This window comes from Nicotiana sylvestris, chromosome 1 (genome assembly GCF_000393655.2).
Source record: "Nicotiana sylvestris chromosome 1, ASM39365v2, whole genome shotgun sequence".
NCBI lineage: Eukaryota > Viridiplantae > Streptophyta > Magnoliopsida > Solanales > Solanaceae > Nicotiana > Nicotiana sylvestris.
In genome coordinates this window covers 157,334,467-157,406,555 of record NC_091057.1, presented here as the reverse complement: position 1 = coordinate 157,406,555, position 72,089 = coordinate 157,334,467, and the positions used below count along the sequence as shown (strand labels likewise).

At 37.9% G+C, this 72,089-nt stretch overlaps 3 protein-coding genes across 3 annotated transcripts; 1 reads left to right on the top strand and 2 right to left on the bottom strand.

Annotated features, from left to right (window-relative positions):
• The first annotated feature begins 34,937 nt into the window (after positions 1-34,937).
• On the top strand, positions 34,938-56,305 carry LOC104246483 (uncharacterized). The gene is made up of 23 exons (XM_009802295.2): positions 34,938-35,295; positions 35,387-35,494; positions 36,148-36,296; positions 37,275-37,356; positions 37,524-37,948; positions 38,658-39,090; positions 39,200-39,423; positions 46,206-46,401; positions 46,545-46,693; positions 46,837-47,011; positions 47,105-47,158; positions 48,124-48,303; positions 49,131-49,243; positions 51,015-51,197; positions 51,368-51,425; positions 51,635-51,694; positions 54,240-54,281; positions 54,370-54,500; positions 54,625-54,757; positions 54,837-54,914; positions 55,406-55,522; positions 55,683-55,745; positions 55,824-56,305. The coding sequence occupies exons 1-23, from the start codon at positions 35,143-35,145 to the stop codon at positions 55,908-55,910; spliced, it is 3,393 nt and encodes a 1,130-aa protein (XP_009800597.1). The 5' UTR covers positions 34,938-35,142; the 3' UTR covers positions 55,911-56,305.
• Positions 56,306-56,697: 392 nt separating this feature from the next.
• On the bottom strand, positions 56,698-63,814 carry LOC104246484 (ferric reduction oxidase 2-like). Its single transcript, XM_009802297.2, has 8 exons — positions 63,545-63,814; positions 63,255-63,360; positions 62,955-63,137; positions 62,036-62,270; positions 58,432-58,759; positions 58,085-58,328; positions 57,262-57,962; positions 56,698-57,174 (listed from the first exon to the last, which is right to left on the bottom strand). Exons 1-8 carry the CDS (start codon positions 63,747-63,749, stop codon positions 57,035-57,037), a joined length of 2,142 nt encoding a protein of 713 aa, XP_009800599.1. The 5' UTR covers positions 63,750-63,814; the 3' UTR covers positions 56,698-57,034.
• A 3,251-nt stretch (positions 63,815-67,065) lies between these two features.
• Positions 67,066-71,861, bottom strand: LOC104246485 (ferric reduction oxidase 2-like). The gene is made up of 8 exons (XM_070160741.1): positions 71,665-71,861; positions 70,514-70,616; positions 70,225-70,416; positions 69,588-69,822; positions 69,159-69,486; positions 68,807-69,050; positions 67,762-68,471; positions 67,066-67,432 (listed from the first exon to the last, which is right to left on the bottom strand). The coding sequence occupies exons 1-8, from the start codon at positions 71,858-71,860 to the stop codon at positions 67,293-67,295; spliced, it is 2,148 nt and encodes a 715-aa protein (XP_070016842.1). The 5' UTR covers position 71,861; the 3' UTR covers positions 67,066-67,292.
• Between the last annotated feature and the right edge of the window lie 228 nt (positions 71,862-72,089).

Here is a 72,089-nt window from a genome sequence, read left to right as displayed (position 1 = left end):
GCAGCTGTAAACACGTGATTTTTGCTTCACGGGAATTACTCCAAAAGAAAAAGAAAATCAAAACTATATGCATAAGTGTTTTTGTCATTGAGTGATTTTTATTTAATGTGTAAGGTGTTAACCAATGTGTATGTAATTGTATTTTTAATTTTTACAATTTATTTAGGAGTTTAGTTCAATTTTGGTAATTGAAAAAAAAAATGGTTGTGGAAAATCGGATTGGGCCCCAAAATGAGGCCCAAAACCAAAGAAAAAACCCAGTCCAAACCAGGCATGCCTAAGCACGCACCCGAACGACGCCGTATCGGCGCTTTGGTTTAGATCCGTTGATATGATTTAAATGAACGGTCCTGATCAGACCGCCTATTTAATCATAACGACGCCGTTCAGGGCGTTTGATCTGAGCCGTCCAATCCCTTGGATCCAACGGATCCAGACCCGCCTTTAAGACCCGTTAATTTAATCCGACCCATTTCCCTACCCGGTCTCAACCACCTTCCCACCTAAACGACGACGTCCTGCCTAAAGGAATAGATCCTGGCCATAGATCTCCCTTGATCCAACGGCTAGGATCTAAAACTCTAAAGCATATATAAGGCCTAACCTTGCTACCCCGCCCCCCATCCAAACACCCCCCCGGTTCCATCGTCCCCAAGAGCCCAACCCTAATGTCCCAAACCCTAGCCGCCACCCTTCACCTTCACTGTAAAGCCGGCGGCAAGGATGCCGGTGACTGCCAAAACAACACCCCCAATACATCCAACCACCCTGAACACGAATCCACCAACCATGTACCTCGAATCACACTCCATCGTCTCGAATCTTGATTTGAAGATTCGAGACCAAACCCCGATCTACACCAAACCAACCCAAACTCACACTGGACAACCCCTTTGACCTCCCTCGTGACCAAACCAAGCTTGGTTTGGTCTGAATCTACCCACAAATCCTAAAATCCCAAATCTGAAGATTCAAACTCTGGAATACAAGAACCTGGGGAATCCGGTCAGTTTCATGGGGATTTTGGGATCTAATAGGCTTTAATCAAGGTGTTCTCGGTCGAGAACACCCCGATTAAGGTTTGTTCGGCCTCAAATGGTCAAAACTGGTTCAGGTATGGTCCGTTCTTGGTTAAGCTTCCACAGTAAGTTTTCCTTTTTCTTTTCTGTTTTATTTGAGTACTGATTAAGTTTGTTAGCATGTTCTGGTATTTCTGGTATTTTTATTCCAATTTCTTCCGTTTTTGTAAGGCCTTTTATTTGGTCGATTGTTTTCTGTGCATGTTTGAATATATTCTGTGATATACATGTTCGATTAGATTAGTCGTCGCATAAATAATTCATATGGCCTCCCAGTATTGTGCAATGTTGTCTGAAGTTATTCAGGACCCCGTACGTATTGTTTATTTAATCGATTGATTATGCCTTGTTATAATTAGTGTGGTCGACTTGATAAACGTCATCGATTAGTTTCCTATAACTGAAGGTTCAAATATTCTAATTCATACAACTTCACATGAGTGAACGAACCTGTGGTCGTTAATTGATTGCTTGACATTGTTTGAAAGTAGTTTGTAACTGCATTATAAACAACTAAAAGACTCAGGCTAGGGCAGTTTTGAATTTGAACTTTCAGAAGTTCAAAATGCCCTGATGCTGCAATGGTTTAGGACAGTAATAATCAGGGTTTAACAAGGGTAGTTTGGGTGTAAAAAAGAACAGAAATGATTAGTTTAAATGAGCTGACAAATAGGGTACTGGATTAGGATTAAAATAATGTAATAGTGGGGAGCCAAACTTGTTAGCATGGGGCTGATTGAATAAAAAAGGGCTGCCCATGTTTTTGGGCAGAAAATACAGGCTAAAGGCCTGTCGAATGGATGGGCATGGGGAATATTTTGATTAGTTTAAAAAGAAGTTAGGGGCAGGAAAGAGGGGAAGGGTTCAAGGCAGCTTAATGCTTGCCATTTCTGCCTATAAATAGGACTGTTTCAGAACATAAAAGGGGGGACATTCTTAGTCTTCAGAGAGATTTTAGGTTGAAAAAAAGAACTGAAAGAAAGAAACATAAAGAAAATTTCAGAGTATTGTAACCAAACACTGCATAAAAACTACATAAGGGTGCAAGTTGGTCAAGCTGACTTTGCCAATTGTTGTTGGGTTGCTTGCCGAGCTGTTTGTGATTGTTGAACTGTTGGTGCTGTTACATTAAGTATTTTGGGCTTTCTGCTGTTTTCTAATCTGTTTCTAGGATTGTCTGTTTGATGCTCGACCACCTGTGGGCTTCATAATTGTTGCTGGTTGTTGTTGCTGTGTTGTTGCTGTTTGGTTGTTGTTGTTGATCATTCTCCTTCTTCTTTTGCTTTCCATACCAGGTACACGACTAATACACTATCAATGTAACCTGAAAGTTGAGCATGAATACAAAGAGAAGATTTGAAGATGTTTATTTCCACATATAGTTTGTTATGTCGAATGTCATGCAATGTGTAATGGTTTACATTCTTGCCTGGATACTGGAGTTAGTCCTCTTATATAGTGAATGTAAATATAGGGCAATTTAATATCATATTGTGTGTAGGTTGACAGATAAAAGGATTGGCAGTGCAGTAGGCTACGTCCTATAAATTAGCTATGTTTGTGATTAACATGTCCTCAAATGCATGTCAAGTATAAAACTATCCATTGTTAGCATATTTCATTTCCTTTGGTAAACTGCCCTGTTATAACTGATAAACCACCCCTTTAGAACAGAAAAATACAAGTTTTCGGCCTCAACCTCACGAAGGTCGAGCCCAAGTCGAAACGGGTTAAGCAGGCCTTCACCGGAAAATCAGTGGCCCGGGCCTGGCGAATCCCGCATAAGCTGGGTTTGGGCCCATGAGGTCCGATCGCTCGCCCATGGGTGCGGCCCTATTTCTGATTTTTGTTTGAAAAGCATTCGGAATCCTGCTGTAAATAACTGTAAGCATGTAATTAACTAGGGCGATTTCTGCTTTCAACTGGTAGAGACAAATGCGACAAGAAACATAGCCGCTATAGGATATCCTTTCAAAAATAAAAGATGAGATGAGCCTCGACAAATAAAATGCACAAGCTGCGGGGCCCTCGTTGAATGTATATATTAAAATACTTAAGATTCGGGACAGACCGTTTAGCAAAATTCGCGGCCTTCCCAGGATAATAATACGATAGTCTCTTTAGGCGCGTGTTTAATATTTTACTTTCTTAAGCCTGGGTGTGCATTTCATGCGACCCGAATCCAAATCCCAAAACATCAAATAAAACGTGTTCCGGATTGTGGGTGCATTTCATGTGACGCAGTCCAAAGACGTGTTTTAAGCGATGTTCACATTTCTTTTAAAAACAATAATAATAAAGCGGTTAAAAGATAAAATTTGCACATAAGTTCATATTTGTATAAAATCAGATAATCAAGCCGAATATAACAGTTGAGCGACCGTGCTAGAACCACGGAACTCGGGAATGCCTAACACCTTCTCCCGGGTTAACAGAATTCCTTATCCGGATTTCTGGTACGTAGACTGTAATATGGAGTCATTCTTTTCCTCGATTCGGGATTAAAATTGGTGACTTGGGACACCCTAAATCTCCCAAGTGGCGACTCTGAAACAAGCAAATAAATCCCGTTTCGATTGTCCTTTAATTGGAAAAAACTCCCTTGTACCCCTGCGGGTGCGTAAAAAGGAGGTGTGACAGTCTTTCTTTCAAAAAAATACAAAAAAAATACAAAAAAAAAATATTTCCTTTCTTCTTTTAAAGCATTTTTTTTCGAAAAAAAGAAGCAAAATGAAAAATTGAAAAAAAAAATATTTTTCTTTTGCCTTAAAGCTTTCATGGCCTAAGTTTTATAAAAAGTAAGAAAAAAGGATTTAGCTTATTTACTCAATTCTCAATCTTCCCGAACGACACAAGATTTGATTCATGCGGCGTCATGATACGTAGGCAATCTTCATCGATTCGATCATAGCCATAAATAAATTGAGGGAACAAATAAAAATAAAAAATAGTGAAAAGGTGGCAAAAATAACAAAGAAAAATAAAGAGCGAAAGAAAAAGAATAAAAAGAAGAAAAGAAAGCAAGAATGAAAAAATCCAAAAGAGAGCGTGAAAAAAAGGGGCATATAATAGAAATGGGACAATAAAGCCGAGATGAAACGTGCAACCATTGCAAATGCATGGTAGAATCATTTAATTGTTGGGATCATTGCATTCCAACGTGTGATTTCCTATCTGTTAAATGTCTCAAAACTAACAAGGTTATTTTTGTCACACCTCCTTTTTACCTACACCCACAAGGGCGCAGAGGGAGTTTTTTCAATTAAAGGACAATCGAAACGGGATTTGTTTATTTAGTTCAGAGTCGCCACTTGGGAGATTTAGGGTGTCCCAAGTCACCGATTTAATCCCGAATCGAGGAAAAGAATGACTCTGTTAACAGTCCGCGAACCAGAAATCCGGATAAGGAATTCTGTTAACCTGGGAGAAGGTGTTAGGCATTCCCGAGTTCCGTGGTTCTAGCACGGTCGCTCAACTGTCATATTTGGCTTAAATATCTGATTTTATACAATTATGAACTTATGTGCAAATTTTAACTTTTAGCAGCTTTTATTATTATTATTTTTTAAAAAAGACTTGCAACGTCGTGAAAACGGGTCTTGAACCACGTCACATCAATGCACCCGCAGTTTTTGACACGTTCCAACTCCGTTGAGATTTGGATTTGGGTCACATAAATGTGCACCTGAGTTTAAGAAAGTAAATTATTAAAAGTACGCGCCTAAAGAGACTAATGTGTGGTTATTTTGGGAAAAAGCCGTGAAATTCGCTAAGCGGCCGATCCCAAATTCTAAGTAATTAATACATACATTTGTGAGGGCCCCGCAATCTATACGATTTACTAGGCGAGGCTCATCTCGTTTATTTTAAAAGGACAATCCTAAAGTGACTGCATTTTTCTATTAAATTAGTCTCTAAAATAAAGAAAGAAAATCCTAATTAATTAGGAGCTTTCCAAAAAATTAAGAAAACGTAACATACTAATTGCTAGATTAAGACAAATATTAATAGAAAGGAATTTTACTAAAAAAGGAAAGAAAATTCGAAATTGTAAATAAAATAAGAAATTCGACAACTAATATTCAAAAAAAATCCAATGTAGCTAGATTGACGCTCGCAATGTTATATAAAATAATAAAAAAATTAAAAAAAAAACTATTGGAATTAATTATTTACAACCATTTGAAACTAGATCTAACCATAATTACTAAAGCTTATTAGAAAGTTTATTAAGCTTAAACATTATCTAATCTTGTTTGGCCTTAACTAAATTTAGCTACCCATTCATGATTAACCTACTGTTGACCATATTAAAACCTTCATAGCTAGTGAATCAACCCGTTTTGCCAAGCTGATTCACTAAAGACCAACTTATGTTACTTTCCTCTTATTCCAATTGTTAAACAGTAATACATGAAATAGCCTAAATACAATCAGTAAAAGAAACAAAGAAAAAATGAAATTAAAACTTCAAAGTTCAATTCTTCATATGTATTCATGCTTTCACATTTTTAGCTTACAATATCGACAAGGTTACAGCCATGTACCTGGTGTTGAATACAAGAGAAGAGGAAGATGAGAATCAGCAGCAGTAGTAACAATACAGCACAGCAACAACAGTCCAACAACATAGGAATAGACCAGTAACAGAGTTTGCAAACCAGTGGAGTAGTAACCCAAGAAAGAAGCGTCAAGCTTCGATGAAATAATAGCAATTAATGCTGATTTCAAACAATGAAGGAAAGTAGAATTTTTTTTTTTCCAGTTTTGTTCTCTCTCCCTCTCCTCTTTTTTTTAGTGGTGTCAAATGAGTCCTTTTATATCCAAAGCAAGACTCCCTTTTTCTTTTTACCTCTTTCCTTTTTCCTTTAAACTATTCTTACTACCCCTTTTTTGCCTCTTTTTTTTCTTTTACCTCAATATTCTTATACTATGTATAACTTTTAACCTTTTATTATTACCTATACTATTTCTTATTTTTACTTAAGTAAAAGCAGTCAACATGGACTCCATGGTTCCCTCTTTTTGAATGGTCAAAGAAGACATCATCATTAACCCTCTCTTTTTACTTTTATCATTGTGTCTTGTCCCCCACTACCAAGTGTCTTGTCCCCCACTATAATTAAATAAATCTGCAATTGGTTAATTCTCATATTACCCCTAAAACTACTGTTACTGCCCTGATTCAAAAATCCGTTCAAACTTCAAAAATTATCTAAGAACTAAAATCAAATTACCAGCTATAACCAATTCACATAATCAATTAACCAAAATATAGCAGCTATAACCAATTCTTAGTCCAATTCAATTAACAAATTCAAACTAAACGCTGAACAACAAAGAAACAACCGGAATTATTTTGAATGAATAATATTTTTAAACAACATCCTATTTTCAGATTCAACAACAATAACAAACAAACATACTCAATTTACTGAGTTTAAATTCAACTTAAGCTTAAACGGAGCAAATAAACAGATTCAAATCACTAAACTAAATAACCAATTGATCCTCAAATTAAATCTAACAATATTACAGTCAAGACGAAGGAAAACTAACATATTTCTATATTAAAATTAAATCCTTTTAAACGAATAAAAACAAACTGAAGAAATAATTAATTGAACTTCAACTTAAATCTAACAACATTATAGTTAAACTAACAATTTCTTTATTAAAAATAAAAAATAACAAATGAAACATACTGAAGAAATAATCAAGAAACGATAAACACGAACAAAAACAAGAATCAAACATTTACTGATTTCAGATCCGAGAATATCAAAACAAAATACGGACAGAAATGAACTTTAAACCCACTAACCGGATCGAAGCGACGACGAACTCGAACGGAAAGTAGTTTGGTCGTTTGGACGAGGACGAAGAAGCTGCTGGGCGGGCTTATGGGCGACGGGACAGAAGCTGGACGATGGTGGACTGCTGGTGGAGGTTCGACGGGGGATCCATGGTCGTTTGGAGCCCAAGAACTGCAGGAGCTCGACGTGACTGCATGAGCTCGACGGGGGTAGCAGCAGTTCACGTCCAGGGCTGGAGCTCGACGTGACTGGAGGAGCTTGGGCATTCATGGATTGGGCTGTGCGATGAAGAAGAAGAAGAGGCAGCATCCATGAGAGCTCGAGCTCGAAGAAGATGGCGACGATGAAGACGGAAAAGGCGAAAAACGAAGGAGATGGTGGTGCTCGCGACTGGAGCTCGATGGTCGCTTCCTGGAGCTGCTGGTGTGTGTGTGTGTTTGAAGAAGGCGACGGAGGAGGGAAACTATGGAGCTGGACGCTGGGGCAGCCATTGGAGGGGGTCGTTTGGAGTTTTGGAGAAGATGAAGAGAGGGGGCGGGTGGTTTGTTAGGTTTAGGGTTAGGGAAATGAGAAAAATGAAAAAAATGAAGAAAGGGGTTGGGTCTTTGGGTTTATGGACTGGGTCGACCCGGTTTGAAATGGACCGGGTCGTAGGGGAAGGCTGGGTATTTGGTTTAAAATTTGAAGAAAAGGCCCAATCCGATTTACTTCTATTTTTGTTCTTTTCGATTTATTCAATTTCCTAATTAATAAAGCTAAAAATACTAAGATTAAATTATGAAACCCAAAATTATCTCAAAAATTTAATTAACCCCTAATAACAATTATCGCACATTTAAATAGCAATTAACGATAAAATCACACAATTTGGACGTTAAATGCTAAAAATGCAACGTACATCATTTTTATGATTTTTTCATTTTGTAAAACAAACTTAATTAAATATTAAATGCAAATGCGACATATTTTTATATTTTTATTAATTTAAACCAATAAACATGCACAGACAAAAATATAAATAATTATCCAAAAATGCCACGAAAAATTCAAAAATCGCACACAAAGGAAAATTATTTTTTTTTGGATTTTTGGGAGTAATTCTCCTATAGGGCAAAAATCACGTGCTCACAGTTTTGTGTGCAATAAAGCCAGGTTCTGTTCAGATGATTTTGTTGGTATGCGGTGATGAACACGCAACCTTGCACGTTGCCACAACATTATACACAAAACCGAGCTCCACCTTCCAGAAATGCCCATCTTTACCAAGCTCTATATAATCCCAATCAAATGTTCCCTGGTACAATCCTCACCCAAAAGAGCCTTTCAAAAGGAATCAGTTCGCCCCAATTGGTAAAATCATACTCGGGTTTGTTCCAAAAGCTAGTCAGGCAAGGTTCATTGCAGCCAGTGGCCCCAAACCAGCCAAACCCCGAATCTCTCTCGCACCAAGCTGATGCTAGATGTGAATACCACTCCGGAGCAGTGGGACACAATACAAAGGACTGTTGGACCCTCAAAAGGGCAGTTGAAGACTTGATTGAAGCTGAAAGAATCATTCTCCGAGACGAAGAGGCTCCTAATATGATGAACAATCATCTCCCTACTCTCACAAATAGGCCGTTAGTCGGAAAGATTTGTGAAGATGAAGAATTTGATCCGACATTGAATGCCATTGCAACCATTGTCGAGACAGAAGAAAAGAAACAAAAAAAATGGTAGCCAAGCCTGAAAGTTTCCCGTCAAACGGGAGTCTCAGTAGCTGGTCTTGCTATCCTTTCTGCATCCAGATTATCTCAGGGTGTGATCTGGATATTTTACTTTATTGTCTTACTTTCCTATGTAAACCCTTCTATCTTCAAAAATTGAAAAAAAAATCAAAAATCAAAAAAATCAAATGAAATTAATATTTCATTATCCAGGAATATCTCTTTTCTTATTCTTGTCACTTTTCTTATTTTTCTTTTCAGTTCTAAAATGCAGATTTCAATAACATGACATGTTTGCTGACTACATGCCCATATCCTGAAAAGCTGTCTAACCTCGAAGTAATGAATCAAGAATTAGATCGCAATGAGGATAAGTTTAGGGAAATAAAACAAAGATTTGGAACAGCTGAAGAAAAATTGGTTCCAGATTGGAAAGGTCCATATATTGCAACAAGAGTACTGCCAAAAGAGTGCATTGTACTTAGAATACATCGAAGGAAATGTCCTTGAAACAACTGCCAATGCAAATGCAGTCAAAAGGTACTATGTTGGATCCTCTATATAGTATTAATGTTCTTCGATTGGGATAAAGAAGGCTTTCTTTCTCACTATCCAAACACTTAACCCTTTGCAAACCCATTTGAGCTGGTTACTCTTCTTTGATTACCCTCTTTGGCACCTGAAAGTGCTATTAAAAAATAAAAATTTAGAAAAATGAAATTAAAAAAAGAAGAAGAAAAAGAAATGAAAATGAAAAAAAAGGAAAAAGAAAGAGAAAAGAAAACAAAACAGAAAAACAAAAGAAAAAATCAAAAACAAATTTCCTGAACTACATTCGACTTGATTCCAAAAGGATACGTAGGCAGCCGCTCTTTGGGGTTTAACCACACCAAAATAAAAATCCAAATTCCCCCAAAAGTGAAACTAGGGCAGATGTTATAATGGTTCGGTGATGGTTCGCCTGAAAGGTTCCAAAGTTGTAATTCAGTCCAAACTCTTTTTACCCCAAATCCTGTTCAAGTCCTTCCGATCAATCGATAAAGATGTCCAAAATTGGAGGATACATCTATTTGGATCTGATGCAATCAAATGAGAGAGTCTTATTGGTGAAAACCCACACGGGCACCGTGAGGCGACAGTAAGCAAAGAAATCAAAATAAGAGAGTCTTGTTAGTGAAAACACGCAAAGAGCACTATAAGGCAATGGTGAGTAGAGAAATAAGAGAGGTTAGCTCGTTAAAACCCGCAAAGGGCACCCCTGATCGAAAAAAGGATTCTCACGGCCATCGGCATCGACAAAGTCCTGGCTAGGTTTTTCGATTTTGAGGAAAAAGTTGTGATGAATTTCTGAGAGTCTGACTGTTTACACAGATCAGGCATCCATTACAAAAGGCATATCATGTTCATTGAAGTCCGCATATACTCCAGATAAGTCCTTCTTTCCTTTTCCCGAAAGGGACACTTCTTGTTTTAAACTCATTCTCCATTCCATTGTTTGTTTTCTTTGAATCCCATTCAGTTTAACTCTGTTCCGAAACTAAGACAAAGAAAGGATGGTAAGAATGATTTATAAGTTTCTCATTTGATACTAGCTAATATGAAAAAAGGCACCCAGCCTCGTCAGGGGACATAAGTCGGCCTCGACTGGCCATGGCAGCCGATACTTCGAAATCAAAAATCTTGGAAGGAGAAAATCAAATTGAAGTGCCTATAAAGGCAAACGAAGTTGAAAAGGTTGAGTCCCACGTGGCCAACTTTCTCGGCAAAAGTTTGGAAAGCCAAGGTCTCCAGAAAATAATACAGAGCAGTCAAGCATCTCGGTGCTATGCTGACAAAATCGGTTCTTCGACGGCAGTGGCCGTGAATCAAACTACTCAGGGCATCAAGGCCACAAACCAACCACCACTTTGAAAACTCACAAATTTTTCTTTGTTTGAAGAAGGAACAAAGCATGCAGAATGGTGATTCTAAAAGAACGAATGTCATCAAACGTAAGCTCCTTAAAATTTCCATTTTTTCTTTTACTTTTGGCATATATCACTATTGTTCAAACCTCCTATTTTTACGTAGCTTAACCCAGGTAGAACCTTTTCGCCTAAGGGGATCCAGCTCATAGTTCCGGGTAGAAGTACTCTTCGGTCAGGTTGTTTTTACGCAACTTAACCCAGGTAGAACCTTTTCGCCTAGGGGGATCCAACTCATAGTTCTGGGTAGAAGTACTCTTTGCTCAAGTTGTTTTTATGCAGCTTAACCCAGGTAGAACCTTTTCGCCTAGGGGATCCAGCTCATAGTTCGGGTAGAAGTACTCTTCGCTCAGGTTGTTTTTACGAAGCTTAACCCAGGTAGAACCTTTTCGCCTAGGGGGATCCAGTTCATAGTTTCGGGTAGAAGTACTCTTCGCTCATGTTGTTTTTCCTCAGCTTAACCCAGGTAGAACCTTTTCGCCTAGGGGGATCCAATTCATAGTTCCGGGTAGAAGTACTCTTCACTCAAGTTGTTTTTCATTGATTAACTCGGGTAAAACTTTTTCGCCTAGAAGCATCTAGCTCATATTTTGGGTAGAAGTACTCTTCGCCCAGGTATAGTTTTTGTAGCTTAACCCAGGTAGAACCTTTTCACCTAGGGGGATCCAGCTCATAGTTCCGGGTAGAAGTACTCTTCGCTCAGGTTGTTTTTACGCAACTTAACCCAAGTAGAACCTTCTCGCCTAGGGGGATCCAGCTCATAGTTTCGGGTAGAAGTACTCTCCGCTCAGGTTGTTTTACATAGCTTAACCCAGGTAAAACCTTTTCGCCTAGGGGATCCAGCTCATAGTTCCGGGTAGAAGTACTCATTGCCCAGGCTTAGTTTTTATAGCTTAACCCAGGTAGAACCTTTTCGCCTAAGGAGATCTAGCTTATATTTTCGGGTAGAAGTACTCTTCACCCAGGTATAGTTTTCGTAGCTTAACCCAGTTAGAACTTTTTCTCCTGGGGGAATCCAGCTCATAGTTCCGAGTAGAAGTATTATTCGCTTAGGTTATTTTTACGTAGCTTAACTCGAGTAGAATCTTTTCGCCTAGGGAGATCCAGCTCATAGTTCCGGGTAGAAGTACTCTTCGTTCAGGTTATTTTTCATTGCTTAACTCAAGTAGAACCTTTTCGCCTAGAGGGATCCAGCTTATATTTCTAGGTAGAAGTACTTTTCGCCCAGGTTTAATTTTCATAGCTTAACCCAGGTAGAACCTTTTCGCCTAGGGGGATCCGGCTCATATTTTCCGGGTAGAAGTACGCTTTGCCTAGGCTTAGTTTTTGTAGCTTAACCCAGGTAGAACCATTTCGCCTAGGGGGATCTAGTTCATAGTTCCGGGTAGAAGTACTCTTCGCTCAGGTTGTTTTTCATTGCTTAACTCGGGTAGAACCTTTTCACCTAGAGGGATCCAGCTCATATTTCCAGGTAAAAGTACTCTTCGCCGAGTTATAGTTTTTGTAACTTAACCCAAGTAGAATTTTTTCTCCTAGGGGGATCCAGCTCATAGTTCCAGGTAGAAGTACTCTTCGCTCAGATTGTTTACGTAGCTTAACCCAGATAGAAGCTTTTCGCCTAGAAAGATCCAGCTCACAGTTCCCAGTAAAAGTACTTTTCGCTTAGGTTGTTTTACGTAGCTTAACCCATGTAGAACATTTTTGCCTAGGGGGGTCCGGCTCTTATTTACGGGTAGAAGTACTCTTTGCCCAGGCTTAGTTTTCGTAGCTTAACTCTGGTAGAACCTTTTTGTCTAGGGGGATCCAGCTCATAGTTTCGGGTAGAAGTACTATTCGCCCAAGCTTAGTTTCTATAGCTTAACCTAGGTAGAACCTTTTTCGCATAGGGGGATCCAACTCATAGTTCCGGGTATAAGTCCTCTTCGCTCAGGTTGTTTTTACGTAGCTTAACTCGGGTAGAATCTTTTCACCTAGGGGGATCCAGATCATAGTTTCGGATAGAAGTACTCTTCGCTCAGGTTGTTTTTCATTGCTTAACTCGGGTAGAACCTTTTCGCCTAGAGGGATCCAGCTCATATTTTTGGGTAGAAGTACTCTTCGCTCAGGTTATTTTACATAGCTTGACCTAGTTAGAATATTTTTGCCTAGGGGGATCTAACTCTTATTTTCGGGTAGAAGTACTCTTTGCCCAGGCTTAGTTTTTGTAGCTTAACTCGGGATAACTTTTTTTCCTAGGGGGATCCATCTCATAGCTCCAGGTAGAAATACTCTTCGTTCAGGTTATTTTTACGTAGCTTAACTCATGTGGAACTGTTTCGCCTAGAGGGATCTAGCTCATAGTTCTGGGTAGAAGTACTCTTCGCTCATGCTTACTTTTTGTAGTTTAACACATGTAGAACTTTTTGACCTAGAGGGATTCAACATTTTTTCCGCAATATAGGGTGCCAACCACTGGTTACATTCCTTTTCCATAATACAAGGTACCAACCCCTAGTTACATTTCCTTACCAGTATAGAGTACACCAATTCTTAGTTGTATTTTTCAACATAGGATCTCCACTTCCTAGTTGATTTTATTTTAGACATAGGGTATCCATTCCCTAGTCTCCTTCTCCAACATAGGGTTTTCATTCCCTAGTTGATTTTATTTCAGACATAGGGTCACCACTCCCTAGTCTCCCTACCAGTATAGGATACACCAATCCCTAACTGTGTTTTCCAACATAGGATTCCCCACTCCCTAGTTGAGTCGAGCTTAAATGTAGGGTACACCACTCCTTGATGTCCTTACCAGTATAGGGTACACCAATCCACGGCTGTATTTTCTGATGTAGGGTACACCAATCCCTAATTGATGTGATCTTAAGTGTAGGGTAATCCACTCACTGGTATCTTTGTTAATAGGGTACACCATTCTCTAGCCATAATTTTCCAACATAAGGTACAACAATCCTTAGTTGAGATATCATTTAGACTATTAGGGTACACTTTTCCCAAAGAATCATATTTTCCTAGAGTACACCAATCCCAACACTTTATTATTTTTAATAAAGTAGTTTAGAATTCTATTACAATAACTCACGAAATTTTTCGAGTGAAAACTGGGGTAGAAAAATTCCGTTCGTTTGTTTGTTTTGGTATCTGAGCAGGTCTTACCTCAAGGCACATGGTTTGAGATGACCAAAAGAAGTATCAAAATGGAGAACCAGATGAAATAATGTGGACTGATCAAGACATGACTGAAGTCATGAGCATTGCATTTTCCCATTTTGATCAGAAGAAGTCGTAGAAGAATGAACTAGCACCTGTAGCTAGCAAACATCAAGATTCAGATTAGAGTCTACGTAAAGAACCAGTCAAGATATAAGATCAAGTTTCAGAAGATTTATAGGTAGTATATGGTATTTTCCTTCCATGTAATGTAATTCTCTTTTATTTTTGATGTAATAAACAAGACTGCGGACCATAGCCTCGATAGAACCTCATTCGACTCCTCAACTCAGCATTCTACCCTTTTTCTTGAACTACACACGACCTGATTCTCTTATAACCCGGGATATGTAGGTTGTCCAAACCAGGACTCGGTTGCACTCTTTTGTCTTGTCTCTGCCCTTTTGAATAATGGTATGGCCAAAAATTAGTCATATCGCTCATCTTGTCTTTGCATGAAAACTCTTCATGTTTCCAAGCAAAGGGGGCATGCTGTGAACACCTAATATTTTACCACTTTTAGATTTTTCTCAACTCCCTCACATCGTTTAGCACATACCTTACCACCGACACAATTATCCCATCACATACTTTATACTATCCATACACTCATTTTCCACGCACAAAATTATTCCCTACCCTACTCTCCTTTATTCCCCACTCCTTCTCCCCTTGTCCCTCATGCTTTATCCCACCCATTTTATCCCCTTTCCCTAACTCACCCACAAGACACTCACAACACATACCTCACAATTCTCCTCACCTTCCCATTCTTTTTCTTCACAACTCAGTCTTACACTTTCTCTTATTATATAAACACACACACACACACGGATGGAAAAAAAGAGGGAATGAGCAAGACAACCAGGACACTCTTCCATTTCCATCTCATCTTCGTCCACCTTCTAATATAACAAAATCACCCCCACAAATCAGCTTAAAGCTAGAAAAAGGCCAGCAAAAATTCCAGTCCGGAAACCATCAAAAACACCTTGAACCAATCCCATTTTTACATGAACAACAACAAAAACTAACCCGTTTTGAGTCGAGATTGTTGAGGCCACTGTTCGAGTTTACCGAAAGTAGATTTTAGCTTCTGTTTTCGTTTTCGGTCCAGTTTGTTGATTTAGATTTGTTTGTACAAAGTTGTTAAAAGCTTAAGAAAGGTCCATTCTATCCACCCTGGTTAGTTTTAAATACTTTTCTTGCGTGTCTAGTATGGCGTACGTATTTTGTGAGAATGAAATTTTCTCTTATGGCTGATTGTTTGGTTTATTTGATTGATAAGCTTTTCTTAGTTTAATAAATAAAATTGATAGAACATAATATTTAAGTGTTAGTTTCTTAAGGAAGAATTCATGTTCACTTTCTTTATTAAAAACTTTGAATGGCAGAATTGGTATGGATTTAAGTTATTAATATTTAGCAAAGTCTTGAAAATAATTGGATCGTATCCTACTGTTTGTAGGCTTAGGTCACTCATATCTTATATTATTACGTTGTATAGTTTTGTCTACTTTATTAGTTAATTATTTGATTTTATTATAAGTCCTTGATTGATAGTGATAGCCAGTAGAAGAAATCATAAGGGGCCATAGATTGTGATAAGTAAAATTAGTAAGCTGGCCCATATTAAATAGTGTAGCATTTTAAGACAAATAATTTAAGTACTAAAATTGCACGCGTTAGTTTATTTTTAGACATATCTCCACAGATTCATTCCAGGCCTTACAATAATCTTAATTTAGTTTTAGAAAAATAATTCAAGTGCGCTTTAGATAATTAAATAACATGGCTATGTATATGGTCTCTGTGGCATAATTGTGATATGTAACAAAATAAATATTCGTAAGCATGACTTATTTCAAGATAACTTTTCATAATTTTAATCAAGCAATAAAAGCGGACATAGGTAAAAGATGAGAACCAATAAACACAAGTTATCCAAAAATAATGTAAGCCAAATATTGTCAATAAAGTGACCGTACTAGAACCACGGGACTCGGAAATGCCTTACACCTTCTTCCCGGTCAACAGAAATCCTTACCCGGACTTCATTTTTGCAGACCAATAATAATAAAGTCAAACTTTCCTATGAATAGGGATTCAAATAAAAGGTGACTTGGAACACCGGCAAAAGTCAATTCCATGTGGCGACTCTATAAATAAAATAATCCCTATTTCAAATTTGTCACTATAATTGGTAAAACTCTTTAACCCACAATTCATAACAATACATTATCTTTTGGACGGGTAAAAAAGGGTGTGACACGCCAGATTTTCGGAGCGGTGGAACGGACCTCGTAAGTGCCATCATTCGTTATGTTCCTCTCTCTTCTGTATTTACTGTAAAGCTTATTCGCTTGCCTTTTTGCAGCTATGGGCCATCCACCTCGCCCCATTGTGGGTATTAGAGATTGGGTGGCCCGCTTGTTGCTTCATGCAGCAGAAACTCGAACTTGGCCCAACTTCGTGCAGCGTTATGGCCCTAAAGTTTCCTCAGGTAAACGTCTTGCTTACTACTTCGTTAGCCATGCGACCTTAATGGTAAAAACTTTTGTGATGATAGGTCGAGGTGTTTCAAGGCGGAGGGCGCCAGTCCCCGCTTTACGACAAGTCGTTACTACTGTAGATACGCAGTTTGTCTTGAGTGAGTCTGTTCGAGAGGGTCGTCCTCAACCTATCCAATTGGGAGATCTGTCTCGAGTCGTGGCCGCGAGGAAAGAGGTTTCTTCGTTACCGGCCTCACTGTCGCGCCCCCTTTTTCTCGCAAAATCGGGTTTATAACATTTGGGAGGACAACTTGTTCCCTTTTGGGAATTGGGTTTGAAGTGAAGAGTCGCCACTTAATGATTTGAGTGCATTAGGACACAAGGGAAGGTTTGATTTGAACAACCAGAGATTGGGTAAGGGCTTGAAATTATCTCAAGGGGGAAGGTGTTAGGCACCCCTCAAGATCCACTAGTGTGGTTTTCGGCCAAGCTATTATTGTGACTTTAGTGCAAGTAACACATAGGCAAATAAAGGCTTCAAATAAGAGAAGACTTTCACGTAATGGTTACAAATAAACAAAAGTAAGAAAAAGGAACTAAAAGAGTTGATTTTCTTAAAAGAAATGGTTTAAAAAGATTTAAAAGAAACAAAGGAAAGGGGGGTCCTAAGTTTATTAATAATATGGATCACCCCACACAACGTCCGGTAATCACTCCTCAGTGAGGGGCTACACGTGATGTTATTGTGTGGTCATCATATCCATATCTACCTTTTCCCACCCTGTTAAGGTATTAAAGCGCGGAATGGTCTCGTTTACTTATTGCATGCTATTACCCGTCCCAATCCTATCAGTCCTGAAGGCACTTGGGACTACTAATCTTAGAGGGAGGAGGTATTGGGCTTATTTGTGGTTTCAAAAGGTGAAATACTATGGCGACAAACAAAACACATATAGCAAGTTTGGGGAAAGCATATAAACAAATAAAAGGGCTCAAACAGACCTCATTTAAACCAAAGAAAGCACATAATGTAGCATGACTTGCATGTACTGTTTAAGGTCTGATTAAAACTTAAAGGGTCGAGGCAGACTGGTTTATTACATAGTTTAGATAAGAAGATCAAATTAGGCATGCCTGCTGGTTGTAGCATATAAAATCTGATTCAGTTTATAAACTTTTACCCTATGGATTGCCTAAGTGTTAAACGAAGACCCTATAGGCATGATATCTACTGATTCCAGAAACAATGAAGTAAACATGGATACAGATTGGTTTAAGAATAAAATCGTTTGTTATTAAAGAAGCAAGTTTTAGCAAAAGAGCACAAGTCATTTGTGACTGGTTTTAAACTTATAAGCAAATGAAGCGGTTTAGATTCGATCAAAGCTCCTATAGGCATGCTTTCTATGTGTTGTCGATTTTGGACACTTTTATAGACATAGCAAGAGTGCAGAACATGATATCTGGATGCAGTTAGTTATTTAAGCCCTATAAACAGGTTTGCCTAGTGACAGATGCATATGCAGGATTCGGATTTCCAGTTAACTATGAGCATGGTATCTATATGAGAGATGCAGAAATTTAACTATAGACAGGATATCTATATGGGTGCAGAATTCCTTATAGGCATAGTATCTACATATGAAAGTGCAGAATTCCTATAGGCAGGATATCTATGTGATATGCAGAGATCAGAAATTCCCTATGAGCACGATATCTACCCCTTTTACATGCATAGTTATTCCCCCTCCCCCCTTTTCACTAGCCATCCCCAATAGTTTATTACAAAGTTATTACAGTCCAGAAAAATAAAGTAAAGAAAATACATCAGAAATTGAAAATTACAACCAAGGAGAGCATGATTCAGACTTCCTGTTTGAAGTATGAAGTAAACTAACTCCAAAGATCATGTTTCAAAGCCTTTCTACCACTTGGGTGTGTCAGAGTTCCCTAAGAGTTTTACAAGAACTTCGGGCAGTGTTTACATCTAAATGTATCGCCATATTAAGCCAAAGTACAGTGTGGAAGGGCCAGCCCTCAGGTGTCCAAGTTCAGAGGGAACTCAAGGTCCCAGTCAAGGCTCACAAGAGGGGGGGCAGAACTTAGAGACTATGAGAGAGTGCAAGTGCAGAATTCTGAAAGGGGAAAAGGGAAGGGGAAACAGTACACATAGGGATATAGGGAATGGGGGATTGCGAGAGCACAAGAAGAGCAGGTTGATGGGCATACCCAGCAATGGGATATGCTGGCACACCCTCCAGCCTGTTTACAGGTTAAGACCCCATTGGTTCAAAGCTTAGTTCGTGGACAACAACTCATATTGCCATGACCTAAGCCGCCATTTACAAACACATAGGGGTAATAGGATAGGGAGCAAAGATTCACAACAAAAACAGGCAGTAGAACATAGGCATACTAAGCTAAATGTCGAGCTCTACAGAAAATAATAAAGTAGACATGGATACAAAGACTGTAAGTAAACACATTGGGGTGATGCTGAAACTCAAATTAGGACATACCAGTTTCAAAGAAATAAGTAGAAAAAACAGTAGTCTTGTAAAAGTCAAAGTGCAAACAGGAAGACAGAATACTATAAGTGTAAGTTCAGAAGAGATTGTGAAATTGTGAAGTCTGAAGTGTCTGTTTTGTGAAAAGGGTCGTGCCTTTTATAGTGTAGAAACAGGCAGAAATAAGGTAAGAAAATAGTTTGAAAACTGATTGTCAATCAATTACACAAGGCTTCCCTTAATTAAGGGATTCAGATTCAAAACGAATAAAACCATTTAAGGAAAAGAATTGAATAAACACTTTGTATAAAGCATGCAATTGAGGGCAAATACATAAATGTTATTTAAGGACAAGGTTTTGACAGAACACGGTTTGTGCAAATAAGGTAAATGAGTCAATTAACAGCCAGTAAATCACAAGGTCTGAGATTTGGTATGAATGAACCAAGTCAGAAAAGATGAAGAAGGGTTTTACTTAAGTCGAGTAACAGAGGAAATCAGTAAAAGATGGAAAGAAATCAATCAAGCTATATTCAGAAGAAAGTTTGCACTAATTGCAAATTTGAAAACCATTTAGAGGAAAATTCATCATGTATAAGGAGCACGTGAGCATAAAAGAAGATTATCGTGTAAATCAGTAGAAAAAATCCAGTGTAGAAGAGTTTAGCAAAAAGTCCAGCATTGTATGAAAACAAAGATGTCCAAACTTAGTTCAGAGACTCAAAGTCAGTCTGAAAGAGTTAAGAGTTCTAAAATAAAACCCTAGTTCAATCAAACCTCGGCGGAACCCCCAAGTTCTAGGGTTTCCACCCTGAATCAAGTACAGAGATGAGGAGGCAAGTAGTCGAATCGAAACATATTTAGAGGTTTCAGAAAAGAACTGAAACTTCTAACATGCTTCTTCCAACAACAGAACTCATGAATAGCATATAAATATAGTAGAGGGGTTCAAGGCAAACAGAATAAAGAAACTAATTCGAAATATGATGAGAAAAGACTAATAAGAACAGTATAAGAAAGTATGCTTAAGAAGATCCTTTTAAAAGAAACTTAAACAAAGTTCAATAGAAGAAAAATAGTAAGAATACTTAAGAACACGGTAGAAGAATACAGTAGGCGAAACATACCAGAACACAGTAGAAGAAAATAGCAGGACATAGCAGAAAAGCATAAAAGAACATAGTATAAAAAGCACAGTAGAAGAACATACAAGAACGGAATATAAAAAGTACAGTAGAAGAACATACATGGTAGAAGGAAAACATAGAACACAGTAGAGGCAAATACACACAAAATAAAAGAAAAAGAAAGTTAGAGAAATACTTGTGCATTTTCAGAAAACCCTAAATCGCAAAAGAAAGACTTTGAAAAGTAATTTTCGAAAGAAAAGTTAGGGAGATCATTTAAAAACTCAAAGAGAGCACAGATACACAACGGATCTAAAGAGATCAGAGAAAACCTCGAAGGGTTAGGGTTTCAGAAGAGCCCTAGAAATGAGAAAGGCTTTGAAAAGGTCACTGATCTGAGTCAGAGAGGTCAGAACCAGGCTCAAAACACCATGGTACGCCATAGCAAGGACGGCGATGACTCTGGAACCTTGAATCGGCAGAAATCCTCGAATCTTCAGGTATCAGGTGTGTAAGAGCAAGGGGAGGTGAGTTGTGACGACCCAAAGGGGGTCATCACCGGATTCCTTCCTTTTCCATGCTTCCTAGGCTTTGAAATCCTTGATTTTAGTTGCTTCTATTTGCGTGCACAGTCCGGGCGCGTAGCCGGAAAGCTTTTATGTTGAAATATGAAAATTATGTGAAATATTTGATGAATTTTGATATTAATATTGTTAAAGTTGACTTCGATCAATATTTTGGGTAAACGGACCCAGACCCATGATGTGACTGTCTCGGAGGGTCCTTAGGAAAATATGGGACTCGGGCGTATTCCCGGAATCGAAATCCAAGGTCCCAAGCCCGAGTAAAGAATTTTTGAAAGAAATTATTTTTTTGAAAATGATATGAAAACTTGAAATGAAAATGAGTTAGAAAATATAGGTATCGGGCCCGTATTTTGGTTCCGGCGCCCGATACAAGTCTTAAATATGCGCTAAGAGCTTTCTGTGAAGTTTGGTCGAAATTAGACGTCGTTTGGCGTGTTTCGGACCTAAATATCTAAAGTTATAAGTTTGAGAAGTTTGAATTGGAAACGATGATTTTGAGGCTTGATTCATTGATTACGATATTATTTTGGCGATTTGATCGCACAAGTAAGTCCGTAAGGTATTTTCGGGATCATATGTATGTTTGATTTGGAGCCCCGAGGGCTCGGGGAGTTTTGAGTGGGGCCTGGGAGGTCTTAGACTTAAAAAAAATAGCAGGTTCAGATGTTGCAGGCCCTAGTGCGGCCGCGGCCATTTCCGCGCGGTCCGCGTTGGCAGCCACGCGGCCGCGGTGCTTTTCTGTACGGTCCGCGTGGTGGGGTTCAGAGGGTCGGTAGCCAGGTCGACCAGCGCGGCCGCGCACCAAATCAGTGCGGTCCGCGCTGGGTGGGTTCAGAGAGCCCACTTCTTCCCTTCCTCGGCGCGACCGCGGTACGTTTCTGCGCGGTCCGTGCCAGCCCCCAGCAAAGTATATAAACTCGGGATTTTCAGTCATTTTTTCACTTTTCAAAAACCCAAAACCTAAGAGGAGATTTTCCAAACAACTTTTCTTCTCCAAAACGATTGGTAAGTGATTTCTAACTTATTTTCTTTATTCATTGACATCTTTTAACATGATTTCAACTTGAATCAAAGATTTTCATGGGGGAAATTGGGTGTTTTGGGTAGAACCTAGGTTTCTACAAATTGAGAAGTTGGACCTCAATTTGGGGTCCGATTTCAAAACAAACCATATATTTGGATTCGTGGGAGAATGGGTAACCGAGTTTTGGTCCGAACCTCGAGTTTCGACCACGTGGATCCGGGCGTATTTTCGACCTTTTTGGGGAAAACCTTATAAAAAAACTGTTTTTATACATTGGGGTTAGTTCCAATAGTATTTATTAATGCATTCAAGTAATTTATGACTAGATTCGAGCGGTTGGGTGGTGAATTCGAGGGGTAAAGCTATACTAGAAGCGTGAGTTGAGTTTGGAGCATTCGAGGTAAGTGTTCGGTCTAATCCTAGCTTGAGGGATTAGGAGTTGAGTCATATTTGCTACTTGCTTCTTGTTGAGTACGACGTATAGGCAAGGTGACGAGTATCTATACGTTGGTGTCAAGCATGACCGTGTGTCTTAAATTTGAAAGTTGTTGTGTTTTTGAATGACACCTTGTATACTTTAATTAATGATCCTCTATGATTAAGTATTTCCATCAATTGAACTGAGTACTAGCAAAGTGAGATTGGTTATAGCTGATTCTCCCTTGCCGGGAAGTTATTATATTTCTTATGTTCCCTTGTCGGGATCTCTTGTGATTGTGTGATGAACTAAAATGGGAGCGGGTGGTACTCCTACCACAAGATATTGTGTAATAGGAGCGGGTGGTACGCCTACCACAAGATATTGTGTAATGGGAGCGGGTGGTACGCCTACCATAAGATATTGTGTAATGGGAGCGGGTGGTATGCCTACCACAAGATATAATGAAATGGGAGCGGGTGGTACGCCTACCACAAGATATAATGAAATGGGAGCGGGTGGTACGCCTACCACAAGATATAATGAAATGGGAACGGGTGGTACGCCTACCACAAGATATGATGAAATGAGAGTGGGTGGTACGCCTACCACAAGATATGAGAAATGGGATCGGGTTGCACGCCTGCAACAAGATGAAACTGAAAGTGAAAGTTGTCCTTACTTTTCTAGATCTGTGTTAGAAATTATATCGTTAGCTTCCTTGTTATTACTTGTTATCTTGTTTCTGTCAGCTACCCCCGACGCATGTTCCCCTTCCCCAGCTTTAACTGTTTATTACTTGTTTACTTTCCGCCATATATTATATAACTGCACAGGTTTATCTGGAGTCTGGTCCTAGCCTCGTCACTACCTCGTCGGGGTTAGGCCAGACACTTACCAGCACATGGGGTCGGTTGTGCTAATACTACGCTCTGTGCTCTTTTGCATAGATCTCGGTCTTGGACAGCAGCAGTAGCGCGGGAGCCAGCCTTCAGTCCAGTGAGACACTGAGGTAGCCTTGCAGGCGTTCACAGGCCCGACGTCTCCTCTATCTTTTATTTCCATCTGTTATCTCATATATTCGAGACAAACAGTTTATATTTTTTATCAAACAGTTGTATTTAGTACTCTTAGAAGTTCGTGAGTAATGTGACACCAGTTCTTGGGTAGAGGAATATGTTGATTCTTGTATTATTGTTCAGTTTTCTTTAAATTTAAGTCTTTCGCTTTTATTTAATTGCTTTCGTATATTGTTATTGTTGAGAAGTTATAAGAGAATGTTTAAAGTTTGGCTGGCCTAGCTCCGTTAGTAGGCGCCATCACGACTCCCGATAGTGGGAAATCCGGGTCGTGACATGAGTATAGGGCCCTTACAGCTTGGGAAGCCATGGTTTCCGGTGGGTTTCGAAGTGGAAGATGATGAGAGGCGGCTAGGGTTAGGGAAGGTTCAACAGAGTTTGAGAGAGAAGAGGGGTTTCAGAGGCGGCGAGTGAATGAAAATGATTTTCGGGTTGGGGTGTTTGTGAATTAAAAAAGGAAAGGTAGAATTGTGGCCGTTGATCATTTTGATCAACGGCCTGGATAAAAAGGGGAGCCGAGCGTGTTGGATAAACGGGTTAGGGGTCGGGTAATTGCAATTGAGTTTAATTGGGGGTTGATTTGGGCTACAATTGAAATGAAATAGGGCTAGTATTTAAATAGCCACTTTTTCCCTTTTCATTTTATAAAAAATAGTAAATGATTTTTGGAAATACATTAAAGGTACCAAACTAATTAATAATGTATAAATATTAAATAAAAATAATGGAATCAATTTTGTAATTATAAACACAATTAAATCTTACAATAGGCTGAAATTGCAATTATATGCAATTTAGTTTTAAAAATACTAAATAAATTTGTAAAAATGTGTAAAAATTACCTTAACTATATTTTAGTATAACTATGAGAATAAAATAAGTTAATCACCAAAATGATAATTTGAGGAATAATTATTGGTTTTTGTACTGTTAAAATAGGGCAATAAATTGATTTAAAAATCTTTAAAAAAATAGGAAAAATACTAAAACATTTGGACACACTTATATATGCATACATATGCTATTTTTAAAGTATTTTTCATTTATAAAAAAAATATACAGGGAAAAATTGGGTATCAACACTCACATCCTTTGGATGAATCCTCTAACGGGGACGAGCCGTTGTCGAGGAAAAGGAGGAGGCTTGAGCTGGGGAAAGGCGTGGCTACGGACGTTGATAGCAGCGGGGCGTCCCGGAGAGCCACTGTGCCTATGTTCATGTCCGATGCCATTTTGTTGGGGAGATCTCCCCAAGTGGAGGGTGCTGGTCAGGAGTTGGTTCAGTGCGCTCTGTTAAGGGCGGTGTGTCGTCCAATGTTGGGGGGCATCGTGTTGAGGGTGGTGACTCAGGTTCGGATATCGACCTAGAGGATGTTAATGAATTTGTGGGTTGCCATACCCATGTGGAGGTTAAGATGGACGGATCCGACCGTCAGGTGGTCGTTCCGGGGAACTACAACTTGCTGCTGAATAGCGAGCAAGTGGCATTAGTATTGGGGTTATATCAGAAGGTCGCTTGTATGGCCCTGCAGGTAGGTGTCTTTCCTTCTCTTTTTGTTGTTGGGTTTGTGCGATAATCGTCATTTTATACTTTGTTTCTGACCTCTTCCCTTCTTTTTTGTCAGACCCTCGTCATGGAGGTAGAGAGAGAAAGCATCTACAGAGGAGAAGGACGTGCCTTTATGAGAATATGTCGTCCAAATATCATCAGTATTGGCCTAAGCATCGGGAAATGTCCGACATTTATCATCAGGACCCTAAGTTTCAAGTTTTTCGTGAGGGGATCAAGCAGCGGGAAGACCAGTTGGAGCGCAAAATTGAGTAGCTGAAGGAGAGGGATGAAGAGCTCATGAAGGTTGTTGCCTGTAACAGTGAGTTGGAGGTCTCCCTCAAGGCGAAGGAGGACGAGCTCGAGTTGAGCAGGGGGTGACAGCTGAGACTGCCGACTTACAGGAAAAGGTAGTCGACTTGACCGCTGGGTTGAGTACTAAGGTAGTGGAGATTGAGAGGCTTAAGGGCGAGCTGAATGTTAGCGTCGATAAGCTGACGTCAGCTATTTCTAAATCGGTATCTTTGGAAGATGCCCTCCGCATTTCTAGGTCGGAGTTGACTGAGGAGAAGGAAGCCTCTGGTAGTCGAGTGGCAGGGCTCGAAGGGCATGTCAAAGAACTAGAAGTGGAGCTGATCGTACTAAATGGACAAATGGCCTTGCTGAAGGCGGAAGATGTGCATCGACGTTCTCATCCTTCTACGTCTCGCGCCTCAGCCGATCCGATTGTGCCCCATCATTTATACGAGTTCTGGGTCCATGCGGAGGCTCGACTTAATGTGTATAAGGATTTTCACGCCGAGGGAAGGGATATTGAGGTGGAGGTTCAGGTTGTGCACGCTGAAGCTCGTGTAGCTCGTGAGTCATGCGGGTACGACCCCCTCATACCTGACGGGGATGATATCAACTCTGATGATGCGAATCGCCTTGCTTTAGATTCGTGGTATGAAGACACTTACCCCACTGGGGATGATGTGTAATCTTAGTTTGTATTTGCTTTTGTTTAGGGATTTTTGTACGGGTCGTACTTGGGCCCATTTGTAGGGGCCAATGTAAATGATGTTTTGCTATAATGTAAAATTTACTTTTGTTGGCTTGTTTTTTTCTTGCATTAATCGCACACATGATATCGTTGACGCCCTCGACTACTAGGATGTTGCTTCGAACTGTCGTCGAGGCGGGATCCCGTCATAGTTTGAATGAGGTCGAACTTATGTTTTTATCGATGGCCTTGGCCAGTGGGGTGTTGCTTCAACCTATCATCGAAGTAGACTCCCATCGTAGTTCGAATGAGGTCAAACTTACATTGTCGTTGATAGCCTTGTCCATTAAGATATTGCTTCGGACTGTCATCGAAGTAGAATACTGTCATGATTCGAACGAGGTCGAACTTACATTGTTGTCGATAGCCTTGGCCATTGGGATGTTGCTTCAAACTATCATCGAAGTAGACTCCCATCGTAGTTCGAATAAGGTCGAACTTACATTGTCGTCGATGGCCTTGGCCATTGGGATGTTGCTTCGATCTGTCATCAAAGTAGACTCCCATCGTGGTTTGAACGAGGTCAAACTTACATTGTTGTCGATGGCCTTGGCCATTGGGATGTTTCTTTGAACTGTTGTCGAAGTAGACTCCCGTCGTAGTTCGAACGAGGTCGAACTTACATTGTCGTCGATGGACTTGTCCATTGGGATGTTGCTTCGAACTGTCATCGAAGTAGACTCCCCTCGTGGTTCGAACGAGGTCGAACTTACATTGTTGTCAATGGCCTTGGCCATTGGGATGTTGTTTCGAATTGTCGTCGAAGTAGACTCCTATCATAGTTCGAACGAGGTCGAACTTACACTGTCATCGATGGCCTTGGCCATTGGTATGTTGCTTCGAACTGTCGTCGAAGTAGAATCCCGGCGTGGTTCAAACGAGGTCGAACTTACATTGTTGGAGATTTGATCGTATTCCCATAGGAAGACATCACCTGTCAACTAGTAGAGATCTGGTTCTGCACATACAATGGAGGTTTGATTCCGTAGATACAATAGAGATTTGATTCTGTACATATAATGGAGATTTGATTCCGTACATACAATGGAGATTCGATTATCTATATGTAGTCCCTTTATTACTTTGATCCGGAGGTCATATCGATGGGTCGAGGTAATGAACAATATGTCGCTCCTTATGGCTCCTTATGGCATCCCCCTTTTGTCGTTAAAAACCTTCCCGAGAAAACCCGATTGGGACAAAACCTGGGTGAGGGAAAAAGAGTACAACTTAGGTGACGCCTTCTTTTAGAAGTGGAAGTACTTGAGATGGGGCGACGTTCCAGTTGTTTTGAAGTAGTTTTCCTCCCATTGTTTCTAGCTGGAACGCTCCTTTATTTGCTGCTGCTATGATTTTGTATGGTCCGTCCCAGTTCGTTCCCAATTTTCCTTCATTAGGGTCTTTTGACGCTTGTGTTTTGGCCTTAAGGACGTAGTCGCCAACTTTGAGTGGTCGCACCTTGGCTTTCTTGTTGTAGTTTCTTTCTACTTGCTGCTTCTGGGCTATCATTCTTATGTGGGTCATGTCTCTTTGTTCTTCAACTTCATCCAGATCTTGTAGCCTGCTTTCGTTGTTTCCTGTTCCACTCTCGTTGGAGTATCTCAAACTGGGCTCCCCGACCTCGACGGGTATGACTACATCGGTCCCATAGACCAGAAAATATGGCATTTTTCCTGTGCTAGTTTTTAGCATAGTGCGGTATGCCCATAATATTTTCGGCAGTAATTCAGGCCATAGCCCTTTATCTTCCTCAAGATTCTTTTTCAATATGTTCAATATTACTTTATTGGAGGATTCGGCTTGACCATTGGCGGTAGGGTGGTATGGCGTGGAGAGTATTCGTTTGATGCCCCACTTTTCGAAAAACTCAGTAGTTCTTTTTCTGACGCACTGAGGTCCGTTGTCGCAGCTGATTTCTTTGGGGATGCCAAAACGACATATAATATTTTTCCATATGAAGGCGATGACCTCATGGTCGCGTATCTGAGTGTATACACCTGCTTCCACCCATTTAGAAAAGTAGTCAGTTAAAACCAAAAGGAATCGTACCCTACCTCGTCCTGCTGGGAGGGGGCCAACTATGTCCATTCCCCACTTTATGAATGGTCATGGCAAAGTAACGGAATGAAGGAGCTACCCTGCTTGGTGTATCATAGGGGCATACTTTTGACATTGTTCACATATCCTGACATAGTCAGCGACTTCTTTTTTCATGGTGGGCCAGTAATAGCCGGCGCAAATGAGGCATCAGACGAGGGCGCAGTTTCCCGTGTGGGTGCCGCCATGCCCTTTGTGTACTTCTTCTAACACTCGCCTTGTTTGATGTGGCCCAAGACATTTGTCTAGAGGGCCGCCGAACATTCTTTTGTAGAGATCGCCGTTTATTAGGCTGTACCGGGCTGCCTGCACCCGGAGTTTTTTGGATTCTTTTTTGTCTTGCGGGAGCGTTCTATATTGCAAATAGGCTATGAAGCGGTTATGCCAGTCCCAAGTTAGGTTTATATAATGTACCTCGACGTGGTCTATTGCGGAATGAAGGAGGGTGACAACGTTTTCTTTATTAATATTCTTGGTGGATGCAGCCAGTTTAGCGAGTCCATCTGCTTCGATATTTTGTGCCCTGGGTATTTGGTCGAGGTGGCGTTCATCAAATTCTAGCAGTAGTTTGTGGAATTCTGATTGGTATCTTTGTAGCCTTTGCTATTTGATTTGGAAAGTCCCGGTGACCTGATTCACCACGAGTTGGGAGTCCCAATGGAGGACGAGTCGTCGAGTGCCATATTTGAGGGCTAACTTCAAACCTGCAATCACAACTTCATACTCGGCCTCGTTATTAGTCATCTCGGGACATCGTATGGACTGACAAATTACTTCACCTATAGGGACCTCGAGGACGAGTCCTAGTCCCGATCCCGAGACATTAGAGGCACCATCAGTGTAGAGGACCCAGAGGTCGGTATGTGTAGAAGTGGAGAGTGCTTCCTGTTCTACCTCAACAATATTTTTGTGCTGAAATCAGCGACGAAGTTTGCGAGCACCTGCGACTTGATGGCAGTTCACGGTTGGTATGTTATGTCATGTTCGCTTAGTTCTATGGCCCATTTGGCTAGTCTACCGGATAGTTCAGGTTTATGTAGGATACCCCTTAGGGGGAAGGTTGTCACCACTTTTATGGGGTGACATTGGAAGTACGGTCTAAGCTTACGTGAAGTTATGACCAATTCCAGAGCTAGTTTTTCAAGGCGAGGGTACCTCATCTCGACATCGATTAAAGTTTTGCCGACATAGTAAATCGGATATTACGTACCTTTATTTTCACGGACCAAGACGGCGCTTACCTCAACTTCAGAAACTGCTAGATACACACGTAGGCATTCACCTGGGTCTCCTTTGACGAGCAGTAGTGGCGAGGATAGATACGTTCTCAGCTTTCTCAGGGTGTCGATGCATTTATCGTTCCATTGCAACCCGTGGTCTTTCCTTAGTACATTGAAGAATTTATGGCATCTATCCGAGGATCGCAAAATGAACCTTGATAGGGCGGCTATTCGTCCCGTCAACTTCTGCACCTGCTTTTTGCTAGTCAGTATTTTCGGTATTGAATCAATGGCCTTGATTTGATCCGGGTTGACCTCGATTCCCCTTTGTGACACTATGAAACCGAGGAACTTTCCAGAAGTCACGCCGAAGGCGCACTTTTCGGGATTCAGTTTCATTCCGTATTGCCTTAATATTTCGAAGGCTTCCTTCAGATGACCAATGTGATCTTCTTTCTTTGCTAACTTCACTAGCATGTCATCGATGTAAACCTCTATTATCTTGCCGAGTTGTTTTTTGAACATTTTGGTGACCAACCTTTGGTACGTGGCCCCTGCGTTCTTAGGCCCGAACGCACCTTGTAGCAGTACGTACCTTGGTGAGTGATGAAAGTGGTCTTTTCTTGAACTTCTTCAGCCATCAGAATTTGGTTATAACCGGAGTACGCGTCCAAGAAGCTCAGCAGTTCGTGCTCCGCTGTTGCGTCGATAAGTTGGTCGATGCAGGGTAACGGGAAAGAGTCATTCGGGCATGCTTTGTTCAAATCGGTGAAGTTGACACACAATCGCCACTTCCCGTTCTTCTTTTTGACCATGACCATATTGGCGACCCATTGGGGGTATTTCGATTCTCTAATAGAACCGGTGGCGAGTAATTTATCAACTTCTTTGTTGACCGCCTCATTGATTGAGTCATTGAACTTTCTCCTCATTTGTCGTACCGGTGGATAAAGTGGATCGACATTTAACTTGTGTGTGGCGATCTCCCTTGGGATTCCCGACATATCTGAGTGGGAAAAAACAAACAAATCGGTGTTGTTAGTTAAAAACTCACGATACTCACCTGGCTCCGAGAGGTTGTGTCTAGCATAAGACTTTTTGGTGCAGTCGGTGTTATATAATGGGACGAGATCAAGATCTTCTACGACTGCTTTGCAAGCTTCTACAATGTCCAGATCTTTGATGGCCTCTACTTGTATGTCGGGTTTGGTGCCCGACATGGCTGACTGCTATGCTTCCGCGCTTGCCCCTTTTAGCTGTGTGGTGTGTGTGCAATCTTGGGCGATCTGGTAACATTCTTGGGCGGTACGTGGCTCGCCTCGGATGCTGAAATCCTCTATGGGGTGGGAAATTTGATCACTTGATAGAAGCTTGAGGGGAGGGTCGCATGGCGTGTATCCATGGTCGCCCTATGATAGCGTTGTAGGCCGTTTCCTGGTTCATGACGTGGAATGTTGTTTCCAGGGTGACCCCTCCTGCTAGGACAGGTAGCACTATTTCTCCGGATGTCCGCTCTACTGTATTATTAAAACTCGTTAGTGTTATGCAATGCAGTATTATTTTATCCTCGAGCCTCATTTGCATGAGAACTCGTGGTTGAACAATACATGTGCCGCTTCCGTCATCTATCATGATTCTTTTTACATCGGTGTTAATGATGCGTAAAGCTATAACCAAAGCATCATAGTGGGGAAAAGACAAACCGTCGGTATCTGACTTATCGAAGATGGTACTATCTTCGAGGTCATCATACCGTTCGTGGGCGACTGTTCGTTTGAGTTTGTGCGTGGTGGTGAACTTCACATGGTTGATTACTGTATCATCGTCGCTGCCAATGATCATTTATATGGTGCGCTACTTATGGTGGCTTTGGAGGTCCTTGAGATGGGTCGCGCACTCGAGCAAAGTTAGCCCTTCCATTATTACTTAGCAGTTCTTTCAGGTACCCATGGTTCAACATCCTAACTACTTCTTGTCGTAGACCTATGCAATCTTCGATCTTGTGTCCTCTTTCTTGGTGGAATTCACATAGGACGTTCGACCTTCGAGTGCTTGGATCCGATTTCATCTTTTGCGGCCACTGCACATTCGTGCCCAGTTTCTCCAGTGTGTACACTATTTCTAAAGGGGAAACACAAAAATTATGAGCAGATAATAGTAGAGGCATACCTCTTTCGTTTCGAATAGGTGCCTTATGTCGTGGCATAACGTGCGCGTGTCGCGGAGGGGGCGGGTTGGATGTGCAGATATAGGGCTGATGCCTTTCTCGATTGAAATGTGGTGGTTGACCTCTTTGCCCATTGTTACGTTGATCTCTCCTTGTCTCGGTCTGGACTGATATTAATCGCTGAAGTGGCCCATTCAGGTCATCCTCGTCTGCCCTTACCTCGGCGTAATAGGCATTGTGGATTTCTTCCCATGTGGTAGGGGGTATTTCATGAGTTTACTGAGCAGTTTTTTGGTCGCCTTTGATCCGTTCCTATTTAACCCATTTTGAAAGGTTGCTACTGCCATTCCTTCTAACACGTTCGGTAAACTTATCCTTACTCAGTTGAATCGGACCAAGAAATCCCGAAGTCCCTCGCCCGTCGTTTGCCGGATGATGAAAATATCATTGACCCTAGCCTTGACCTTCTTCGCTCCTGCATGGGCGATGGCGAATTTATCCGCCATCTCTTCGAACGTCGATATCGATCGCGCTGGTAGCTGGGAGTACCATGTCAATGCTCCCCATGTCAAAGTCTCGTCGAACTTTTTTAACAGCACAAATGGTACATGTTCTTTTGACAGATCGTTGCCCTTTACTGCAATAACATAATGGATTAGGTGATCCTCCCGGTCCGTGGTCCCGTCATATATTTTCAAGTATGGCAGCATCTTGAAGGTCTTTGGAATAGGATGAGGAGCAACCCCTTCGCTGTATGGCTGTTCGACATATCGACCCACATCGCATTTTGGTAATAGCTTCGGAGCGCCTGGTATTTTGTCAACCCTCTCCTGATGTTCCTTCATTTGGTCGCGGAGTATTTTGTTCTCATTTTCCATCTCTTCCATTTTCTTTAAGATGGACGTGAGTGCATTGTCACCTGCATTAGTAACAATACGGGTGTTACCTGTTCGTGTAGCGCTTGGCTCATCGGCGGCAGCTACGATTTTTGTAGGTATCATGTCTTCGACATCTACTTGAGTGGGTTTCTCGAGCATGTTGCTCAAAGCACTTGTTAACCATTCTTCTAGTAGCCTTTTGACTGCTGGTGGAGCTTCCCCGCCGTGGATGTTGAGGTTCCCCTTTCACGTAAGAACGTTAGATCCTCGTGTGGAAGAGGTGAGATCTCTCCCTCCGGTGTAGTGCTTGGTATTGTATTCTCATTGTCTTCTCTACCAGCTTCGTTGAGGGAGTTCAAGAGATTATTCGAGACATCTGCTACCGCCTTCAGCCTCGCTTCCTTTCCCTCCATTGTTGGTTTTTATAAGGTTTGAAGAAAAGTAAATATCCCTTTCGGGAATCTAGATGAGAACTATGATTTCAGCTATAGAAATCCCCACAGACGGTGCCAAATTGTTTGACTCAAAAGATGTTAAGGCATTTTGAACAAATCATTCGAAGATGGAGGGGTAAATTAGCTGAAGATAATAATCTCTAGAATAATAATAGGTAAAAAGAAGAGAATCACAGAGTTTTTTTTTCATTCCAGATTGGCAAGTTTTTTTTGTCCTCCTTATATACTAGGGAGGAAACCCTCCCAATTGTAAGAAACACAAAATACAAGGCATATTCTTAATGTCCCCTAATGGGTTTACACTTATACAAGGGTCGTACGGTTTCTCCTTTCGCCTTGGGGTAGTCTTTCTTGGGACGCCGGTTCGGAGTTACCCGGTCGTTTGTCGTACTCGTTATAAGTCGTGGTCGGTCAAATTTGGACCCATACAACATGCACCTTGACTATTTTACGAGATACCTGCTATTTCCAATCCACACATGTACCGTTTTAAAATTTACATGTTGCATATACTGTAATACTATAGACTTACTAAATATTCTAAAACTAGTAACCCATCAATCAACAACTTTTTATTGTTTAGAAATAATAAAAAATTTAGCTGAGACGAGGATATTGAGGTCGATGGGTGAGCATATCCGGTTGGATAAGATTATGAATTGTTGAATATTGAAGTTTTAATAATTAACAAAATGTGACTAACTACTCAAAGAACCAGGTCCTCAATGTAACTGCTCACCTGTTGTGAAGAACCAGCTTCTCAGGTTAAAGGATCAACTCCTCATAATTGATACTTGTACGTTTGTACAAGACAATATCTTTATCTCAAAGTTACCAGGTTCGAGTTTGGTGGAAGATGGATGCTGTAAGTGATAAGGGTTGTTGCTCAAGAAGATAAGGATAAGTTAGTCCGAGACAAAAGTCCCAAGGCTTGTGGAATCCTTGGAACAGTAGGAGTCCTATCAAAGAGGAAGCATGCTATGAATATGACTCCTAGAAGATCTTAAGTCGAGTTTAAATAGGATTGAGTGTGGACTTCAGAACTATCCTTTTACACATCAACAAGAGAGTCATAAAGTGGTTCACATGTGTTGAATACTTGTCTTGTACTCTTCCCGAGTTAGTCCAGTAGATGTGTTTTAGAAAATTGAATTTTAATCAAGTGTTGGAGCGAGTTTTTATTTTTGCAAGTTAGAGTTACTTGTGAATCAAATAGGAGTAAAGAGTACTAGAGAGTCTTTAATTACAGAATTGTAATTGATACATTTTTGGCTCATTGTTCTAGTGGAGTTAAAGCTGAAAATCCTACTTGGTAGGTCGTATTTTTTGCACCTTTTGAGCCGGGTGATTTTTCAAGTAAAAATCACAGTGTTCATTTCATTGCTTGTTTGCTTTTCGCATAAGAAACACGGTAAAGAACTAAGTTCTTTAGTAATTCATACAAACACTCAAACTAACATGAATGAAATTATTCAGGATAAGGCGGGAGTGGCCCATGTGGAGGATAAGATGCGGGAGGCGAGGTTGAGATGATTCAGGCATGTTAAGAGGAGAAGTATAAAAGCCCAGGTAGAAGGTGCGAGCGGTTAGTCTTGGTGGGCAACATGAGGGGTAGAGGTAGGCCTAAGAAGTCTTGGGAAGAGGTTATTAGGCAGGACATGGCGCCGCTGGAGCTCAACAAGGACATGACCCTAGACATGAGGGTATTGATGTCAAAGATTAGGATAGAAGGTTCGTAGGTAGTCGAGCGTTTCTCTTTGTCTTACTCAGTTTGTTAACATTAGTGTTAGTATGATATCTTTTATTCATAATGGCTATTACTATCTAGAGCTTGATTGCATTATTAGATTCGATCTTATTTCATCTTGTTGTTACTCATACTTGTTGCAATTACTTTTTCTTTTTCAATCATTCTCTAGCCGAGGGTCTATCCGAAAATAGCCTATCTGTCATTTTAGGGGTAGGGGTAACTCTGCGTACATATTACCCTTGTCAGGCCCCACTTGTATTAAGAGCCCGTTTGGCTTAGCTAATGTAGAGTAACTGATAAGCATAATGTACTGAAAGACACTTTTAAATGCTGAAATTGATTTAAAAAATATGCAGTTACATGTTTGGATAAAAGTGCTGAAATAAACAATAAGCAGCTGAAGAACTGGGTATACGAAGAGTTTTGTTTTAAAAAGAAGTATTTTAGGGATAGAATAGTAAATATTTTGGTCAAACCTAAAAGCTGAAATTTGATAAGTTGGGGAAGACCAACTTATGACTTTTGACTTATTTTTAGCTTATAAGCACTTGTAATTTTACCAAACACATAAATAAGCTAAAAAGTACTTATAAGCCAGTTTAACCAACTTATAAGCTTAGCCAAACACCCTCTAAATTAGTGATTTTTTTGTTGTTGTTAGAAAAGCTATTTCGGGCGGAGTTAAATGGGAGGAGTCGAATTGAGGGTCTAAATACAGTTGGGGGGGGGGGGGGGGTCTAAATACAAATACAATAAAATCAATTTTACAGCAACATCGGTTGTTCTTCAAAACTCTCGAGATCCAAACCCCCAACTGAAACGAAAGGGAGGTCCCATCACATTAGACACTCTCTTTCATTCATCTACTTCTTCTTCTGCAGCAAATGCACACCCGATTTGGATCTCCATCTAAACCCTTACGCTCCCACCCTTTGATCTGCATTTGAACTGAATTTTTTTGCATAAATCTGGAAGATGTATATGGCATATGGATGGCCACAGGTAATCCCTATGGAATCAGCTGGGCTATGCCCTTCTTCTTCTCAGCAAATTGTATACCTGAAGCTCATCAATCGCTTATTGCTCGTCGTTTCACCTACTCATCTTGAACTATGGTCCTCCTCCCAGGTCTGGATGAATGCAACAATTGGAGAATTTCGCTTCGTTGGTGATAATTAATTGAGTACTGATTATTTCTCACGTTTCTTTTCGGTTTCAGCATAGAGTGAGATTGGGCAAGTACAAGAGAAGCTCTGATTCGATTCAGAAAGAAGGCGAGAATTTGCGCGCCGTTTGGAGTCCTGATACCAAATTGATTGCCGTCCTTGTAAGTGTCTTACGTTGATTCGGTATCATGAACTCTTTGTAATGTAATGTGCCTGTATAGAGCAGAATGAATAGAGAGTAAGATTCATATAGCCGACCTCGACTAGTTCGGGTAGTTTGTTGGTGGAGTCTGTCTTAATTAGTGGTATGTAAAATGATAATTTGTCATGTAAACTGAAATATGTGCTCCATTTGCATTTCAACAGCGGGACCGTTTAGGGCATCCAAAGTGCTCTACAGCTTACTCCAGGATTTATGGAAAATGTGAAAGTTGATGATTTCACGCTCATAAACACTAGTATAAGATGTTTTACAATTTGAATTATCTTGTAAGTGTCGCTATACTTTCATGGACACTTGAGAACTAAATTGCTTGCTGAGCTTTCTAGGAATATTGGATTTAACTTTATACATTATCAATTCAATTGTCTTTGGTAAGTGTAAATATCATGTTAAATACACTAAAAATAACTTAAATCCTATCATTATTAGTTAGGGGTTGCTTAAAGTGACAGCGGTTGTTGCTGACATTTAAAGAACGTGTTACTGTTTGTTGCCCCTGTCTCTGATACTGAGAAGTTAGAGCTGCTTTGATACGTGCGAAACAGTGAGTGCCTTTTATGCTTACTTTGTCTTACTTTCTTTGTATTGCAGACCTCTTCCTTCTATCTACACATTCTGAAGGTCCATTTTACAGAAAGGAAAATACAAATTGGAGGCAAACAACCAACTGGTTTGTTTTTAGCAAGCATAACTTTGCTCTTGAATGAACAGGTGCCTTTTGCTAACAGGAACTTGACAATGTAAGTTACCCTGTTTATACTTCTTGACAATTTATGATTTTAACGCAAGCTGAAAACTTCACCCTCCATGGATTTTTTGTACTGTGAACAAAACAAGTCTTTCAATGTCCGTGAGATACAATTGTTTTATTTATTTTATTTTTGATAAATCCATGAGATCAGAAATGTATTCCAAAAATACCTTCTTTTCTCATAAGCTACCAGATGTCCACTGGTTATGAAGTCAAAGGTTGTGGGTACTGCATAGTCAAATATTTATGCAGTTTGGTTTTAGCAATTTGTACCAGGCAGGAGGGTTTGACATTTCCTCTGTCAAGCCCTAAATAATTGTATATCTATCCAACAATTGATATTTTTGAATTTTGTGCGTCAAAAAATTATAAAAAGTATGTTACTGAATTTTGAAAGGTGGGGCTAATGCACAATCAATAGCTGAAATAATCTACTCATATATGTAAATAGCTACATATCTGTAAATTGATTTTTAAAAGATCTCATGTTGATGTACTTGTCAAAAGAAAAGGGGGACCTCGTGACAATGCAAGACCTAGAGGATAGTGGAGTTAATAACCACGTAATCTAAATCTTAATGTAAGATTCCCAAAAGAAAGGCTAGTTATTCTTTTTGCATATTTGCTTGGCCCAGAGATCTCGTTGTTCATTTTATCTGTGTGCATTTTGAAAATGGCTTAAGTTGTCAATTAAGTAGGGATAGTTTCCACTGTAGCTTAAGTTATCACTCAAGTATAATTCTGTCTTGATTTGTCACCATATTGAGATCCTGAGGTCCTATTCGGTCTGTACTTTACTACTTGTGGGTATTTGTGTTGTTTCACTGGCAGTTTATTTGTTGAGAATATAGAGATAGGCCCATTCATGTCTTTCATGCCAGATTCGTTTCTTCATTATTTAACTTACTGGCTGTTGCTCTCAGCTGAAATACATAATTAGTTTGTTCCCTGCTTATGTGGCTTGCAGGAGCAATATAGTTTGTGACAACAAACATATGATAGTTGGGCTTTCTGATGGATCTCTGTATAATATATCCTGGAAGGGCGAGGTAATTCTTTTGAAACATGTCTTAATAGTATCATGCATTGATGTGAAAATTTTAGTTGACAGTTCTGGTTTATGTCTGCTTATTAAAATTAAAGACTGTAGTTGTTCATTTCAGTGCAGCAGAAAATGTAGGAAATGTTTGTTCATTTTTTTTTTGTTGTATTGCAGTTTTGTGGAGCCTTTGATGCCTTTGATCTTGATGTTCAGCCTCATGATGGCAGTGGGGTTCCTAAACTAGCAAGTTCTTTGGAAAACGGCCTTGCTTCTGGCGGGAGTTTACCCTTTTCCAACTTCAGTCATCATTCGTTGAAAAACCCTGCCGTGGTCCACTTGGAATTTTCCTTACCCTTAAGGTTGCTTTTTGTGCTATTTTCTGATGGACAACTGGTCTTGTGTTCTGTGAGCAAAAAGGGTCTGAAGCAAATGGAGTCTATCAAAGCTGAAAAGAGACTGGGCTCTGGTGATGCTGCATGTGCTGCAGTTGCTTCAGAACAGCAACTCCTTGCTGTTGGTACCAGAAGAGGTGTTGTTGAGTTGTACGACATTGCAGAATCTGCTTCACTTATGCGTTCTGTTTCTCTGTATGATTGGGGGTAAGCTTTTGCCATTGACATCCAAGGTTGGGAAAAGACAGGCACAATTAGTTGCTGATGGGAGAACCCTTTTAGTGCAGCATTTGATTATTTTGTCCCAAGCTAAGTTCATTTATATATTTCCGAGTCTTGTTATGGAGCGGGTATAAGCTTGATAATAGATGATTGAGTCAGTAATAATAGTATGTGGCAACTAAATTTATGATGATATGTGCTTTAAGGAACTTGTTTTGCACATAGTATTGAACAATGTACACGTATTTAAGTTTATTCAACTTTCTTTTTCTGGTGAATAGAAAGTAAAATTTAAGAATCATCTATGTAAGATAATTATATATGTGATCATAGAGCTCAGACTTGCTACCCAAGGGGATTATTTCAATAGCCAATGGTATATTTTGTGTCCATATGACCTTATCAAAAATAATTTTGTGTGTAAACCATGTGAAGCATATATCTGTGAGATTTTGGCAGTTAGCAGAATAGTTGCGAAGCAAATCCATCAATCTAAACTATTAAAATGAAAATATTCTACCTAGTTGGTCTGAGTTTGAGATGTTTTAGAGTAGTACTGACTTTTTAGCTCTGGCCACATCTTGTAAGAATGAAAAGAAGGTGATGGAAGATTCTGTATGAGGAAATTTGCAACAGTTAACAACAGAATATAGGACTTCTCTGACTTCTCAATAAACCTGCAATTCTTCTGCAGGTATTCAGTGGAGGATACTGGGGCTGTCAGTTGTGTTGCATGGACACCTGATAATTCTGCTTTTGCAGTTGGGTGGAAGTTAAGAGGGCTAACAGTTTGGTCTGTTTCTGGCTGTCGCTTGATGTCCACAATTCGTCAAATTGGCTTAAGTTCTGCATCTTCTCCAGTTGTCAAGCGGAATCAGGAATGTAAATATGAACCTATGATGAGTGGTACCTCATTGATGAACTGGGATGAATATGGATACAAGCTTTATGCTATTGAAGAAGGAGCTTCAGAGAGAATTATTGCATTCTCTTTTGGAAAATGCTGTCTGAACAGAGGAGTCTCTGGGACTACTTATGTCCGACAAGTAATCTATGGTGAAGATCGGTTGCTTGTTGTGCAGTCAGAAGATACTGATGAACTAAAACTCTTGCATCTTAGCCTTCCAGTTAAGAGTTATATTAACTGAAGAGTGTGGTTTATTCTTTTGTTTATGTTGCTTTTGTTTTTCCTTGTCGGGAAGCTCTGTCTCTAATATAATTTCAACTCTCCGCTAGGTTTCCTACGTCTCTCAGAATTGGCCAGTTCAACATGTGGCAGCTAGTAAGGATGGAATGTACTTAGCAGCTGCTGGCCTTCATGGACTGATCTTATATGACATAAGATTGAAAAAGTGGCGAGTTTTTGGAGATGTCACTCAGGAACAAAAGATCCAGTGCAGAGGCTTGTTATGGCTTGGGAAGATTGTGGTTGTCTGCAACTACGATGATTCTTCTGACGGGTGAGCTATCTATTTGCATTAGCTGATTACCTATACAGCATCAACTTATGCTGTATGAGATAGATGAGCACATTTGAAATAGACGAGCACATTTACATTTGTTATTATGTTCTGCACAAGGTATGAATGTACAGGATATGCATGTCCATATATTGGATTTCTCCAACACCTTACTGCTGATTGGCTTTCACTTTGAATTTAAAGGTCTGTTCTGATGTTTAAACTGGTTTTTTAAGAAACTCCCGAATGATTTGTGGTTTACTCTTAGATAACAATGCATTTAAGAGGTGAGATAACCAGTTACTTTTCATGTATCTTTCTGGGACAAAAGATTCCTAGAAAATATGTTTACTCCCAGGCACATTTCCCTAGATACTCTCTCTCCTACTTCCTAGGAGGGTAGAACCACCTTTCTGGTGGGATCTTTCACCGGATTCCTTCCCTTTCCTCTCCTCCATACTCCTTCCTTTCTTTCTCTTTCTCTCCTTCTCAGATTTTCCCCTCAAAATCAGATTTGTTTTACTTCATCAGTTAAATATGGACAGTGACAGAATTTATTACATTGCTGGCTTCAAGTCTTTTGATATCACAAAAATTAGTTCCAAGTCTGGAACATGGTTTGAATGGGTAGAACGTAGCAGAAAATTGATGAGAACAGTAAATGTCAGCAGTAAAGTCATGAAATGGGTGACAGAGATATTTAACGTGGCGTCAAAGGAACATAGCAGGGCAATAAGAAGATGGAACATGAAAGAACATTACACAGAATACTTTTGTAACCTTAAATTCAATGAATATGGTAGGTACATCAGTTTTATTGCTATACAAGGGGAAAGTAGATCTATCATTATTACACCGGAAATCTCATTAAATGCTGGGTGGGGAGACATAGCTAGAAAAATTATAAGACTCATTAATTCTTCAGAGAAAGAGAAGCAGCCCCAGACAGTGAGAATCTCAAAGATGGAGTCCTCATACACTGAAGCGGTCAGAACCAATAAATGGTCCACTGAAGGCACAAAATCATCCCCAATAAAAATCAACAACTCCAAAATTATGGCCCCAGGAGGTTCAGAATTATCAGAGAGGGATGTGTTGAGTAGATGCATAGTAGGCAAGGTGATGATTTCTTTGAAGGAATCTCCAACTTTGAACGATATAAGAAGATGGGCAAACAACACGTGGAATTCCACCATCAGCATAAACGTTCATGAGATGAATGATTCCCAATCTCTGTTCGAATTTCCCACAAGAAAGGAGGCAGAACATGTGCTAAGGGGAGAATGGCGGTGGCAGAAGTCCAAAGTAAGCCTCGACTTGTGGAAACCTACCACTGGTTGCTGGCCGGAAAAGGTGAAACGAGACTGGGTATGGGTTAGACTATTGGGTTTACCTGTTAATCTACGGTCAGATAAAGTTCTCATAACCAAATGTGGGGGATGGCTAGAAACAGAAGAGGAAACAAACCTCAAAAACCGCCTTCGATGGGCAAGAATAAACGTGAAGGGAGATGGGAGTAGGGTTCCGAGAGAGATACTGATGGAAAGTGACGGATTTTTATACAAAATCCCCATCTGGTGTGAATTCCGGTGACTGTAACAGCGATGACAACGGCGGGGTGTCCAAGGGAGGAAGATGATGAAGGACAAGGACTGCAGGGTAATAGAGGGAGAAATGAACCGATGGTCAATAGTAGTATCCACCTGGGGAAGGAGATTGTAACGGCTCCACAATACTATGGTCATGTGGGTACATCGAACAATGGGGAGGCTTTTAAAAATTCTGCACGTGTGCCAGTCTCACGTGACAAAGGACCAGACTCAATTTCTAATGAATTGGGCCCAAATAAATCTCTGGGCCCAAGATTGATAGACCACTCTATAACCCTCTGTAATAAAAGGCCAAAAATCATAGCCAGTTGGAGGAATTAAAAGACCTATCCTAATAGAGGTCCAGGCAAATACATTGTACCTCCCTTTGGAAAAAAAGTCGAAGAAAGCAGAGAAGGCCACTGAGATCGACAATTCAGATGATACACTCGAGGAGGAAGCTCAAACCGAAGAGAACAAGGAAAAGGCCTTGGTATTAATCAAAAACAAGGAACAATCAACCTCTGACATGCAGCTAAAGGAGCACATGCAACCGGAAGAGGAGAAAACATTTGGAGAGTGGACAATTGAAGAAGTTCCCCCCTTAAATTCTCTAGATAATGAAGAGGACCCAGAGTTTCAGGCATCAATTTGGGTGCACCAAAATATCATTAGGTTGAGCAAAGAGTTTGGGGTGGAATTCAAAGGGTGCGAAAAGGAAGCACTCCAATTATTCATGAAAATTGATGGAAAGAGGAAGAATTTAACGGAGTCAACATCACTGATGATGGAAGCTGTCACACCAAAGAAGAAAGGAAGCAAAGAATTGAAAAACTTAGATCTTGATAGTAGTTTCAAAAGCAATGGCACAAGAAGCAGGGGAGGGTATATTGTCATCGATAGTCAATGATGATTAAAATAGTATCTTGGAATGTTAGGGGATTTAACGAGCTAGGAAGAGGGAGTTGATAAAAAATATGGTGAGTAGCTGGAAGAAGGAAGTCTGTTGCTTTTAAGAAACCAAGGTAGAAGGGAAAATCAGGGAGATAATTAGAGAATTATGGGCAAATAGATGGGTGAAATATGCCTAGTTGGAAGCAAGTGGAACTAGAGGGGGTATTCTCATTATGTGGGATAGTAGGGCATGGGAAGGGGAAGTCAGTAGTGTGGGTAGATATTCCATCACATATAAGTTCAGTGGCAAAGCCCAAGAATTTGTTTGGCATTTAACCAGTTTTTATGCTGGTAATGATAGGGGTGAAAGAAAAGAAGTATGGTGGGAGATAGGAGCTGCTAGGTGTCTATTCACTGGGCCTTGGGTTGTGTGTGGGGATTTTAACACTGTTACATATCCCTCAGAGAAGAACTGTGTTAGGTATACCAGATCAATGGCAGACTTCTCAGATTTCATTGAGGACATGGGTTTAGTTGATTTGCAACTAATAGGAGGCAAGTTCACATGGAAGAAAGGAACAAATTTTAACATTGCTGCTAGGCTGGACAGGTTTCTAGTCTCTGAAGAATGGGATGAAGGATTTAGAAACATTAAACAGTCAATCCTTCATAGGGTTACCTCTGACCATTCACCTGTCATGATTCAGTATGGCAATTGGGAACCAGTGAAATCTTTTTTCAAATTCGAGAATTGGTGGCTGCTGACTGAAGGTTTCAAGAATAGAATTAAAACATGGTGGGAGTCCTTTTCATGTACTGGCAGACCTGATTACATCCTGGCTTTCAAGCTGAAAGCTTTGAAGGAAAAACTCAAAGAATGGAGCAAGACAATTCAAGGCAATCTGAAGATACAAAAACAACATATATTGGACCAACTTGCTGAACTTGAGGATATACAAGAACTGAGGAGCTTGAATGAGGAAGAGACACAAAAAAACCTCTCTGCTGCTAGAATTTGAGGAAAATGCTCGGAAGGAGGAGATAGCATGGAGGCAACGGTCCAGGGCCTTATGGTTGAAAGAAGGTGACAAAAATACTAAGTTCTTTCACAGAATTGCAAATGCCCATAAAAGATATAACAATATTGACAAGCTACAAGTCAATGGGGAAACTGTGGAGAATCTTGAAGATATCAAGAGGGAGATAATTTCTTTCTACCAAAAATTATACAGAGAAGCTGAGGAATGGAGACCACAATGCAGCCTAAGGTACCGCCAAACTATTAGCTCAGAGGATAATCAGATGTTATTGAGCCCTTTTGAGCCTCAGGAAATCTGGGAGAATGTCAAAGCATGTGCAGGGGACAAAGCTCCTGGTCTAGATGGGTATACTATGGCTTTCTACATTCAATGCTGGGAAGTGATCAGTCAAGATGTGATAGCTGCAGTCCAGAATTTTCAAGTTACTGGGGTCTTTGAAAAAAGCTTCGATGCTACTTTGGTGGCTTTGATTCCTAAGAAAGTTGGAGCTAAAGAATTGAAAGATTTCAGACCTACCAGTCTGATAAGTAGTGTCTACAAAATAATCTCAAAAATCCTAACAGAAAGAATCAAGAAAATAATGGGCAAGCTGGTGGACAATCAACAGATGGCCTTCATCAAAGGTAGGTAAATAATGGATGCTATTCTCATTGCAAAGCTGGACATAGAAAAGGCATATGATCACCTTAACTGGAAGTTTTTGTTGGGAATACTTTCGAAGATGGGCTTTGATGAAAGATGGATTAGTTGGATCAAATTCTGCATTAGTACTGTCAAATTCTCTATCTTAGTCAATGGTTCACCTGTTGGTTTCTTTTCCTCTCAGAGAGGCTTGAGACAAGGAGACCCAATCTCCCCTTTTCTATTTATTCTGGCTATGGTAGGTTTAAACAATCTGTTTAAAATTGCCAAAGCAAATTATAGGATCAAGGGGTTCAGGGTAAACTCTAGGGAGTCAACCAACTTGGAAATCACCCATCTACAATATGCAAATGATACTTTGGTGTTTTGTGATGCTAGCAGAGAACAGTTGCTTTTCCTGAGAATGGTATTCATTCTTTTTGAAGCTATATCTGGACTACACATTAACTAGAACAAGAGTTTCATCTATCCAGTTAATGAAGTAATGGAGTTGCATAGTTTGGCTAGAATACTGGGGGGGAGATAGGAGCTCTACCAACAGTGTACCTGGGAATGCCACTTGGAGCAAAAAGCAAGTCAAAAGGAATATGGAATGGAGTAATTGAGAAATGCGAAAAGAAACTTGTTAGTTGGAAGAGCCAATACCTATCTTTGGGAGGTAGACTAATCCCCATCAATAGTGTTTTGGATGCATGCCTACTTACATGATGTCTTTATTTCCAGTTCCGACCGGTGTAGTTAAAATAATAGATGCACTGAGAAGAAACTTTCTATGGCAAGGCACCAGTGATAAGAGTAAGTTTCATCTGGTCAGATGGGAAGTACTTATTACCAGCAAGAAAGAAGGGGGAATGGGGATCAGAAATTTGAAAACTCAGAATCAAGCATCAAGCATTGATGATGAAGTGGTTATGGAGGTTTGCCACAACAGAGCAATCTTTATGGAAGAAGGTAATTCAAGAAAGGGGATGGAAGGTAGTTGGGCAACAAAAACAGTTTGTACTCCTTATGAGGTGAGTCTGTGGAGGTCTATCAGAAACACATGGCCAAGGTTCAGAAACAATTTCAGTCTCAGAGTTGGAAATGGAATGAAAACATCCTTCTGGGAAGATAAATGGCTTGGACAGAGAACTTTAAAGCAACTATTCCCGGACATCTACAATCTGAATCAGCAACAAAGAACTTCTGTTGGAGAACTTTGGACAGGTCAAGGATGGAACCTTACATTTAGAAGATTTCTATATGACTGGGAAATTCAGAGGCTGACAGATTTCTATGATACTCTGGAACAGTTTAGAGGGACCACCAACAATGAAGATAGGCTGTTCTGGCAAGGGGGGGAAGGAGGAATTTTCTCTGTTATAGCTTACAAGGAGTACAACCATTCTAATAATCAGATTGGTTGCTGGCCTTGGAAAATGATCTGGAAAGTTAAAATACCTTACAAAGTGGCATGTTTTGTCTGGCTTCTAGCAAGAGAAGTTGTCCTAACCCAAGATAATCTCACTAAGAGATTAGTGAGGATATCAGTTGGGGTCCAGATATTATTTATGTAAAGCTCAGGAGGAGACAGTCAACCATCTTTTTTTGCACTGCAGTGTCACAGATCAAATTTGGAAGATATTCATCGACCCGAGGGGAATTAATTGGTTATGCCAGGGAGAATCAGGGAAGTCCTAACAAGTTGGAAAAGAGATGGAATGCAGTCTGGCCAGAAGGAGAGATGGAAGATTGTCCCTGCATGTATATGGTGGACAATTTGGAAAGAAAGGAACCTAAGATGTTTTGACGATACACATAGTTCAATACAAAAGTTGAAAATGAGCTGCCTTACGCTCTTCTATTTTTGGTGTAAACAGGAGTGCTTAGAAGAGAGTGAAAGTATTTTTGATGTTTTAGACCTCTTATGAGCTTTATAGAGACTTAGTTTGGCTCTCTTTGTACCCCCTTTTGTAATTGTGGATGACTACACTGAATTAGTGTAGTCATGTTTATATCTAATACAAATGTTACCAATTTCAAAAAAAAAAAAGAGGTGAGATAATCACTTTCAATCAGGGAGCATCCAGCAGTAAAAAAACATCTTTTGGCATGAAAATCTGGATGAGTGACAATTAATAATGTATAGTTGAATAAATGGTGATCATAATGTGAAGAACGTTTCAGGAATATTTTTGAAAAGTAAAGAACTTGATATGCATCTAGTTCGATAAGCTTGGCCACGAAAGGGTGCGCCTTGGGGTAGAGTGGCATTCTATTCAGGAGCTACAGCTTACCCTTGAATGTCGATCTGTTTGGCCACAAGAGGCAGCTAGTATATGAAATGGATGTCCTTGTGCTTACAAGAGTTTGTTATGGTCAGACAGATGCATGAAGATTGCAGCAAATACTGTCTACTCTTATATATCAAGTGTTTCCTTCAAGAGTCCTCTATTTGTCTCTGTTTCTTTTGGATATATGGTGCTGGGCAGTATTTGTATGGAGGGAGAGAGTCACTTTTCTTATTGACGGGCGAATACAGCTTTCCAGTTGTAGATTGAATATTTAGATTCTTATCAAGAGGGTTCTCGAGATATAGCTTTTAATAGAACTTGTTGAACTTTAATTGGAATTGCAGGTATGAATTGCTTTTCTATCCCAGATATCACCTTGATCAGAGTTCACTACTATGTCGGAAACCTTTGCTGACCAAGCCGATCGTCATGGATGTTTACCAAGATTATCTACTTGTCACTTACCGGCCCTTTGATGTCCATATTTACCATGTGAAATTATCTGGTGAACTAACACCTTCGAGCTCTCCCGATTTACAGGTGAAGCTTCCTTAGTGTGTATGCTCTATAAAACTGTGTCAAAGTCAATTTTGCATTTTAAAGCTCGACATATATAGCAGAATTTCTTTTGAACAAGAGTATTATATCTGTCATGCGTTTTTAAGTGATAACATGACAAACAGCTTTCTACAGTACGAGAGCTATCAATCATGACTGCAAAGAGCCATCCTGCTTCAATGCGTTTTATTCCTGATCAGCTCCCAAGAGAAAGCGTTGCAGGAAATGGTGGCCTGTCAACTTCTTTGGATCTTTCAGTCAGAGAGCCTACCCGGTATGTACTTATTGTGGAATGTTACACCTCTGAGTTGGACCCTATATTGCCGCATACTAGTATCGAGATGTGCTGGTTTCTAATATTACTGATATCTGGTCTAAGAGATGTTGTCATTTTCTTGTGTTTGAATGTGCTTTCAGATGCTTAATACTGCGGACAAATGGAGAGCTTTCACTTCTTGATTTGGATGAGGGGAGAGAAAGAGAACTCACCGACTCTGTGGAGTTGTTTTGGGTTACCTGTGGTCAGTCGGAGGAGAAAACAAGCTTGATTGAGGAGGTTTCATGGTTAGACTATGGCCACCGAGGAATGCAGGTAACAGTTTTCTTTAGCAGTTGAGTTTTTGTAAATTTCTGTACTTACCTTACATGTCTGATGTATATACTGGTTAAAAGCTCATTATTACAGGTTTGGTATCCATCTCCTGGTGTTGACGCTTTTAAGCAAGAGGATTTCTTGCAGGTATTCAAGTTGCTATTGCTAGAGTCCACATATTTGTTCGTCTTTGATTTTACACTGTATTTAATTGTCCATGTTTCAGTTATTAGTTGCTGTTAACTGGTTCAAGAAATACAGCTTTTGATCTGTTTTGATATGCTTTGTTGTATGTGAAAGCTTTCTTTTCCCTTTTCTTTCTTTTCTCTTGAGGAGAGGAGTTTGGGAAGAAGACTAAGGAGAAGTCGTCAGGATCAACAATGAGAAAGGGAAAGTTAACGAAACCCAGATATTTTCTGGCATGGGTTGTTTGGGATCTTGCAAGTTCTTGAAAGCTATGTTGCTCGGACTCTCCGAAAATGTGGCCGGATACGTGTCGGATCCTCCAAAAGTAGTGCATTTTTGAAGGATCCGACACGGGTGCGGCTACATTTTGGAGAGTCCGCACAACATAGCTTGAAAGTGCTTAAGCATTTCATAAGGTCAAAGAATATTAGGGGCTAATTAAAGTTTAAACAGTGAAATATAGCTGAAGGTGGAAGCTGGATTGAAGTTTAAATAATGGAGCATTTCATGATGTCATTTGAAACAAGAAATGAAATACCCTCATGGGTATACTTCTGGCCCTTAAGATTCATCTTTTGCAGGATTCAAGCATCAGAATACTATTATATTGAATGTTTAAAATATACAAGTTATAAGTCTTCTGCTTATGACCAACTAAGGTCCGCGGATCATTAGCAATACCGCACCACCAGTTATGATCTTAGCTTATCATTCATTGCCCCAGATCATTAACTATTATCATGCATGAACCCTCTTTTTCATTAAAAAAATCATTAACTATTATCATGCATAAACCATCTTTTTTAAAAACCTATTATCATGCACAAACCTAAAATCTCATATTCTCATTACCTGGCCTTTGCCTTTTGTCTAGATTCTAACCTGCTTTTCTTTCTTTTATTTGGATCTTTGGTGTGAACTTGTAGTTGGATCCGGAGCTGGAATTTGATCGTGAGGTGTATCCTCTTGGTTTACTGCCAAACGCGGGAGTTGTAGTTGGCGTCTCCCAGAGAATGTCATTTTCCGCATGTACAGAGTTCCCATGTTTTGAGCCTTCTCCTCAAGCTCAGACTATTTTGCATTGTCTACTTCGACATCTTCTACAGGTACTATGCAAAATTATTTGTATTCAAAGGTTAAAGTGAGACAACAGATGGAGTATCTAGTTATTGATAAAAAGGTGATTGAAACGCGGTTTTTGTTTTATAGTGACGATTGTTTCTAAATTCTAAACTAAGATAGAAATAGAACATATTCTCTTTCTCCTAGGAAGTTGATGCAGACATCTGTTGAATCATCCCTTTTGATTTTCCATATGGAGAAGTGCCAAGATGAGCAAATTTTTTTTGCACATTTTAGAGATAGACAGATTGATAGATATAGAAAGTAATGGTACATTACAGTGAAATTGCATTACTCATTATGTGTAACATACTTTGCGTGTGTGTGGGAGTGAGGGAGGGAGGGAGGTAGTTAAACCAAAAAATTAATTTATCTCTGCGAATATGACTTATATTTAGAAAATGATTAGCATCACAGATAGTTTTTGATTTTATCGAAGTTATAAATGTGATTTCTGACAAGAGAAGTCACAAGTATATAAATTTTATCATAATAAGGTAGTAATTTTCTTATTTATTTGACAAAATATAACATAATTTTGTTCCTATTCTAGGAAGATTTTATACGATTCAATTTGTAAAGGAGTATGCATTTAATCATTCATATTTAATCCTACACTGTTTATCTGTTAGTTATTGTTCATGTTTTCCTTGTTTCCTTTTTGTCTTGGCAGTTTACGTTTTTATCTGAATAACCGTTCATCTCCAAGACCTTAGTATTATTTTAACAGTTTGTTAACTGTGAGAATTTCCATTAAACAGGATGAATGAACAACTTCATTTTCTTATAATCTCTTTTACTGTTTTGGCAGAGGGATAAAAAGGAAGAAGCTCTAAGATTGGCACAATTATCTGCAGAGAAGCCACATTTTTCGCACTGCCTAGAGTGGCTTCTTTTTACTGTGTTTGAGGCCGACATTTCTGGGTAATTTTCACCAATTTGATAAGTAATTTGTAAGATTATCACTTGCTATCCAAAGTACTCGTGCTGACCTTTTCGTCATGGATATTTTTCTGGCCCTTGGAGTTTTGATATGGGATAATTTCACATAAATACAACTCACACACCTGACTTGCAACATAATATCCTAGATATCACTTTGCAAATCTATAGCCCAAAAATAATAGGCTAATTCCCGAAAGACAGCTTATTTCACACAATCAAACTACGATTATTGCTCCCTCTTTATACAACCACTTATTTTCATACACTATAATGTGCAATTGCTGAAGCAATCCAACAGGATAAAAGAAAAATAAAAACTTGGTAAATGAATTGTAGAATCTCTCCAACGCATACAAATCTTTTTTATGCAACACATACACGAAAAAGAAGAAGAGAAGTGTCAAACTTCCGTAGAGGCCTCTTACACACTAACAATGTATATACATCCTTATAAACTGAAAAAAATATAATTATACAACACTATACACAAATATACACATTTATACACAATTATACAATACTGTATAACTTGTATAAACATGTATAATAGTGTATAAGAGGCGTTTGTATATTCATATACACAATTATACACTATTATACAGTGTTTATACAAACTGCTACATAGTTATGATTTTTATCCAAGCCTCGAGTTGTAGTAGAAGGTATTGGATGATTCAACTCGTCTATAGGTCAACAAGCTTAAGAACAAGCAAGTCTGGAGCTTTCTGCTTCATCGTGTTGAATATTGATTTAGCTTCCGATCTTTTCTCCTCGAAGCTCGACCAGACATTGGAAATTAAGGTTTCAAACTGCAAAGAGTCAGACCCAATTTCAAAAATCTTCAATATTCTTCTGCTTGCCACCATGGACGACGGAGTAGGAGCCCGAGCCTTCTTCGAGCCATTGATGGCAGAACTGCGTAGGGGGTAGGGGAGGAAGAATAGCGGGGGCTAGGTTAAGAGAGGATGAGGGATCTATGTGGGTTGGAAAGAAAGAAGCGAGAGGCGGTGAGAGAGAATTTGGTGTGCTGGGAATGAAGAAAGAAGAAAATAATAAAAACCCTAAAAGTGTGTCTTAAATAATGGGCTAAAGGCTGAAAAGTTTCTTTCAAGTTATGTACAACATGGGCTAAATAGGGTAGAGCTTCAAATCTGGGCCATTTTCGGTTGGGCTGTTAGGCCAAGTGACAAGGGCCGTAATTCTTTCTTTTGATATTCAGGAAGTTTTCGGGGGAACATTGTTGAATCACAAATAATATTTTGCTCTAGCACTCCCTCCATCCCATCATATATGATATGATGGATCTTGGAGTAGGAGGATCCAATAGTCTTATTTTTGGTTTGAGTTTGGACATCAGTTCCTTCAGTTAATTAAAATAAAATTCACATATTCAAAAGTTCTCCCAAAAAAAACAAAAAAACAAATTGCACTTTTACAATTTGATGATATAGATAAATATTTAAGAAAATCGTAGTTAAAGAAAAGCCAGTTGACTCTGAAAATAGTAGGAATGAGTAGTTTTGAGAAAAACCAGTTAACTAAAATGAGGTAGAAAATTTAGTCTTTGTTGAATAGTTGTCTCTCGGACTGCATCTTTTGGTGGAACTTGGAAGTTTTCTTGTTGAGATTGTCACTAATTTTGTATGACTTTGATCTGACCGGTCTTCTCCTAGCTATTTTTTCTCCCTCTGCCAAACCCATAACACTTATATTTTCATTATAGTTGTATAATATGCGTCTTCTTTTACAGGAAAAACCCAAGCAAAAATCAGAGTGTTATTCCCAACCATTCAACAAATTTGTCACTTCTGGATAAGACATGTGATTTAATAAGAAATTTTCCAGAGTACTTTGACGTGGTTGTTAGTGTTGCAAGAAAGACTGATGGCCGGCATTGGGCAGATTTATTTACTGCTGCTGGGAGATCGACTGAGTATGTAAAAGCATATATTTTGTAACCTTTACCACGCTACTGGATGAATGAATTTTAACAAAAGAGCAGTTTAATGTATATCAAAAGCCTGTTGGATAGTTCATACGTTGTAGAAACTTAATTCTTGTTGTGTCCAATTCCATTATGAGTTAATTCATCTCTACGTTTAGGCTATTTGAGGAATGCTTTCAAAGGAGATGGTATCGCACTGCGGCTTGCTATATACTAGTAAGAGTTACAGCCTTACAGGCTTTTAGTTTCAAATTTCTATCTGCAATTCCCATCTCGTCTTTGGGCGACAAACTGTATATCTTCTCTGAGCTTCCCTATCTTTCGAAGGGGCTGGGGCTGCTTTAGTTTGTGTTGAAAACTTTGTGCAATATCTTTCAGGAAGTCATACCTTTGGATATCTTTGTTTGATATGCCTCTTGCTGCAGGTAATTGCTAAGCTTGAGGGTCCAGCTGTTAGTCAGTATTGTGCACTGCGTTTGTTGCAGGTAATCATGCCAGATGTAATAAATAATAAATGTTACTCCCTCCGTTTCAATTTAGATGAGGTAGTTTGACTCGGCACGGAGTTTAAGAAAAAAGAAGAAGACTTTTGAAACTTGTGATCTTAAAAGTTGAAGGGGTAAAAGCTTTATAGGATCATGACATTTGTGTGGTTATAAAAGCTCATCATTAAGGGTAAAAAGGGTAAAATGAAGAGTTTAAAGTTGAATTATTTTCAATTGTAGAAATGTATCATTCTTTTTGGAACGGACTAATAAGGAAAGTGTGTCATCTAAATTGAAACAGAGGGAGTAGCTTTTATATCCATGTAATCTGTTGAAGTATTTCCCTGGATAAAAATATAGTTGAAGGGAAAAATTTAATGAACAATTCCTCTTTTTGGTGAATAGGTAATTTTTGTCGCTGAACGATTTCCTTTAGATGTGTGTAAACACTCTGTTTTGGATGCCATATTTGCTGCTTGAAAATCTGAAAATTTATCTATTTGGGTTCTCTGGTCCATGCTGCAGCTCTGAAACCAATATATTTGAAGCCAGCATCTGCCTTTTTATTAGCGCGCTACTCTCGACTTCTAGTGAAATTCCCTCTTAATTATTTCTCTTTCTTTCCCTCCTTTTGGATTCAAATGTTGGATAATTATTGACCTTGTGTTTCTGCATAATTGATGGCCTATCTGTATGTCTACCTTTGTTCTATATGCTAAAGAAGAGGATGCAGCTTCTGTATGCTTAACTTTAATTTTTCTTTTTTTCATTTTTTCTTAAGTAGTAATTTGGGTTTTCACTTTTCATGTCATTTCCAAAGGATTTATCATTTTATATAAAATAGAGGTTGCTGGTATGGTTACTTTTGTTAGAACCCTTGGGCATTTCTGATGGGCAGTTTAACTAATACTCTTCCTGAATATGAAGATAGGTATCTTAAGTTTTGCTTAAAGAAATTGGGTTTAATAATTTTTGAACTTTTGGCCTTAGCTGTGTGGTCTGTGGTCTTCTTTTCGTAGCAAGCGTAACTTAAAAATGTAGCTCTCTTTAAAGTAGGGAAAGGTAAATTCCCAATAGACAGAATTGTTAGTCTAGAAAGCAAAAAGAATTCACCAAAAAAAGCTGTGAAGTTAACAAAGGGTAGGGGCGATATAAGGAAATGTTCTCCATGTTTGCATACTTAATCTTCATTTTGATTTCATAATTCTTTTTATTATCTGCATGAATGACTTCATCAAAGATTTGTTTGCAATAAGACCAGTTAAATATATGAAGTTTACCTATCAAAAAAAGGATCTGTTATATAGCCTCATGATTGTTTTAAATTTCTTAGGCTTTGGACAGAAGATGGCCTGCATAATTAGCGATGTGGGAAATTTGGTTATGTATCAGATGGGTCTTCCTTTTTTTACTCTTAGATATCGTGATTCGTGAACAATAGCCTATAATTGACTTCCCTTTATTATATCATCTAAGGAAGCTCTTCAATTCATTATCTTTTTTAAATTGTGGCTAGGTCTCAATGTTCCAAATCAAATTTCTTTTTAAGTAATTACAGCCATTCAATTTTTATCTGGGGTAAAATGAATTTTTCCCGAGTATCCAAACGATTGTCTTGGAGTTCTTAATTATCGTGTTCCTCAGTGAAGTGTGTTTGCACAGACACTCAAGAGGCAGGCATATCCCTTATCCATCACATTACATTTTTGTTGTTATTTGTTAACTCCATAACTTTAAGATGATTTTTTGTACTCCTTACCATGGTGGTTGGTGGGCTTGCTTGACTAGAGTTTTGGATGGTGGTAATGGAAAGTTCAGACGTTTTAATCAATCGATCAACCAACAGTGCTTCAATACCAGATTAATTGGGGCTGGCTATATGAATCCTCTAAATTGAAGTCCGCTCTTTGCTTCAACTATGCCTCAATTCATGATTAATTGGGACCTGCGATTTGAATACTCTAAATCCCTTCTGCTCTTTGCTGTTTCATTTCATTCCAGGAATCATTTTTCAACATCAGATATTTAATGATTTGTGAAATTTAAATTTACTTCTGAACATGTATTCGTGGAACCGTGATGCTAATATGTTTCTGAATGGTGTTACCAAGTCAGTTGTTTGTGCTAGTGCATGAGTGGCTGCTCGTTCAAAATGTTCTCTTATATATTTGGAGCTAAAACTCTTTTTTGTACTTACTGCATCTTCTTGATGCCATTAATGAAACTTCTTACTTCATAAAAAAAATGTTTTAACTGTTGCAAGTATTTGATGCATTTCGTGATGTGATATCCCTTATGCATGTCCTTTTTGATGATTGCCATGACTTTTGTCATCTGCAAAACATCAAATTGACTGGGTAAAGGATAAATGATATTTGGTCCAGGCATTTCAAATTTATTAACAAGATTTTAATGAACTTTAATTCAATTTTTTTCCAAACGGAGATCAAGAAAACACAGACATGGTAAAGTCAAAACATTTCAGTTAACATCAGCAACTTTAGACTTACTCCTTGACCTCACATGGTGTTCTCCTCTTGCCCAGGCAACATTGGATGAGTCTTTATACGAACTGGCAGGGGAACTGGTATGAACTTGGATGTCGATCATGATGCTTTAACAAGATAATTGTCTTCTTTGTGTGAAGTATTCACATTTTTGTCTTTGGTTTTCAGGTGAGGTTTCTTCTCAGATCTGGACGGGAATATGAACCCACAACTACTGATTCTGAGAAGCTATCTCCTAGATTCTTTGGATATTTTCTGTTTTCTTCTAGTTACCGGAGACAAACTTTGGAGTCCAAAGGGTAGATATCAATTAGTGCCAGTTTGTTTCATTTTTAGCAAAAGTTGGCACCAATAGTCTGGTGTTGATGATGGAAGAAGACTTTCACTTACTTTGTTCCTTTTCTTTAAAAATATTTGGAGCAGTTCATTTAAGGAGCAGAGTGCACATGTTGCTTCTGTTAAGAATATTTTAGAAAGTCATGCAAGCTATTTGATGTCTGGAAAAGAACTGTCAAAGCTTGTCGCTTTTGTGAAGGGCACACAGTTTGACCTCGTGGTATGATTCTGACAAACTTTTATTGATTGTATCCTATTATGTTATTGAAAACAGATCATGTGATATAAATGCCTTGCAGGAATATTTGCAACGAGAAAGATATGGAAGTGCTCGGTTAGACAATTTTGCTTCAGGGCTTGAACTTATTGGGCAGAAGGTACTAACTAGTAATGCTTGCATGTGTCATGAAGAATGCTACCAGTGTATAAGCTTCATTATCATATATGTTTCGTATCAGATGGATGGTAAGGTGAATTATGTCTATAAACTATTTTAAGCTCTTGCATCACAGGGTTTTTCTCTAGGAGATGTGGTTGGGGCACTTTGTCTCCAGAGAATTTGAGAAGTTTCTACTTTGTGATCAAGTTATGAGTTTACTGATCTTTGTGGTGTAGCAAAGTACTTTTAAATCAATCTGGTCTCTTGTTTTCATGCTTTTTAGTGTTCTCTTAATTATATCCGTAGATGTTCCAGTCCACGTAACAACTTTGACTTATGCCAATCAGTTCCCAAATGGTGCCTGAATTTCATTTTTAGATGTATTTTGTTTTAGTACGTTTGCTTATATGCATTCTGAAGGTGTGTTCAGCTATAGATGTTGTTGAACTTAATACTGATACTGATTTTTTTTTTCTTTTGAATCATCAGCTTCAGATGGAAACACTGCAAAGTCGTTTAGATGCAGAGTTCCTTTTGTCTCATATGTGCTCAGTCAAATTTAAAGAGTGGATTGTAGTATTGGCCACACTTTTGAGGCGGTCTGAGGTCTGGCTAACTTCCCTTTATGAACTACATGAAAGATGGTTTCCCTTTACTTTTGCTGCTTACAGTCCCCTTTGGGCGAACTTCAAAATCTGCTTATTTTAAGAATCACTTTTGTTAGTTGTAAAACTCACACAGGTTTCATTTTATTATTTTTGCTCAGGTCTTGTTTGATTTATTTCGGCATGATTTGCGCTTGTGGAAAGCATACAACATTACTTTAAAGGTAAATCTAATATGTCAGTTCTTGGTTACTCTTAACTTCATTTGTGTGTCTCAATGTGGTTTTCCTTTGTATCTTCAGTCCCATCCATCATTTACCGAATACCATGACTTGGTTGAAAGCTTGGATGAAAAGCTTTCATCTGCTTCAAATTCAGAAGAGGCGTGAGCTATCTGGATGTAAAGAGCCTTGAACAGCTTTTCAGAAATTTAAAAGAGCTTCCAGTGAGATCATCTGCTTCAAGCGTTAACTTTCAGGCACCAACTTGAAATCAGCATAAATGTTTACCACTATATGGGGCTGGGAGTTGAGCGGCTCTGTGAGAGGCACGAGATGAGATTTTCAGTTCCTGCTTTAGTATCCACATCTCTGTCCTGCGGAAAATTATTTTGTAGATAGGCATATCATTGCTATTCGTTCTTTGATTACCATCTTTTCTTGATTCATAGTTTGTATCAAATTTTAGCTTTTCCATTGAGGGTGTGGGTGATTGTAATGAAAAGGGGCACCTGTTGTATGAAAGATCTGATCTTATAAATAGAGAATAGAGAAGATTTTGTCCATTCCTGCATCACTTGGTCCGTGTTCCTTTTTCCTTTGTTCTTCTGATTGCAATACATTGTAAACTTTTTATCTGTATAGTATCTGGAAACTGCACAGCTTTTTCCGGAAGATATGTTTAGCTTTGCCGGTTCAAGATGGTGTTTATGCACTATTGGTTGCGACGAAAGGTTCAACCCCCCCCCCCCCCACACCCCTTAAGGAATAGGAATTGGAATTATTTTATGCAAGTTAAAGGGAGGGTCGGATGTGACATGCTTAAATGGAGCGGTATGGACAGATCATTCATATAATCAACCTCAACTTGCTTGGAATTGATGCATAGTTGTGAGTTAAAACGAGTACACTGGAATATAAGTTAAAATGAGTAGACTGAAAAGTTTCAGACCCTGTCTTAGCAAAAATTATTTAGGAGCTTCGTTTGGTTTATTTATCAACAATAAGTTGGGTCTTTGTTTAGTCTTAGCTTCCCAAACAACTACAGGTTCTATTCAAATCCCATGAACCTTATTTCCTCTTCCAAGACCCTACTTACAAAACATTACATATGATATTCGACAGAAAAGTATTGTAACCTAGGACAAACATACTCACAATACCTATTTGAACACGCATATCGATCCAACCAGAAGTCTGGAGCATATTACAGAGAATAATATCTACAATTCTACATAGATATGCATTCTTTCAGAGTTCCTTTAAGCTAGGTCGGAGCTGAGAAGACATGTAAATCACCAGGTGAAGCTGATGGACTCGAAGTGCAGATTCTCAACCAAACCAGACGAGCAAATGGCTGCTACGTCGTGCCTCAAGGTTTTCGGTCCAGAGGCAAGTACTCCAACACTTGATCCTTTAACTTCTAGCAAAATTCCTGCAAAAGAACTTCATTTAGTTACCCAAACACAGAGTTTGTAAAAAGTACTACTTGATAGTTTTGATTATGCAAGGATATAATTACTCTTGAGATCAGGTCTCTGGCCATAATGTGTCTTGATTGATTTGTTGAGTGATTGTTGAGGAAGACTTTCCAGCTCTTGATCAGCATATGCTAATAATGAGTTTAAAGACTGTGTTGAATCTGCCATGTCCTGAATCTGTTTAGTTTCCCTAGCACTTTTCTTCTTGTTCCAAAGGAAGACTGCACTTGCTGCAATTACTATAGAAACTGCTATAAATAGCATGTTGAACAATGCCCTTGTGTGATATGGGAATACCTTGTTAGTACCATGGTCCATAGGGTAAACATAGTATTGGTAAAGTAGCCCCACAAATAGAAGGTAAAGAGCAAATGAGGAAGATATTATAGCAGCAAGCCAAAGCCAGTTGTTTTGGCCTAAAATAGGGGTTATGGGTGCATCAGAATGGTTAGGTTTGAACCAAATGGTTCGAAGGGGTTCGGGTTTTTCTGGTGCTGGTTCATTCTCCCTGGTAATATAAGCCTCAATTTGTAGGTCAAGATTAGAACATCCTGAAGGAGTACCTGATAAAGGAAGAAGTAGGTCTAACATGGAGAGTTGAGAAGAGTTCTTGAACACACTGACTAATAAAATCTTGGGGGTTTTGCATTTCAGTGTTGAGCTCATATATATCAGCTCTCTGATGATTGAAATGAATGGAGTGATTCCACTTCCTCCACTGATCAGGACCAATGTATCATGCCTGTGATTAAAATGGCTACATCATCACAAAGTATTCATAGGGAACTAATCGACTTGGAATTTATCCGAGTGTACAGAGATGGTAATGTGAAAGTTATGGTAGTTTATAGTAGAAATACTAACCTTAGGAAATGAGTGGAAGCAGGTCCATAGGGTCCTTCAACAGAAACTTCAAGGCGATCAACAGGGGAAGGCAAAGAGAGAACATCGTAAAGTTTCTTGGTCCAAGTACCTTCACATTTGATGACAACACTAATTGTATCTGATTCTAAGTTACTGTTTGATGTTACAGTGAATGGATGCCACTGCAGCTTTGATATGCTTGGTACATTCAGGAACATGACGCTCGTTGGAGAGTACTCCAAACCTACAAATCATAAATAAATAAGTAAAAAGTTTATCTTTTAAAAATTCGTTACATAGTCAGTGTATATAAGTTAGTTCTTTATATTTTTAGCTTGAAATGTTACCTGGTATTTTGGAGAAGTTGAGTTCAAAAGTTTCGCAAGTCAAAACTCTGGCTGAAACTAAACGGACTTTTTGTTTGGATTGCAAAAACCTCAAGTATCGATCGATGAGGAAGAGGAAGAAACCAGGAAGCATAATGCAGGCATAGAACATTCCAGTGTGGAGTAAGAAGAAAGCCATGAATAGAATGTAGAGATAGTGAGTGTAGAAGAAGAGTTCAAACATTCTTCTTCTTATTGCAGGGAAAGTTGTTGTCCACAATGCTAATCCAACCAGTAAACCAATCTCTCCAGGTACATTTGATATGTAATGTGGATCCCATTTCAGCATCTGCTTCAAACCAAGATATGATCAAGATGAATAATATGATGTAAAACACAGTAAATTCAAGGGTGAATTACTTAATACCTTATTCAAATTTTATTAATTTTGATCGTGTATCTGAAGATAGAATCTATAAGTTTTTTCGAAATTAATTTTATATTATTAAAAATTATGTAAAAAATGTTATTAGTTACAATAATTAATAATTCAAAAGGTAGATAAAAACCTATGATCAAAGAATAAATCGTTTGACTCTCGAATTGTGATTTAAACTCATGATACCGTAGTTAGGATGGTAGAATTGTAAATCAATGGAAGTGAAGTATCAAGACACCAATTACTTTTTGTAATATGACATAGTAAAAATATATATTTCCTCCGTTCTAATTCGAATATAGAATTTTTATTTTTTTTGAAATAAAATTTACATATTTAAAAACTATGTAAAAAATACTATAAGTCACAACTAATTAATTATTTAAGGTGTATTTGAAAAAATCTGGTTAAAAAAATCATGTTTGACCCTCCAAATAGTAATAATGTCATATAAGGTGAAATAGAAGAAGTGTATTTTATAAAGAGTTTAAATTATATAGATACTTAGCTCGAGCTAAAAGCCATCCGCACCTATAGATTTATAGTATTATATACAGTTCCCTGATATATATTCCCTAATCACAATTTGTTGATAATTTAGATGATGCTCGCGAAAAGTTTTCCGTCCATCTACCAAGTAAATATGATCACGTCATTTAAGCATCATGCTGGCGTGAGTTGCTCTCTTCTAGACTTATATGCCCAAATGGATTTCAGACAAAACTTTGTTTGGTTGATTAGTGGTGTAGAATATGCAGGGAAAGTTATCAATCATTCTCTTTTTTGATGGTGGTGGGTCCCAAAAGGAAGAATCCATAAATTAGGAAAGACCAAACAGTATGGGTTCGTGAAAATGCCAAACTGCACTAGCCAAACAGTTGAAACAAATGCATAAATAATAGGAAAAATGAGAATGTGTAGTCGCTGTAAAAATAATAGTCAAAAAGTTGTATAAAATTTATATATTTTTTATATATATATATATTATGTATGTTATATACAAAAATTATACGAGCACTTTTCGACTACCAAATATAAATAATTTTGATAATACCCTTAAATAACATTGATGTGGTCCAATTCCCACTCTATTGTGGTATAGCTATCATATCTAGTGGCATAGGGAGTGGGCTCTTGCACTTTTGTTCTGAAATCCCAATCAAACTTCCAAATTTAGTGGAACCTTAATTTAGTCTTACCAAGGTTTCCCACATTTAACTGTTTCACCAAACTTTTATTCGTATTATATTATTTCACTGTGTTAGTTTTAATCATTATGTATTATCTTTCCTTAGAAGTTAATAATTAGAATTTTGTAAACATGTTACTTTGTTGATATAAAGTAAAATAAATTTCTTGACTAAATTTAGAGACTTTTCTTAGTACCGTCGGCAAAAAATATGTGGAAGATTGAACTCACACTTATTACGTGGAAGATTTTCCATTAATACTACTCCATCTGTCTCAATTTATGTGACACTTTTTGCTTGTCGAGATTAAGAAGTTTTGACCGTGAATTTGAATATAAATTTTTTTTTGGAGATAAATGCTATATATGTATGAAAGCTATTTAAAGAGTATTATAGTTCATAATAATTAACAATTCAAAATAATTAAAAGATATATAAATAAATAACGGTAAAAAATGATTCGTTTGATTCTCAAAATCCGAACACCTACAAGTAAGGGAGTACTAAATTATTCTAAGTCTTACACAATTATTGCCAAATATTCATAAGAGGAATTGGATTATTTTTTAACGTATTAGACTATTAACGCATACTTTTTGGAAATTCTTTTTAAAAGTGAAACTATGAAAACTTTGAACTCAGGTAAAATTGCAGTATCTAGAAGGACACCAACCACCTTACAAAAGTTATCATTGTTGTTCGTTACATCAATAATAATAACTTTATTGTATAATTTTATTGGTATATTTTTTTAAGATGAAAAATATGTCTAAAGTAATTAAAATAGACTATTCACTGTAAAGTAATAGGAAAAAAAGAAAAGAAAAGAATTCACTCCCTTTCTTCAATTTGAAGAATTAACTTAAATAATTATTTACCTAATTGCTTAAAATAAAAATAATCGGTTGATATGCATTATACGTACAATTCATTTATAATATGTGTATAATAAATATATAATCTATGTATACTGACTAAAAAATAGTGAAACCGACCAACTATTAATGTAGAGATTCCTTTCAATTTTCTTATATTTGAATGATATTAATGTGCTATATCACCCATACTTTTGATATATGGTGAGGTTTGAAACCTAGTGAACTTAATATTCACATCTTCTTTTGAGTGTGGGCACTATCAACCTAACAACATGTTATTATTGAGTGGCAAACCAAGAAAACTTGGTGTGTAATGATCATCTTTTTACTGTATAAGTTAAGTTTCAAAAATTGCTTTATCTTCTTTTTGACGTTCTCTTGAATCTTGATTAAGTAGTTTCTTGTACATGAAGTTCACGAGCAATATCTCTATTTCAGAATTTCAAACTTTCTTTTTTCTTAATTCAAGCATAATTTATGTGGTTTGGCTATAAATTACACATCATAATCAGGCAGACTTTAAGTTATGGAAATCTTGAAAATCCAACACCAACCACCCCCACCTTCTCAAAAGAATGTCTTATTAAGATAGAAAGTTCAAATATTTAGTGCACTTCATACAAAGATATTAGAGGAATATAATTAACCTAAACGCTTAAACTAAAAAGGGGTATTATCACTTTTAGCCCGTGCCATAAACTATTTTACATTTGGTAGCCAAAAAAGTATATAAAATTTGTATAACTATTTTATATAACATACAAAATGTGTATATATATACAAAAAAAAATATATATTTTCGGCTATTATTTTGAGAGTGGCTATACAGTGTCATTTTTCCAACTAAAAACACCTAGTGAATATGTAATATATGTGTATAACGGCTAGAAAAAATAAATAGCGAATCCAGCCAGTTATAATATATTCCTTAAGTCAGTCACTGAAAATCTTATTTCCTGTAGTGTCGTTGTTTAAAGAGCAATCTTGGGGGGTGTGCAACATTTTATAGAGTATTGCTTCAATGGAAATTTCTTAATTTTTATAGAATACAACAAAATTAGGATATAATTCAAGAATAAAATATGAATAAACATGTTTTAATTAGGAAGGAAAATTACCTCATGTAATCGACCAGAGACAGCCCAAAAGAGAATAAAGAGAAGACCATGAATAGTGAATAGGGTCATAGCCATATGTCCCAACCATATATGATATTTGATGCTACCTTCTGAAGTTAGCCCCAAAAGAGGCAAAATAGACGAGCCTCTGCTCACAGGGTAAAACAAAAATGTTAAACATATATTCCCTGTTAGCCCTATCACCAATGCCAACCTATCAATCCTTGCCTGCCACCTACAATATTTCCACCACCAAAAAAAAAAAATTATATTCCCTCACCTAAATATTGCAAACACATATTAAGCAAAATTAAATGAAAAAACTTCTTTAGATGCTACTCTTTCCTACTCGAAGTATTCATAAACAGAAAATCATTATAATCTCTATACAAGTAAAATATCAAAAAGTAATACTTTTCTTGTCTCAAATATTAGTCCTTAATTGGCAAATTGAAATTATTTTAGAATATCTAATATTTTAGAAAAATAAGAAATATATTTATACTTTCCCTTTTCAGATTCACCCTTGTTGTTCCAATCAATGAAGTGTTAATTAAGTTAGACATTAATACAAAAATACAGGATAGTTTAACAAAATGTTTTTGTTAAGGTATGCAAGAATCTTAAAAGACAGATAATAGTGATTGGAGGTAGTACAATATAATGTACCACAAGCAATGATATTCATATTTAGTCTTAAGAGAACTTTTCCTTTTTCTCTTTATAGTATTATTGGTCTCATCAGAAATAATCTCTTGCTCTGTCGGGTAAGGGTAAGGTCTGCGTACACACTATCCTTTTCAGACCCCACTTTATAAGATTTTACTGGGTCATCATGGTCGTTGTCGTTGTTGAGTGTTATATTTCCCTGGGGAATGAGTGTTTTTAGGAGGTTTAATTAGGGAAAGGAGATACTTACACTTGAACTCCTTTAGTTGCTGCATAAGTGGTAATGGTACTATAGTGAAAATAGACAAATGCCGAGAAATACCAAACGCAGAGAATAATGAACATGGCCAGAAAAAAGAGCTCTATCCATGTCACTATCCCTAATGGTTTGATAATCTTTGGCTTCTTCAACACCTTCAACCAATCCTTGTTGCTGCAATATGAAAGAAAACAGCAATAACAAGTATAAAAAACAATTAATACATGTATGAAATTCCTTCAACCAAACAAGAAAATCTTAAAACATTTTTTTTTAGATTTATATACATACCAGTATGAAGTGACACTATAACTTTTTTGCTTCTCCAAATGGACATAAATGCAGCCCAAAACAGCTATGAATAATATTGGCAGTGTGAAGTTCATCATAATGGGACCTGTAAAATGACACCAAGAATCAAATAAACAATTATTTTAAAATTTTCCCCTCATCTCAATATAACAAAAAGAAAAAAGAAAAGAAAAGAGGAGACGGATTCTCATGCTAATATTTTCTGTATCGTTTTCCTAAGGGGACAAAAAGAATGGGAAAAATGGAGGAAGGAGTTAAATAATAAATACCTTGGATATCAAAGAATGTGGAGTTAGTAGCAGCAAGGAGAGCAGGAACCCATTTCTGATAATATGTGAAAGTTGGCATAATTACCCACATCATCAAATTCCCAAGAAATATTGTAAGTGCTAAAGCTAATATTGCTCCTTGTATCATTCTTATTTTTCCATCAGACATTGATGATGATGATGATGATCTTTTCTTCACCTCCATTATTTCTAGCTTTTTTATGGCCTTTCAATGGAAGAAGTTATAGTGAAGTTGTTAGCAAAGGAGTGTTACATGTTCCCTGCTATATATAAGCAAGTTTGTATGAGATGCTGACTTGACAAGATTATTACACCTCACTTATTTTTAGTAATCTTGGTGTCCGGACCAGCTTTCATATACATTAACTAATCCTAAAGGTACCTGTTAACTTCCACTAGTACAAATATCTAATGATTTTATGCATCAAAATTAGATTTAGAAAAAGGATGAATTAACAAAATAGCCTCCCGCCCCAACTACGTAAACTAAAAATGCCTAGTGGAGGTACTCTTTCCTCATCAGTCGTGGTTACTAAAAATAGTTATCTCAAATTATTTATCATTTTAAAAGTTCAAGACAAAATTGATTATTTTTTTTTTACCCTTAGTAATAATTATCATTGAAGACAACAAACACCTCAATTATGAATAACTTTGTTCAAATACCAATGAAGAAAGATTAAATATTAAGACATGAATAAGAGTAAGGTAGTCAAAATCTCATCCTAATTAACTTTTCTTAATGAATGTATACAAGAAAATCATGACATATAATTTGAGGCGGAAGGAGTATAAAATATGCATATTTATGCATTATATGCGTATAATTATGTATAATTAGTGTATAAATCAGGTATATAGCTAGAAAAAATAAACAATGAATATTGCCGGCTATTTTTGTGTAAAAATCCCTATTTCTCCTTTTTTTTTCACCTAACTTTTCTGAATTCTTTTTTACTTTAGGCCATCAGGACAAAGAAGTGTAATTTTAAGCTCTTTTTCAAGTTTTGGTCGAAACTTTGCCTTTAAACTAATTTCTTTACAAAATAGATGGGATGTATATTTGGCTTTAGTGACAGTTTAGTTTCTTAACTGTGCTACGCCATGTACTAATCGGAGTGTTGGTAACTTCCCTTAAATAGGTCATCAAACTAAAATAGCCATGGCAAATTAACTTATGGCATATATATCATATCATTTTATTTAATTCTATATCTTATAATTCCCAACTAAATATTTTGAGCTATTGCTTTTTTAAAGATTCTTTTGCAATTCCCGAAGATTATTTTGTTGTTTTTTTAATGACAAAATTGAGAAAGTACTGAAACACTTTTAGGCAAAGATTATGGGATGTAAAGCATTTGATTTTACTGTTGTAGAGGTTTTTTTTTTTTTTTTTTTTTTTTATTTAGAAAATCAGGTCCGGACTCTAATTCATAAAATAAATCTTGTGGTTTGGTGCCTTGGATTCTCTCTCTTTTGGTTTTTGTTTTGTGGTTATTTCCTCAGAGTTAGTTTAGTATGAGGGATAAGGTATAATTAATTCCGGGATATAATCTCGGAATTGTAGTATTATTTTTATCCATACGAGAAGGTGGGATAAAAATTTCGAGATAAACTAATCCATAATAAACAAATCCGAAATATTTAATCCTAGGATAACTTATTTTCCAACCAAATAATCTATTAGTGATGTAGTAGCAAGAGGATGAGGGAGTAGGTGGGGAAGTATAATGAAATAAGTAAAAACAAAGAAATAGTATTTAAGAAAAAGGGGACTTTTGGCCTTGACCCCCAACCCCCCCCCCCCCCTCTTTTTTTTTTTTTTTTTATATATATATTAAAGAATACAATACAAAAAGGACAAAAGCAAGTAATTTAAATAGTTAATAAAAATTGTGGTAAAGTAGTAAGTAAGTAAACCAAAGGTATCGGGTTTAAAGTTCGGATATGGAATTACTTTTATTATGGAGTGTTTTATCTCTCAAAGAAAATTTCCGAGTATAAATCAAGATTTAGGAAGAATCCAAAATGAATACCAAACATATAGAAAACTAAAAATAATATTACGTAATAAATAAAGTAGTGGTGGATAGGGTTGTGCTTCTACAATGAACCATATCCAGCTGCCAGAATCCACACGCGCTAAAGTTGCAAAAAAGAAAAGGGAATACAGAAGGGGTACTAATTAACTACTACTAATCAAGGTGGTTTAAGCTAAAGAAGGATTAGTTATATGGATTCTCATAAGCCAATTTTTTCAAGAATTGCCCTAGTTTGGGTGATCTAGTGGGCAGGAGATGAATGTTAATTGAAAATACAAGTGAGGGCATGCACATGGTCTTCTCTTAAAAAAAATTAAATCTACCTCTATCTCGTGGTAAAATATTATTGAGCACACGTAGTAATGCAAATCAAAGCCCCAAACAAACTACAAATCTGCCTTTGATCCAGAACTCAATTAAACTTATGGTCGGTAATTAGTGATTAATTCCTCATCAAGCATTGTATTTTTCATAATTGTAATTGGCCCTTGTTTGGTAAGAATTGAAGCTGGTTGAACCTGCACTCTTTCAGTTGGAAATTGGAAGTGTGTAGAGGCCTGTTGACAAGTCATTTGCAATCAAAAAAGACTGAATTGTGTTGGAATCACTTGTCCTACCACTGAAGATAATATGATGAATTTTCATTAAGTAAAAAAGAATTCAAACAAATGATACCTACAAAACATTACCAAACAGGTCTTGTTATTATAATTGTAAGTAAGTGAAAATATGAAGACTATGGTCAAAAAGGGAATTTACTATTTCTGCGAAGACAAAAAATTAGATTTTACTTCACATACTTATTTTTCTTTCTTTTTGACCCTTCACCTGATTATGATTTCTTGTTACTATCCCATCTACATCAACCTTCCTTTGATCATTTTCAGCCTATATTCATTTGACAACTATCAAAAACTCAAAAACCAACAACATATATATAGATCTCTTTCTTTTTTGTTTAATTTCCAACCTACTACCTTTGTTACTTGCTTCAAAGTTAATATCTATGACATTTCATCATATGATAACATTAGAATTTTGATGGACATCTACACCCTTTGAATTCATGTAATTTCCAATAATGATTTTTATTGTATTTTTTTTTAAAGTGCATAGGGGCCAGGGAGCGGGGGCAGGGGAAATGGAGGAGGGGACTACTACAAGGTGAGGAATTGTATTGGTTCGATAATTCGATTAAAGAAACTCCTAGCCAATTTATTTTTTATCTACATTTGAATGCTTAGATTATTATGATCTTTTTTAAATGATGTGGATTTTACTATTCAGATGAAGGTTCCATAGTATTGGTTATCGATGTCTAGTCAATTAGAACGCTCTTTTTCCTTGTTCTCTTTGCGAAATACAAAAAAAAAAAAAAAAACAATCAGATTGAATATCTCAATCTTTTTGACTTTACCTTTTAACACTGTTATACAGAGTATGAGAGTGAGAACGACTAAAACAGAGAATAAACTGTATTTGTTACATTTCAAAACAAAGCATGTTATGTTATAAGAGCACTTGAAAAAGCTCAATCAACCCGAGCATAACAATGTATACACACACAACAAAAGATACTGTTATTTTATTTTTCCCTTTGTGTTGGGGTGGGAGGGATGAATTTTTTGTCATTCAATGCATAATGCATTATAGTCTCTTGAATTTTTTTTTTTAAAAAAAAATCACCAACTGAAGCTGATGGACTCGAAATGAAGGTTGGAAGCTAAACCAGAGGAACAAATGTTTGCAACTTCATGTCTCATCTTCTTCGGGCCACACGCTAGAACTCCAACACTTGATTCTTTCCTCTCAAACAATATCCCTGCAACATATTTACAACTTATTAAAGAAAAGTTCTTCAAATTGGAGCAGGAAAGAATCTCCAATAGATCTTTAAACTACTAGTAAAGTCAGGTAATTTGAATAAGAGATTCTATAGCTATAATGATCTTGGGATTTAAGTTACAGACAATAAAAGCGAAAGATAATTTACACCATCAATTCAATTTAATTGGTTATAGCAGGTTATTTATCTATTTTTCATGTTACTAGTATACCAAGCTTGATATATGACGGGTTAATGTTGTTGTAGGTTAACTTAAGCTGGTGATATTAAAAATCCATATACTGTCAATACTGCAGGTAACTTACTTTTGAGGTCTGGCCTTTCACCATAATGGAGATTAGTTGATTGGAGAAGTGACTGTTGAGGCAAACTCTCCATCTCTCTATCTGCATTATAGAACCAAGAATTAGGTGAAGCCATTGGAGTTGCACCTTCCATGTTCTGAATTTGGTTGGCTTCCACTCCAGTGTGTTTCTTGTTCCAAAGAAATGCTGCACTACTTGTGATGACTATGGAAATGCAAATGAGAAGCATATTCAGCACATCCTTTACTGGATAAGAGTAGATCTCGTTCGTATTTTTATCGATTGGGTAAATGTAGTATTTATCCAAAGCCCCTAAGGAAATCAAGAAAATGATGAAGGAAGATGATATGATAGCACCAAGCCAAAGCCAATTGTTCTGGCCAAGAATTGGAGTGATAGGGTGATCAGATGGGTTGGGTTTGAACCATATGCTCCTCAAGTTCTTCTTGTCTTCTGTTATAATTAATTGTTTTTCTCTTGTTACATAAGCCTCAATTTGTAGGCCTAACTTAGAAGTTTCAGATGGGGCACCAGAACTGGGAAGGAGAAGGTCTAACATGGTAAGGTCTTGTGAGTTCTTGAACACACATATGAGTAGGATTTCTGGTGTCTTGCATTTCTGTGACTCACTTGTGTGAATTAGCTCCCTTATTATGGAGATGAAAGGGGTGATTCCACTCCCACCGCTCACCATAACCAATAAATCATGCCTGCAACAACGAAATAAAAAGAACTTTAGTTTATTATTATAACATACACTATGAAATAGATCTAGGACGGGGTTCTGAACCCACTGACTCTAAGTTCAGCATTAGCTTCTGCTATACAATCTTATATTTTCAATCATGTTTAGTTTGTGAACAGATCATGTCATGTGACAATATCACCAATTTCATTACCAGACTGACCATGAACCCTTAAATTTCTGGTCATCCCCACATCTGCTGATGGCATGTATGAGGACATAGTAGTCAATTAATTACACAGTACAACTTACTGGACTCTAATGACAACTGAAACTCTGTATTATAGTTTTCAAACATACCTTAGGAAATGTGTGGAAGGAGGTCCATAAGGTCCTTCAACAGAGACATTAAGACGATCGACAGAATTAGGGGAAGAAATAATCTGGTAAAGCTTCTTGGACCAGCTTCCTTCACCCTTAATGACAACACTGAGCTTATCTGCCTCCAAACTACTGCTTGAAGTGATTGTAAAAGGATGCCATTGCATATTTGAAATGCTAGGTACATTCACAAACATGATGCTAGTTGGTGTATATCTTAAACCTGCCAAATAAAGGAAAAGAGAAGTGCTCAAACATGTTATTTAGATAACTTACTTAACATTCTACCTCGATCAATGTCAATATAAATGATGATAGTTCCTTCAGTTACCTTTACTCTTGGAGAAGTTTAGCTCAACAGTTTCACATGGTAGAACTCGAGCTGAGACCAAACGAACATTTGATCGCGACTGTAAGAATCTCAAGTATCGATCAACCATGAAGAGGTAGAAACCGGGAAGCATAATTCCAGCATAAGAGACACCAACATGGAAGACAAAGAAGACGACGAAGAGAATGTAGAGGTGGTGAGTGTAGAAGAAGAGCTCAAACATCTTTCTCCTCATACGAGGGAATGTTGCTATCCACAAAACCAATCCAGAAAGCAATGACAACTCTCCAGCCAAATTTGAGATATCATTTTTTGCCCATTTAAGCATCTGTTTCATTTCAATCAAGAGTAATTACTACTAATTAGAAATTCATCAATTGGACATAGTTATATTTATTACTTGTCATGATAAATCCTACTATAAATTACCTCAGACAATTGATGAGTGACAGCCCAATAGATAATGTAACAAATACCATGAGCAGAAAAAAGGGTCATTACAATATGACCAAGCCATATATGGTATTTAACACTTGCTTCTGAAGTCAGACCAAAGAGTTGCAATACTGAGGAACCTCTTGTAACTGGAACAAACAGAAATGTAAGCACTACATTTCCAACAAGTCCTAACATAAGTCCTGCTTCTTCTAGCTTGACTTCCCATCTGTCATAATTACCAATTTAAAATTATAAAATAATAGGATAAAATGTCAGATACATTATGATAACAACCTATAAGTACTATATAATATAGAGGCAGATGTCCCGAAGGGACGGCCCAGTTGGGTTTGGAGGGCGCTGTCCACACGGGCGACGAGAGTTCGAACCACCTCAATGCCCCTCTGGGTCTGAGCCTGTCGCACGAGGCTTGCGTAGTGCGATTTACATCCCTGTGTAATTTGCAGGCTATTACATAGTGGGGGATTTACCCCGTGCGCGTACTAAGCACAGAGTGCTCACATGAAGGGCAGAGGCTGTGGTAGAAGCTTTAACGGTTTTCCTGAGGTTCCAAAAAAAAAATAAAAAAATATATATATATATAGAGAGAGTGGGGCAGATTACTTACACTTTCTGTCCACTTTGGGCAACAGACTGTGGTGTGATAAAAGGAAAGGCAGCGTGCAAGTAAGAGGCATAAGACCAGACTAAGAGTGCGATAAACATTACCAAAAAGCAAAGTTCAATCCTTGTAACAATCCCTAGCCCCTTCATTATTATCGGTCTCCTCCATATTGCCAACTTTTCTTTTCCTTCAACTCTGTTAATCAGAAAATACAAAAAATAAAATTGTTACGTAACTATTTTTTGCATATTTATATCATCGTAATGGAAAAAAAAGGTTTTTTTTTTTTTACCTGTTGATGTTTTTATCACTGGATTTCTTACTTAAGTGGAGGTATATACATCCCAAGACGGCAATAAATAAGAAAGGGAACGTGTCCAACAACAATGACATTCCTGTAAGGAAAAAAACGCATTTAATCTAACAAGTTCTTTGAGTAGATGAAATTAAAAGTTCAAGAGAAAGTTTTATAATTTCTATCTTCATCCAAAGAATTAAGAAATTTAATTTATGTGCACTGACGGTTTATCGTACACCATCTCTGATATGATAACAAAAATATTATAATTACAGGTTAAAATACACGAGGAAAAAATAAGAATATAGAAAGTAAGGGTGTACGAAGAAAATCGATAAACCGATAATTCGGGTCAAACCAGACAAAATAACCTAATTGTGGTTTGGTTTGATTTGATTTAATTTGGCATTAGGAAAGAAAACCCGACCATAATTGGTTTTGTTTGATTTTAAGCTTTAACTAAAAAAAATCAAACTAAAACCAAACCAGCACGACATTATATATATATAATTTTTAAAAATATTTTATACATATAAATATATATTGTAATGTAATTTATAAATATTTCTTAAAAAATCATAGTTTTATCTTTTTTACGTATTATTTTAAGGTTGGACTTAATGTAATAACTCAAATAACGTTCAAATCAATATTAATGCTAACAAAAGAAGTTTAATTCAACACAAAAATAGCAATGTGTTGGATATCTATATTTTAGTTTTGCATTAGTTTGTAATAAAAATACAAAACTTAGTTCATTTTTTTCTTTAGCATTTAGTCATGTATTTGGCCGTGCTTATTTTAGTATGACTTAGTATTTTTAGATTATGTTCGTTTTATTAAGGCTTATTAATTAGCAATATTTATTTTTGCGATTTCATTATTATTGAATACTTGAGTAAAATGCTATATTATTTTCTTGAAAAATATATTATATAGTCGTATCCTATTAGGAGTAAAGAAATATTTGAAGTACAATTTATATACTTTGTGCTATGAAAACTTTACTAATAAAATCGAAAAACCCGAAAAAATCAAGAAATCCGAGATTGAAAAATAACCCGAGTTGATTGGTTTAGTAATTAAAAAATCCAAACCAAACCGACCTATGTACCCAAATAAAAAGAACAAACAAGTAGGATTACCTTGAGCTCCAAAGTAAGTGGAAGTGGCAGCCCGAGCTTTAATCTTGGGTGTCCATGTAAGATAATACATATTGGTTGGTGATACGATCAAAATCAGAAAATATCCAAGTATAATGGTTACCACTAGAGCCATTATAACTGCTTGAATAAAGCCATTTTTGTTACTTGATGAAGGAGAGGATGATCTTTGAGCCATTTTTCTTTGTTTCTTAGTGATAATGAGTTAAAAAGAACTTTTGGATGGAAAGTATGGTAAAGGAATGAAGTCTTATATAGGGAGTATTAGGAGAGAATTGAAATACTAATATTTTCTAAATTGTCAAGCTAGGGTACACAAATATGAGCTCGTCATCTTAAAAAGTATACTCTTGAAGTATAGCAAGATTCATGTGTCCCTACTCTACGCTATTACGGCTGGGAAAATT

Coding starts and splice junctions, on each gene's coding strand:
- LOC104246483 (XM_009802295.2), top strand. CDS start 35,143: ATGTATATGGCATATGGATGGCCACAGGTAATCCCTATGGAATCAGCT. Junction 37,357..37,523: donor ATATATCCTGGAAGGGCGAG/GTAATTCTTTTG, acceptor GTTGTATTGCAG/TTTTGTGGAGCCTTTGATGC. Junction 49,244..51,014: donor TTTGAGGCCGACATTTCTGG/GTAATTTTCACC, acceptor CTTCTTTTACAG/GAAAAACCCAAGCAAAAATC.
- LOC104246484 (XM_009802297.2), bottom strand. CDS start 63,749: ATGGAGGTGAAGAAAAGATCATCATCATCATCATCAATGTCTGATGGA. Junction 62,271..62,954: donor GCAACTAAAGGAGTTCAAGT/GTAAGTATCTCC, acceptor GAAATATTGTAG/GTGGCAGGCAAGGATTGATA. Junction 57,175..57,261: donor CCAGAGACCTGATCTCAAGA/GTAATTATATCC, acceptor GTTCTTTTGCAG/GAATTTTGCTAGAAGTTAAA.
- LOC104246485 (XM_070160741.1), bottom strand. CDS start 71,860: ATGGCTCAAAGATCATCCTCTCCTTCATCAAGTAACAAAAATGGCTTT. Junction 70,617..71,664: donor CACTTACTTTGGAGCTCAAG/GTAATCCTACTT, acceptor TTTTCCTTACAG/GAATGTCATTGTTGTTGGAC. Junction 69,823..70,224: donor GCCCAAAGTGGACAGAAAGT/GTAAGTAATCTG, acceptor TAATTATGACAG/ATGGGAAGTCAAGCTAGAAG.